Genomic DNA, 63,793 nt, shown 5'->3' on the forward strand with positions numbered 1-63,793 from the left:
ATTACTGGGTGAGGTTATTGACAAGTTTGAGGAACTTAATATTTGGAAGTGTAACATCACAGAAGTTGGTGGATTGGCCATTGCTAGAGGTTGTTCAAAACTAACACATCCTGTAAGTATATTACTTTATTGCTTGGTATTTAAAGATTAATTATTTAAACAAGCACTAGATTTAAATAAAATTTATTATTAAAATTACTTTATGTAATAACAAAACTTTTTTATTTAGTTTATAGAAATATAAACACAATTTTATTTTTAATTTTATAACAAGAAGTAAAAAAGGTCACAATGCCCATTAACTTTAACAATGGTCATTGTTAAGTTACAATTTATTGTATTATATTTAAATAAAATTATTTTTTGTGTTTTTTTGGGATCAAATTATTTAAAAATTAAAAGAAAAATAATTAAATTTAACAATTAATACATTTTTTTAGTGACATTAAACAAATTCAGTTTTAAACATTTAAATATTTTGGCTCATTTATTAAAAAACGATTTATAAATTAACAGTAAAATTTTATTAAAACAATAAGTGTGGAGTTATTAAAGTCGAGTTAACTTAATTCCCGATTAACTTTTTATTTTTTTTGTGTTATTGAAGTCGAGTTAAACTCGGATTAACTAATCCTAGTTTAACTTGTGATTTTTGTCAAAAAACTGGTTTAGACCGGTTTGAAATCGCTATAGCGAATCAAAACAGCGAACGACAATTTTTGTTGATTTTCGCTGTAACCAAGGACGGTTTGTTCACTTTTTTGCACGAGATTTAAGTTTTTGTAAATAATAAGGCTAAACGTGAATTTGAAAGGTTTTAGTAATAATTCAACATTTAACTTTCTTTATTAAGTTAGACTTAGTTAAGATTAGTTACTGTTAGTTAAGAAAAAACAGACCTTTAGCCTATTCAGGCTTAAGACTACTATTATAAAAAAATGTACGCTATAGAAACTTTTTTTACAATTTGTTCTCAAATATTGTCAATAGGAATAAACAATTTTTAAGTTATTTTTTATTAAAATGGATACTTTGGAAATCATTGAAATAACAAATACAAATTACGAAATTCCCCAAAAACGATTAAAAGATATCACAAATCCCCTGGAAAAATATACAGAAAGAGAAATAGTCCAGCGTTACAGATTTAATAAAAATAGCATTTGACAACTTTATAACATTATTAAAAAAGATTTAGGTTTAAAAATTAGAAGCCATGGTGTTCCAGCATTGTTGCAGCTTTTGGCAACTCTTAGGTTTTATGCAACAGGAAATTTGCAATGTAGTGATGGAGACTTAGTTGGGGTACATAGATGCACGGTGTGCCTTATCGTACATCGGATTTCTAAGTGTATAGCTTCGCGCAAACACTTATTTGTAACATCTTCTTATGGATTGGCTCTGCAAACATGCATGGAGGATTTCGGGCAAGTTTCAGGGTTTCCCAACGTAGTTGGAGCAATAAATGGCACACATATCCTTATTGTTTCACCTGGTGGTGATTCTCTTAAGGTGTTTAGAAACAGAAAAGGATTTTTTTTCGTTAATGTTCAGGCCATCTGTGATGCTCACCGAGTATTTACCAACATTGTTGTGCGTTGGCCAGGATCGACTTATGACTCCCGAATTTTTAAAAATTCAAGAATTCGAGACCATTCTGAAGATTGATTTGTGTCTGGTCTGTTGTTAGGTGACAATGGTTACCCCTGTAAAAAATATTTAATGACTCCTTTACTTCATTTCTTAACATTACCACAAAAAAGTACAATAAAGCTCACATAAAAACAAGATTAAAAATTGAACAGTCTTTTGGCATTTTAAAACAAATCTTTCGGACCCTTACAATTCCACTTCGGACACGTCTGGACAATTTAATAATTATAATAGTTGCAATTATGTGTCTTCATAATTTTGCACTAAAAACAAGGCAAGAGAAACTGGCACCTTACGATGCTGAAATTCCAGTAATTGAAACAAATGGAGAAGCTGGTCATTTATTGGCTGGTCAAGCTGTGCGAGACCAAATAATAAATAACTATTTTCAGTAATATTTAAATTTAAGAAGACATTTTTGTGTTAATATAGTTAGACTGCATAAAAATTTTTGTTGATGTGTTTTATGTAATCTTTTTGTAGCTAGGAATAAAATGGATAATAAAATTAGAACTCTTAACTCTGATCAAAGCGAAGAAGTACTGTTGGAATTGGTAAAATCTTATCCAGTTATAACTTCAAAATTAACAAATTCTTCTACCACAACTGCAAAAAAAGCTTGGGTTGATTTAACAAAAAATTTAATTTAATCAATATATGATGCAATAGAACACCAGAAAATTTACAAAATTTATACAAAAATATTAAAAAGAAAGCCAAATCAGCTAATACAGAATAAAAAAAAATTAGAAAAACAGGAGGTGGCCACCACCTAATCCCATTAGCTCTTTTACACAGAAAGTCATTTGTAAGTAACAATTATATTTTTATGATAAACCAAATTACACACAACGATAAATTTACTACAAACTTGCAAAACTTTGTTTTAAATAATAACTTTAATTCCCAATGAAATCAATTTACTGCATAACAGTTTTGATGATGATGCCTTGCCGATTCTTGATCTTACTGGTAGCACCACAGTCATGATCAAATTGTTACTGAATGTTCTTCAAATGGAGAAATTTTTATAGCATGTAAAAAATAACCAGGGGAAGTTTCATGTTGTAAATATTATTACCAATAAAGAGATCTAGTTTTGAAAAAGGAGTCTTTAAAAAGAAAAAGCTATTCTGGTGACGTAAGGGAGGCAAAAATGTTACTACTTAGGCAGGAAATAGAAAATAAAAAAGAAATTCATAAACTAACCAAAAAGTTACTAATAAATACGGTGGCCCACAAGGGCAAAACATTTAAAAGAGTAAAAACATTTTAAAAACTAAAAACATTTAAAAAATTGAAAACATTAGTTTAAAAAACATTTAAAAAATTGAAAACATTTAAAAAATTAAAAACATTTCAAAAATTGAAAACATTTTGAAAATTGAAAACATTTTAAAAATTGAAAACATTTTGAAAATTGAAAACATTTTAAAAATTAAAAACATTTTAAAAATTAAAAACATTTTAAAAATTGGTAACATTTTGAAAATTAAAAACATTTTAAAAATTGAAAACATTTCAAAAATTGAAAACATTTTGAAAATTGAAAACATTTAAATTTTTAAAAACATTTTAAAAATTGAAAACATTTTGAAAATTAAAAACATTTTCAAAATTAAAAACATTTCAAAAATTGAAAACATTTTGAAAATTGAAAACATTTTAAAAATTAAAAACATTTTAAAAATTGAAAACATTTTAAAAATTGAAAACATTTTGAAAATTGAAAACATTTTAAAAATTAAAAACATTTTAAAAATTGAAAACATTTCAAAAGTTAAAAACATTTAAAAAATTGAAAACATTTTTCGGGCGCCAACCAGACCTTACGCGGTCCCAAGACAGAGTACTGGAACTCTAAAGATATTTAAAGTCGACCACGAAGCGCTACCTGTGCCGCTGAATGCAAGTTACCAATAGTTTTGAACGGTTTTTCTATATTTATTTAGTGTTAAATAGGAATATGGGCATACATAATTAAATGAATTAGTCAGTGTCAGTTTGACATAGTGACAGCGGTAGCCTGTGGTAAAGTACATGGCGTACCGGTTTAGTGACCTCTTGGCTGGTGGCCTGCAGAACCAACTCTTTTCTAAATTTTAGCGAATTAATCCGCTTTATATTAACCTAAAAATACAATAACTTTAATATATAAATATTTAAATTGCAGTAGGGTATAACTGTATTCGTTGTGTCAATAGAATTCCGACTTCTGTACTGTGGGCTACTGCCTGACTGTTATTACATTTTTTTTTAAATTTTGGCATTATTTAGAATCTTGATGTTGTTTGATTTGGTATTAATAAAGTCAAGTAGCAGTCACAATAGTTGCTAGTAAAACAGGGCAACTTCAAACCAGATTGTAGAACTTGGTTTTGCAGTACACACATGGCATACATGTATACTTGTGACTAGACATTTTACCTATGTATATGGAGTGTTTTTTGTACAAGGTTAATAAGTTTAAAAAAATAAGAATTGTTATAAGAATGAATTGCCAACATTGTGGAGAATACATGCAAGAAAGTTTTAAATATTGTCCTAATTGCTCAAGGCTCTGAAGTGATCTTTATACCAGGAACAAGCATTCCATTTACCCTTAAGCAATACAAAGACGAGCTTGGAATAACCTATGGAAGAATTGTGTTGTATATTTGTTTTACCACAGAAGTTACTGATAATAGGATTCAAGAAACATTTGTTAATATGGAACCTCAATGTTCACACAAAACTGAAACCATTCCCAATCAACGTAAACTTTAGTTATTTGATTGGAAAAAAATTTTATGACAATGAGAGTAAGTCTTTCAAAAATGCAACCTTGTGTGTGAGTTAAGTAAAATTTGTGGTTTGATGAGGTTCACTTGTTTTTGAAACACTTAATATTTCATTTTTTTATAATGATATTATTTTTAACTTTAACTAAACAATGTTAAACATTATTTGTGTTAGTTTATTTATTATTTAAGTAAGTAATCTTTTGAAAAAATTGTACCATGTACCTACTGTATTTTATTAGAAGTTGTAAATAGCAGCCTATGGTATATGGATGGTATTTTATGTTAGTTTTACCCATTAAAGTTTTAAGGTTCTAAACTGTGTAATTTTTCCTCTTACTAATAAATCTTTGTTGTGTTACCATTTGTGATAAATCAAATTATTATATATATTAAAATAAAAAAAATTACAACACAGTCATAGATTTTTTATTGTACAATCAAAGTATATACATTTCAAAAAGTAATGAGAGGTTAAATTTTATCAACATGCAACCTTAAGCAAGTTTTTGTACAAATTTAAAGCACTGTCCCAATCCTTGGGTAAGGAAATCCCATTAGCCGATTCCAAAACATCAGCAAAGTATCTTTGATAAATTGAATTGTCATCACAACTTTCTGGTAAATTTTGGGTAACATGTTCGTATTGACTGTTTAACATCATTGCCAATTTATTTTCCCCATCATGCAAATGTGGCAAATAATATAACTCATCCGGACGTCCAGCTACAGTTCAGATTTTCGAATATAGTGTGAGTTCCACCTTTGAACAACATCATCAATTTCAGACTGTAGCAAGGTTGAAAAACAAAACCACAAACATTCCTCTTGCATTTTGTTTCCCGGTGTAAAGTCTTGTTGTGCAATTAAATCCTTAAAAAAATTCATCCACCAGGTGGTACTTGTTCTTCGCAGAATAGACCACCAGGCCTCAATTCTTTGGTTATGCGGAGATGTACCGTATATGTGCCCATTTTCATCATTACAAAAATAACATTGCATAGTTGCAACAAGGCCATTTTCTGTTCCACAATCAGACCTGACTTTATGTGGATAACCACCCAATTCAACTACCTTGTTGAAATAGAGATTGCCAATAATTACAGGATTATTATTGGATCTTAGTACCTTCAACCATAATATTTTACGACTCCAGCCATCAATGCATCCATGCAATGCAAAACCGTAAGGCTTAAGTTTGTCAATATGCCAGCAAAAGTTAGGACCAGGAGAACAATAATTTCTTTGTCTCAGGCGTCTTGCTTTTCTTAGTTCGCAACCCTCTGGATCTAACTGTTTCATTAATCTTGCAACAATACTTCTGGACACAGAATATCCATCAATTTTTAAAGCATGCCACATGCTGCGATATCCTAACATGCATGTTGATGAATTCATTTTTTTTAAAATGGCCTGTGTAACTGCATCTTCATCAATATCCACCATTTTTCTTTTTAAATTGTATAAATGTAATTTGCTTTTTAATGAACGTTAGGTTGTTTAACTAGTTAGTATACTAGGCCGACTAGCTGATTAGGGGTGGGGTTACGAATACAACGCCCGGCTATCTAATATTATATCACTGCTTTAAATTGTTTTCCGGCTATCTAATATTATATCACTGCTTTTGAATTGTTTTAAAACATTTATGAAAATTTTAAAGAAATGTTAAAACCTTTTTATAAGAAGGGTGAAAGTCTTAAATATTTTAAGGGGGTTATTTGCCGATAGATTTAATATTTTTTGCGTTAATATAAAGATTTTGTGTTGTGTAATTTTTAGATAACAAAGGCTCAAAATTAAGCCATTCTCTTAAAAAAATTTATGGTGTCATATGCAAGATGTTTTTAACAAAACTAATATGCTAGATTTATCCCAAAATACGATGTCAACTACAAATACGATTTTTAATTGTTACAGGCTAATGTATCCGAACTGCCAACCGTTTACTAAATAAGTTCAATGCCCCTACAAAGGTAAAAAATATCCATGGATACATTAGCCTGTTGTGCAATAAATTAAAATTATTTTTTTTGTTTAAATAAATATTAAAACCATATTATTTGTAGCCTACATAGAACGCAAATAATTTGTTAAATATTAAACAAATAATAACATAAAGATGCATGATATTCAAAGCTCAAACCTAACATAAGAAAGTTTTTTTCGATAAGATTTTTTTTTTGAGAAAAAAGTTTTAAAAAAAAATTACAGACTTAAAATATTGTTATCTTAACATGAATAAAGTCGTCTGAACCCCTTAATTATATTGTAATTCGATAAAGCCAAAAATCACTGCACGAATATTATCACTGAAGAATAACATAACTAATGTATTTATATCTTCAATTAATATTAACATAAATTTAATTTTATTCTTATCTTGCCGACTTTAATATTATTTTATTCAGATATGATGTTTAGTAACCCATGTATATTAGTCCAAAGATACCCTTATTCAGATAGTTCAATATTGTCTATTTAAAGCTGTATTACCGTGTTTTTTTACGCACCTCCATTTTAATGTAAAGCAGGACTTTACTACAAAATATAAAAAATTGTTGGTTTTGTTTTTCAACTTTGCTACAGTCTAAATTTTGAAAATGTTTTTGAACGCTGGAACTCACACTTTATTAAAAATCTGGCTAAGAAACTGTAGCTGGACGTCCGGATGAGTTATATTATTTGCTACATTTGCATGCTGGGGGAAATAAATTGGTAATAAGTTCAAAGGTGGGTACCAAAACCGTTAATGCGTTAATCGTTAAATAACGAAGTTAAATTTTTTGTTAAAATTCAACTTTTAAAAATCGTTATCAGACCCGTTAACTTTCGTTAAATTGTGCCTTCGTTAAGATAAGTCCAATGTTTTATTAGTAAACTCATGGTATCATAATATTGTTTTAAAAAAAAGGTTATTTCTTTGTTTGTTTTAATTATATTATAACGTTGATAGTTATCGATAACTTCCGTTTCATTTAACTAATCAATGTTAATGAATGAAGTTAATGCATTGTGTAATCAATTTCCATTTAACGAAGTTATTTTTTCGGTTAATTGTTCCCACCTATGGTAATAACATTATACAATTATTCAAACATGTAGCCCAAACATAACTATGCTTAAAAATAAGTTTTACATTGTGCAAAACGAATTTTATTAAAAAAATAAAAACTAGAGATTTACCATCAAAAAGGTAAAACAAACAAAGTTTTTTTTAAAAAAGGAACATCTACACGGTTTAAAAACCTTGAAACCTTTATAGGTCAAAATCATATCAAATACAACCCATTTACCATGGGAGGTGATTTACAAAAAAAATACTAAATTCTAGAAAAAATTAACATTGCCAGTAGAATAGTTTTTTAAAAACAACAAGATTTTTAAAATACCACATAATAAAATAGCCTAAAAGTACAAAAATAAACTTGACATATTTAGTGTTTTAAAAACAATCAAATCAAATCAAACCACAAACTTCTCTAAACCCTGCCAAAACCAATCCCACAAGAGATAGCAATTTTAAAAGACTTTTTCATTTTCTCAAAGGTGGTCTATGTGTACAGGTATTCTTAAAGTAAGCGAGCATGTACTTGCAGTTGGACAGCAATTGCAAGAAGTGCCTTGTTTAGACGCTGTACATCCATGAACAAATTCTATTTTGACTTTTGTGTGTAAACCGACAACTGGGATCACATCCGAACCCGTCACAAAGCGCATTATCTCCCCCAATGAAAGACAAGATCCTTCAAAAGTAAAAAAGGTGTTTAAAATGTCTCCAATTTTCTCTTTTTTATCATTTTAGCTTGTTTTTAAAATGAAAGTTGTTTTAGACATTACTTTTTCAAAATTAAAATATACTTAGTTGCTGCAAAAGACTTTTGATATTTGTGACAACTTACCATCAAAAGCACATTCTTCAACAAAATCACAAAAAAATTTGTAGGTTGTAATTTCTTTTGCTCTCATGTTACTTCCTTCTTCACTAAATGCTGGCTCAAGTTCGTCCATAAATGATGTATGATCCCAGGATAAGACCGTGGATGAACAAAACACAGGTTGAAATAAATCCACATTTGGTTTAATAACATTCTGTAACAAATTGTAGCAGTTCATTCCTTGGGATATTTCTTGCATTGCTGGTAAAATTCTTTCAACTTGATATTTAATAACAAGTGACCTAAAGGTTTTATAAACATTTCATTACCACCTTGAACAACTTAGACAAATCTAACCAAAACAAAACTTAAACACAACCAACCGTAGAACTGTAGGTCTTTGCACAAGCCCAGCTTTTTTAGGATTTCCCCTAAACCCAATTTCATCAAGCATTTGTTCTCCGATTTAGGAATTCAGTAAAGTATTTACTTCCTCATCAGTTGAAGCTGACCTCATCTAAAAAAAAACATTACTAACTTATATGTAAACTTTTTTTAATAAACCAAACATGGCAATTTATTGATTTTCAAGACAAAATGTTATATAAATACCTGTTTGTAAATATTAAAGAATTTGTTTTCATCTGGTAAATTGGAGGGCAAAACTTTTAACACTGATTGCAATCCATTAACTATGTAGTTATAGATCCATGGGGCAAGAAAACCAGGCCCCTTTCCACCATTAAATAAACTAGAAACAAATAAATGTCCAATGCTTTGTAGGGTTCCATCAGCAATTGATGCAAGGCCACATTCTGGTGCATATCCTGCTAAATCATCTCCTGAGAAATATTTCATTTTAACCTCTTCAATAGCCTCTGAAGTAAAATGATTTTTATTAAAAGCAAAATATTAAATTTGGATTAAAAAGAATTGACTAATAAAACTAATAACAACAACCTCCATCATCTATACCAGATTCACCAATAAACAAAATTTTGTAAATACATGACTTGCGTGACAGGTTCCATTTCTTTTTAAAAAACTGATGAAAATCATTAAAACAAAATCCCCTTCTTACACGAATATTTAACGTTTCACTGGAAAACGAAGCCAATAACAAAACTTCCTTAATTTTGGTTGTTAATTCTTTGGTTGTCATTTTTTTGTTGGAATTTATTTCTAAACAATCTTGTGGCAAGTCACAGTCGCCATCACTTTCCAAGTTTATATCTTCATCTGAATTAATGCCAAAAAAAGGTGTTTCATTGTTTCTATCACATAAATCAGCATAGATTTCTATTTCATCTAAGGAAAACTTAAGATTACATATTGGGCAATAAACTTTTTTATCATGATTGGGAATGGTTTCAGTTTTGTGTGAACATTGAGGTTCCATATTAACAACTGTTTCTTGAATCCTATTATCAGTAACTTCTGTGGTAAAACAAATATACAACACAATTCTTCCATAGGTTATTCCAAGCTCGTCTTTGTATTGCTTAAGGGTAAATGGAATGCTTGTTCCTGGTATGAAGATTACCTCAGAGCCATCCGGATAAGTAAGTGTGTATTTTATATTTTCCTCAAAATTACAGTCATAAGCTTTCCTTTTTTTAATTGCTGCATGAAATATTTCCTCAGCACTTGCACCTTTTTTAATAGACAGTGGTAGTCTTTTCCCCCGCACTGGGTATAGAGCTTCATTATGTTTACTTGATAAACCAATTACAATGGAAACTAAATCATCAGAATCATCACGTTTAATTTTTTTATTTGTCGGCCGAAATGAAAAAGATTTACGCTTTTCAGATTGTAACTTTTGATATCCCTTAAAGTCCAAGGTAGAAGATTGAAATAAAGCTGGAATTTGATTATGTTCCTCATTTGAATTTGTATCTTGAATTGGTCTTGAGCAATTAGGACAGTATTTAAAACTTTCTTGCAAGTATTCTCCACAATGTTGGCAATGCATTCCTATAACAATTTTTATTTTTTAAAACTTATTAACCTTTTACAAAAAATTCAGACATTATTATCATTTTTTGTAACAGCCCTTTAACTTTGTTTGTACTGTGTTTTTAAAGCAACAAAATGATTGCTTAGGCAAGATGCACATAATAAACAGTGGAAAATAAGAAAATGGAGGTCAGCTACAAACAGTACACATTATTGGGTACAATGCCTAGACTACATGTATGCCATGTGTGTACTGCAAAACCAAGTTCTGCAATCTGGTTTAAAGGTGCTCTGTTTTACAAGTAACTATCGTGACTGCTGCTTGACTTTATTAATAACAAATCAAACAACATCAAGATTCTAAATAATGCCAAAATTTAAATAAAAATGTAATAACAGTCAGGCAGTAGCCCACAGTACAGAAGTCAGAATTCTATTGACACAACGAATACAGTTATACCCTACTGCAATTTAAATATTTATATATTAAAGTTATTGTAATTTTAGGTTAATATAAAGCGGATTAATTCGCTAAAATTTAGCAAAGAGTTAGTTCTGCAGGCCACTAGCCAAAAGGTCACTAAACCGCTACGCCATGTACGTTACCACAGGCTACCGCTGCCACTATGTCAAACTGACACTGACTAATTCATTTAATTATGTATGCCCATATTCCTATTTAACACTAAATAAATATAGAAAAACCGTTCAAAACTATTGGTAACTTGCATTCAGCGGCACAGGTAGCGCCTCGTGGTCGACTTTTAATCTCTTTAGAGTTCCAGTACTCTGTCTTGGGACCGCGTAGGGTCTGGTTGGCGCCGGAAAAATGTTTTCAATTTTCAAAATGTTTTTAACTTTTGAAATGTTTTCAATTTTTGAAATGTTTTTAATTTTTAAAATGTTTTCAATTTTTGAAATGTTTTCAATTTTCGAAATGTTTTCAATTTTTGAAATGTTTTCAATTTTTAAAATGTTTTCAATTTTTAAAATGTTTTCAATTTTTGAAATGTTTTCAATTTCTAAAATGTTTTCAATTTTTAAAATGTTTTCAATTTTTAAAATGTTTTCAATTTTCAAAATGTTTTTAATTTTTAAAATGTTTTTAATTTTTAAAACGTTTTCAATTTTTGAAATGTTTTCAATTTTCAAAATGTTTTCAATTTTTGAAATGTTTTTAATTTTTTAAATGTTTTCAATTTTTTAAATGTTTTTTAAACTAATGTTTTCAATTTTTTAAATGTTTTTAGTTTTTAAAATGTTTTTACTTTTTTAAATGTTTTGCCCTTGTGGGCCACCGTAAATAAAGAACCAAGAAATGAAAATAAAAGAACATGATTTAAAAATGAAAGAACTTGAAATAAAAATAGAGCAAACAAAAAATTAAAAAAATTACCGAGCAGCATGTTTAAACAACTTTTAGTTATCAATAAAATTAAAATAAAAGGGTTTACTTTCCACTTCGCATGAATATAATACCAAAGCTTTTCTAGATTGAAAATATGATACCCTGTTCAAAATAGGTATTTACCGAGAGCAAAATGCTTAAAACCATCATCGCGCATTTCCTTGTTTAGCCAAGCCAGGGTGGACGGTTTTTAACTTCAACGGCATAAAAGTATTCTCTAAACTTTATGACTTGCCCATTGTTAGGGATTGACAGGATGTTTGTAATTTCTAATTTCAATAGCTACAATAAAGGTTAAATATATTGCCCCTGTGACTACTTATTAAAATACTGCTTAAATAGTTAATTATAAATCTTTTAACTAAATTTATTTGGCAGAGCCCATTTAAAACTTAGGTTGTAACTGGCTATACACATTTTATATGCATTTAATAGAAGACAAAAATAGGTAAAATACCTCACAATGATATGTCCAGTACATCACTGACGATTTACGGACTGACTAAAGCCATTACAACCAGTACTAACTTACTGATTATACAACTTTGCTTTGCTGTTGTATTGTTTTCCATAGGCTACCTATGAATTACTATTGACTCTGTCCAAACGATCACAACAACTTTTAGGCCAATCTAGTTTTACTATTAGACTATTGCCGTAATTTTCTAAACTACAAACTCAAAATGAAACGTTGCTGTTCCAGCAAAGAATGCACCGCACGTGTTAACAAGTTACTAAACCAATTAGCCTAAAAACTAATGAACCATAAAACAACTAAAAATTTTTTTTTGATAAAGTAGCTAATTAATTTTAAGTTAATCTGAGTTTAAACTACCTCAATTCGCCGGTTAACTTTTTAGCGATTTAACTCGAGTTTAATTCGCAATTACCGTTAACTCGACTTTAATTACTCCACCCTAAGTGTGATAATAAGTAAATTTTAATTAAAGTTTAAATATTTCAGATAAATAACATGTTATTAAATTAAATATTGTTCATTTTTGTGTTACTTCAAAATTTTAGTTATTATTATTTTTATAAAGTGTTTTGTTAAACTATTCTCCATTCTAGTTATTTTAATTCAAGTAACCTTTAATTAAAGTAAAATATAAATTTTGTTTTAGATAAAGTTGGACTTAACACATAACGAAATTGGGGATGAAACTGTAACATTACTGGGTGAGGTTATTGACAAGTTTGAGGAACTTAATATTAGTGAGTGTACCATCACAGAAGTTGGTGTATTGGCCATTGCTAGAGGTTGTTCAAAACTAACGAATACTGTAAGTATATTACTTTATTGCTTGGTATTTAAAGATTTTATTATTTAAACAAGCACTAGATTTAAATATCATTTAATATTAAAATTACTTTATGTAACAACAAAACTTTTTTATTTAGTTTATAAAAATATAAACACAAATTTATTTTCAATTTTATAACAAGAAGTAAAAAAGATCTGAATGCCCATTAACTTTAACAATGGGTCCATTGTTAAGTTACAATTTGTTGTATTATATTTAAATAAAATTATTTTTTGTATTTTCTAAGAATCAAATTATTTCGTAATTAAAAGTTTTAAAGAAATATCTAAAACAAAATTTTACAAAAATAATTAAATTTAACAATCAATACATTTTTTTTAGTGACATTAAACAAATTCAGTTTTAAACATTTAAATATTTTGGCTGATTTATTAAAAAACTATTTATAAATTAACAGTAAAATTTTATTAAAACAATAAGTGTGGAGTTATTAAAGTCGAGTTAACTTAATCCCCGGTTAACTTTTTATTTTTTTTGTGTTATTAAAGTTGAGTTAAACTTGGATTAACTAATCCTAGTTTAACTTGTGATATTTGTCGAAAAACTGATTTAAACCGGTTTGAAATCGCTATAGCGAATCAAAACAGCGAACAACAATTTTTGTTGATTTTCGCTGTAACCAAGGACGGTTTGTTCACTTTTTTGCACGAGATTTAAGTTTTTGTAAATAACAAGGATAAACGTGATTTTGAAGGGTTTTAGTAATAATTTAACATTTTATTTTCTTTATTAAGTTAGACTTAGTTAAGATTAGTTACTGTTAGTAAACCAAAAACAGACCCTTAGCCTATTCAGGCTTAAGACTACTATTATAAAAAATATACGCTATACAAACTTTTTTTACAAATTGTTCTCAAATATTGTCAATAGGAATAAACGATTGTTAAGTAATTTTTTATTAAAATGGATACTTTGGAAATCGTTGAAATAACAAATACAAATTACGAAATTCCCCAAAAACAATTAAAAGATATCACAAATTTCCTGGAAAAATATACAGAAAGAGAAATAGTCCAGCGTTACAGATTTAATAAAAATTGCATTTTACTACTTTATAACATTCCTGAAAAAGATTTAAGTTTAAAAATTAGAAGCCATGGTGTTTCAGCATTGTTGCAGCTTTTGGTAACCCTTAGGTATTATGCAACAGGAAATTTGCAACGCAGTGATGGAGACTTAGTTGGGGTACATAGATGCACGGTGTGCCTTATCGTACATTGGATTTCTAAGTGTATAGCTTCGCGCAAACACTTATTTGTAACATTTCCTTATGGATTGGCTCTGCAAACATGCATGGAGGATTTTGGGCAAGTTTCAGGGTTTCCCAACGTAGTTGGAGCAATAGATGGCACACATATCCTTATTGTTTCACCTGGTGGTAATTCTCCTAAGGTGTTCAGAAACAGAAAAGGATTTTTCAGTTAATGTTTAGGCCATCTGTGATGCTCACCGAGTATTTACCAACATTGTTGTGCGTTAGCCAGGATCGACTCATGACTCCCAAATTTTTAAAAATTCAAGAATTCGGGATCATTTTGAAGATTGATTTGTGTCTGGTCTGTTGTTAGGTGACAATGGTTACTCCTGTAAAAATATTTAATGACTTTACATTACCACAAAAAAATACAATAAAGCTCACATAAAAACAAGATCAAGAATTGAACAGTCTTTTGGCATTTTCAAACAAAGGTTTCAGGCCCTTACAATTTCACTTCGGACACGTCTGGACAATTTAATAATTAAAATAGTTGCAATTATGTGTCTTTATAATTTTGCACTAAAAACAAGGCAAGAGAAACTGGCACCTTACGATGCTGAAATCCCACTAATTAAAACAAATGGAGAAGCTGGTCATTTATTGGCTGGGTGAGCTGTGCGAGACCAAATAATAAATTACTATTTTCAGTAATATTTAAATTTAAGAAGACATTTTTGTGTTAATATAGTTATACTGCATAAAAATGTTTGTTTATGTGTTTTATGTAATCTTTTTGTAGCTAGGAATATAATGCATAAAAAAAATAGAACTCTTAACTACGATCAAAGTGAAGGAGAACTGTTGGAATTGGTAAAATCTTATCCAGTTATAACTTCAAAATTAACAAATTTTTCTACCACAACTGCAAAAAAAGCTTGGGTTGATTTAACAAAAAAATTTAATTTAATCAATATATGATGCAATAGAACACCAGAAAATTTACAAAATTCATACAAAAATGTTAAAAAGAGGCCAAATCAGCTAATACAGAACAAAAAAGAAAAATTAGAAAAACAGGAGGTGGCCACCACCTAATCCCATTAGCCCTTTTACACAGAAAGTCATTTGTGAGTAACAATTATATTTTTATGATAAACCAAATAACACACAACGATAAATTTACTACAAACCTGCAAAACTTTGTTTTAAATAATAGCTCTTATTCCCAATGAAATCAATTCACTGCATAACAGTTTAGATGATGATGCCTTGCTGATTCTTGATCTTACTGGTAGCACCCCAGTCATGATCAAATTGTTACTGAATGTTTTTCAAATGGAGAAATTTTTATAGTCTGTAAAGAATAACCAGGTTAAATTTCATGTTGTGAATATTATAACAAATTATAAGTTCTAGTTTTGAAAAAGGAGTCTTTAAAAAGAAAAAGCGATTCTGGTGAGGTAAGGGAGGCAAAAATGTTACTACTTAGGCAGGAAATAGAAAATAAAAAAAAAATTTATATACTAACCAAAAAGTTACTAATAAAGAACCAAGAAATAAATATAAAAGAACATGATTTAAAAATGAAAGAACTTGAAATAAAAATAAAGCAAACCAAAAATTTTAAAAATTACAGAGGAATTTAAAAAAAAAATTTTAAGTTAATCTGAGTTTAAACTACCTTAATTCGCAAGTTAACTTTTAGCGATTTAACTCGAGTTTAATTCGCGATTACCGTTAACTCGACTTTAATTACTCCACCCTAAGTGTGATAATAAGTAAATTTTAATTAAAGTTTAAATATTTAAGATAAATAACAAGTTAGTAAAAATTAAATAATGGTCATTTTTGTGTTACTTCAAAATTTTAGTTATTATTATTATTTTTATAAAGTATTTTGTTAAACAGTTTTTATCTCAGTTATTTTAATTAAAGTAACCTTTAATTAGGTAAAATATAAATTTTGTTTAAGATAAAGTTAAACATTTGATATTAAAATTGATTTGTTTAAAGCGCCTGGGACATCATAAAGTAACTTGACTTAGATAAAGTCGTTGGGTTTTTGTTATGACGTGTTTTTATAAAGTTAGGGACGGTTGAAATCGTACTACACCAAAATCCTAACAAATTCATTGTGACGTCAGAGGTGGCCCTTAGGCCCCAAAATATCAAATATTTTGCTGTTTGCACTGTGTTTATTTTTACTTTAAACGTATTTTTAATCAAATTTTTTATGTGTTTTTCAACAAAATGTTTAATTTGTAACTCGGGTAGCCTTGCCTACAAAAATAATATCGTATATGGTATAAAAAACATTACAAAGCTTATTAGTAGTGCGTGCGCACATTTTTATTCAAAACGGAGCGTAATTGTACAATTGCGCAGTTTACAAATAACAAAAGTTGGCAAATGATTGATTTTAAAGTTTGTTATCTTGTATTTATTACATTTATGCAAAATTGTAAGTTTTAGTTTCGTATAGAAATAGTTTGGTCAACGTGAGGTAAAAAACAAAAAAATATAAGCTACTCGAAAATATTAAAATTGTTACAACAAATCCTTTGTGACGTTAACAATAATTACAAAGAAATACGCAGAGGACAAAATATTAAGAGTCATGGCAAAAAAAAGTACCTTATTTAGTCTAAATTTAAAAAGTTTTGTTTAAATATTTTGTATTTAATAAAAACTAAAAAAATACAGTGAAAACATATCTGGTCGGGGGCCGTAAGAATGCTGATGCATTAGGCAAAATGTTTAGTTTCCACGAATTCCCGGGAATCAAAAATTGTGCGTCACATGATTCAGTTTGTGCAAACGATACGATTTTAAAAGAGTGGCAAACATCATCACGTTGTAAAATTCCCCTGTTTCTAAATATTTATGTTAATATTTCAAACATCCTCATGTTTTATTATTTTTTTTAATAACTCTAAGATTTTTTTTAAATAGTCCTAACCCCATCGCATAAGTTGTCAGTAGACCACATGCCTTTACTTCTAATAATTAGTAAAAAAAGGATAAAGCATTCTTTTAAATAAATCTAAATGAAAAACTAACTTGTCATAAGATTCCTTAATTGCATGACACCATAATTTTTTGTTCTAAACGAAATAGGCTGTTTCTAAAACCCATGGATTAAGGAAAACACCTTTCAAGCCTAGGTGTGAGCAGTTTTGCAAGCAAGCACTTTTGTTTTACTGTTCAGTTTTCTAATTTTTCTACAGCATACTGATTGGAAAACTGAACTTATACAAAAACACAGTTGTCACATGGCACTTTATTTACATAAAAACTTATCGTTAAATAAATAAAAAAACAAAAAAGACGACTTAGCTTTGCTGTTTAGCAGTAAGGCTAAGTGATACTAAATATTTTTTAAATTGTTTCTTAAAAAGCAGGAGCTACTTATAATATGTATTTATTTTAACTGATTTAAGTATTTTAAATAAGTTCACAGATATTATAAACATCTTACTACTTTATATTTTACAGCCTGCCTTCACGCAAACTTGATTTAAAATCCTCAAACACGTGTGTGCTAACAATTTCAGATTTGTTTACCCTTTCCAACTTGGCCTCAAAATACTTGGAATATAACATATATTCGAAAAAAGTTCCATTTCCCAAAAGAGATTCATTAAAAGAAACTGAATCATATTTGCTTTCTTCTTGGCAAAACATATTAACGCCGATAAAATAAAAATATTTCTGTACACGCGCTTAAATCAAAAATTTATTTTCTTCCCAAAATGGCCACGTTAGGCCACTTCTGACGTCACAAGTAAATTCACAACGGTTCGTGGGATTTTAACAGTATTTATTTTTAAATTACTGTAACTTTCCAAAACTGAAATAAAATTAAGATATTTTTTGTAAATAAATTACAAAAAAATATTAACTTTTGTCGTAAATGAAAAAATATACTTTTACTAACGTTTGCAAAATGCATGTCCCAGGGGCTTTAAACAAAACTTTAATTTTTATTAAATTTATAATTTTGTAAATAAAGTTAAACAGTCACAATGCCCATTAACTTTAACAATGCTCCATTGTTAAGTTACAATCCATTGTATTAATATTTACTAAAATAAGTTTTAGTGTTTTTCCAGAATCAAATTATTTGAAAATTAAAAGTTTCAAAAATTAATAAATGCAACATGTAACCTAGCCACAAGAACAATTTAAATCTTTAGAAAATGTTTAAATTTAAAAATAATTATTTTTTAAGATATATCAAACAAATTTGATTTTAAACATTTAAAATATTTCGTTAAAGTTATCAAAAAGCAAATTATAATTTAACAATAAAACTTTATTTAAACTATTGGTGTGCGAATGATAATTTTAATTAAAGTTTAAATGTTTCAGATGCAAAGGTTAGATATTAGCTGCAACAATCTTGGAGATGAGTGTGCTGTTGCTTTCTCATCATGCCTCCACAACATTCAATGCTTAGATGTACAGAGTTGTGATTTTACTGGGGATGGGAAACAACTATTGAGGGAAGCAAGCGAAGAAGTTCCAAATATGAAACTGTAAGTTTTGTTTACTATACAACATTATTTAAACATATTTACCATAGGACAAACATATTTACTATATTTAAATCCCTTTACAAGAATAAACTAAAACTAACTTTTTATAAAAGAGGTTTTTAACACTTTTAAGACTACCTTTATTTTTGTAGATTAGTTATTAAATTTTTTGTTTTGTAACATTCTATTTTTCAAATTTTATTTTTTTAGATTGTTAATAATTTTTAAGACGTACATTTACATTTTACTAGGCAAGAAGAATAACTTTGAAATTTAAACACAAATACAAACCCCTAAAGAACGTTATTTTAACCCCCTAAAACACAATATTTTAAACCCCCAAAATACAATATTTTAAACCCTTAAAACAAACATGTTATTTCAATCTGTCGATTTGTTTTATTTAGTTGGGTTAACGACTTACCAGTTATAAAAAACTGAAGCAACAAATTATGTAAGTTTTTAGTTTACATAAATATTAGTGATTTTATAAGGTTTATAAGTATTTGTTAAAATTATTTTTAAAAATGTTGATAATTTTACTCAATAATTAAATTATATCTTATCAAAGTTACACTCACTTATATTTAACTAGGTTGTGGCTCTGAAATCACAAACTTTCTTCATTTTGTTTGAAAAAAAAACTATTATGTGCAAAATAGTAAATTGTAAGAAATTGGAAAAGTTATTTTTAAAGTTATTTTCATTCATTATTTGGTTCTTTAGTATTTCTGTGTTGTAAACAACATGCTCTTTATCGTATAAGCGCTAATTTTAGTTTTTATTAATTCATTTTACAGTTTTATTTTCAATTATTAATTTTCATTTATTATTTGGTCTTTAGTATTTTCATGTTGTAAACAATGTGCTTAGATAAGTGCTAATTTTTACTATATTTGGTTTTGTAGATGTATTGGGAATAATTTACTTCTAATGAACTGTTTGTTTATTCAAGTTTAAGATTAATTCCATTGCTAAAAAATGCATTTTAATGAGGAAGTGTGCATGTGCTTTACTAATATGTAGTTTTATGTAGTTTTTGGTAGGGAGCTTTAGGTTTTAATGTTGTTATTTTCTATATATATTAAATGTTGGCAGGGAACCTCTCCTAATATAAAACTTTTACATAAATGACAATATTAAACATTATTTTACTTGTATCTTATTAACCTATAAAAACATTCAACTTCTTTATTGCTTTATATATGTTACAATAGAGGCATAAAAGGCATGGCTTTAAACTTTTTTTAGTCATGTATTCAACCAGTTAAAATAAATTTTAAAGATGTATGTCAATTAGTACAAATAATATTTTAATGAATTTTGAATCTTTTCTATTATTTGAAACCAGGACATTATTTGACTTGCAACCACTGTTGTATGTTAACCTGAGTCTTATGTAGTTATTGTAGATGTGCTTTTAAGTGCTTGTATGTTATGCAAATATTAATTCTTCACCGCTTGCCAAACACTTTGTAGAAGCGATTAAAATTCCTAGTTATTCAGCAATATTGTGTTTTATTTGTAACTGTTAAATGCCCTCTCTTCTAGTGCTAAGTGGCCATGCACTGAGGGTATTTAGCATAAGACTATTTGTACTGATTGAACTATTCTTGCTTTATTAAAGTTGACCCCGCTTTTAGTCGCACACATGAATGAACAATTTTATTTCGTTCACACACAAACACATTCGTTCATTGACAGTTTCTACAAAAAAATAAATCAGCTATAGTCAATAATGCTATAGAAAAATAAGCGATCACAATATAACTAATTGTTACCACATAATAAAAACATAATACAGAGAATATCGAAGTCAAAACACATCTTACCGACACGTTTAGCAAGCCACTTATACAATGGATACAAAGGTCAACTTGTGTAATCGTGGTTAATTCAAGCAATCTGTAATTAGCAATTGAAAAGGTAAGGTAAAGAAAAAGGCTGTAATAGCAAAGCCCTATTAGGCACATTAACAATAAAAGGCATAAATACCTAAGAAATGGCAGATATTGGCTCATGAAAATATACGGCACAGATGATAAAACTACCCAATAAGTTCCTGATAAAGGTAAAAGAGACATTTAGTACAAAACATAAACACAAAATAACTTAATAATAATGCAAAATGTAATTACCCGAAAATTCACAAGCCCGAATTATGGATCAAAAAACGTACGTATCAGTTCACTACTCCAAATAGTTTCACAGTAGGAAAGGTAGTAATTACATATAACACTTTAAATCACTTTTAAATAGCCTATCAGTCTAGATTCATAACGATAAAAATAATAGCCATGAAATTACGGTAAGTATTAAAAAACCTTTCAATCAAGTGAAACGCACGGCTGATTATAAAACCTCAGGGTTGCCAAATGTAACAAATATAAAACGCATATTTAACAGTAACGATGCTTAAAAGATCATGTTTAAATATCCAGCAATGTTAAATATTATTTAAAGTACTTTACTGGAACAAGTACAATCTTAACAATTCTTTCTTTACCTCAAAAAGACTTAAGCCCATACTTGGACAAATAACTTTTCAGTAAATTTAAGAAAAGTTGCCCATAAACAACTTGTCTCCTAGTAAGTGTATAGAGCAACCTTTAAAACAAAAAATTTACTGTTTTCTTGACAATCCTATAAATTACATTTACAAGCTTACACCTACACACTTATTTTTTATTAATATTTATCTCTTAAAGTGTTTTGAGGATAAACGTTTACGCAACAACAGATGTTTTAACAAATTGGATAAACACAAAACAGCGTAAACTTTTGCTCGTACAAATTTTTGGATTTTTAGTTTTGCGAAAATTTTCACGAAATTGCACGAAATAATAAAAACAGTTTAAAAAGTTGTGTTTAAATGATATATTTAGTAGTAGTTGGAGTAGTTAAAAGGTAACCATGTCGTACATGCTTCCCCATCTTACAAACGGCTGGCAAGTCGATCAATCGATCTTAAACGAGCAAGAAAAAGTTGTCGTGATTCGGTTCGGTCACGATTGGGACCCGGCCTGCATGAAAATGGACGAGGTATTTAATGATTTTAAATACAAATAAGTTCAATAATGTTTAAGTTTTGTTACGGCGTCGAATTTTAATATTTTCATGTATAAAGAAACGATATTTTAAACAAAATTTCAGGTAAACTAGGCATAAGTTTAATATTTTTTTCTGAAAAAGTGGATTTGTGTTATTTTCTTAAACTTTTTAAAAATATATTTTTTACGTTTAAAGAAAGTTTAATTAAAATTAAAATATTAAAGAAAATTAAGTTTCTATAGAATAATATGCTGTGTAGTGTTAAGGTGCCATAATTTTAAAACAAAACTAAAAAAGAATATGTTTTATTGATAAAATTAAGTTTTTTTGATCATTCTACAAAATATTTAATTTGGACGTTTATACAACAAATATTTTGCTTTAGAATTCTGTATGTGACATTTTAATAAATCAACAATTTTTAATGTTTAGACCTTGTATAGCATAGCTGACAAAGTAAAGAACTTTGCTGTTGTTTACTTGGTTGACATTACTGAGGTGCCAGACTTCAACAAAATGTACGAATTTCGTGACCCCTGCACATCTATGTTCTTCTACAGGTTGTTATTTACAGAATTTAATTTTGATGGTTTTGTTTTAGTATTGGGTATATTGTTAAGCATTGGGTATATTGTTAAGTATTAGGATGACAAACTTCTGGTTTGGGGTTCAATTCCCATTGGTTCTGTGAAACGACAACATGAGTAGTGGTCAAAACACTTGGCTACACTACATAAGGTCCTAGGTTCAATTCATACTGCTCTCACGCTGTAGTGCTCTTGAGTAAGGAGCTATAAATGATATAAACTTCTGCTGAACCAATAAAATTCAATCAAAGCACTTAAACTTTAATAATTTAACTTTATGCAAAGTATTTATATTCGGCATTTTCTATTTTCTATCTTTTTTTTGTATAAATATTAGAAAATTTTTTTTAATTTTTTTTAAATCTTATTTTGTTTATTTTTTTAGATGCCAACATTAAAGTTTAATGGATTGAGTGTGACGTCACAGATTAAAGTAGTCTCATGTCAGTCGTACAAGGATGTCATGTGGTCTTACATATGGCTAATGTCAAAAATATGGAGAATAAATGTTGGAAGTAGGTATTGTGAGATTGTGATGTCATAAGACCGGCAACGTGGTGTAGAGGTAAGAATCCTGCTACACCACACATAAGGTTGTGGGTTTAATCTCCATTGATCTTCATTGATGAGTTTAATCTTGATGAGTTTAATCTCCATTGATTTTTGAGTAAGGCGATATAAACGGTATAACCTTCTGCTGAGCCAGCACTTAATCAGCAGCTTAATTATCGGGCAATTATAATCTATAATATCCCAAACTGCCACAGGCAACTCGTGACTGGGTCGGAGTAACTGATGTTACTCTATGTTCAAGTTGCGCATTCGACTTTCCCACATCGAGGATAAAGACATATACAAAAAAAAGTGACGTCATTGTTATATTAGAATTAGACAACATAGTTTATTTATTCTAGAACTTTAATGGTGCAGATTACTACAGCCTATTCTTTAATATATTATGACATCATATAGGAACAATGAATGTGCTGGAGGCTTGTTGTGCAAACAATGTCGGTTATTGTCTCTACACGATCTCAATCGAGGCTTTCGGACCAAACCGAACCATGGAACCACTAGTGGGTGCTAGTGAAGACACTATTTACTGTTACTCTTCTGTGACGTCATACAGAAGTACAAAGAAACCGCGAAGGAGCTTGTTCTGGAGTGGAACGAAAAAAAAGATGAAAAATGAAAACATTTTAGGTAAAGTCACGTTATTTTCATTTATTTTTTTTCATGTCTTTATCCTCGATGCGGGAAAGTCAAACAAGTGTCCCAAACATAGAGTAACAATAGTTACTACGACCCAATCTCAAGTTGCCTATGGTAGTTTGAGATATTATAAATAATAATTGTCTGGTTATTATGCTGCCGATTAAGTGCTAGCTTGGCAGAAATTTATATCGTTTATAACACCTTACTCAAGGGCGCTACAGCAAGAGAGTAGTGGGGATTGAACCCACGACTTTATGGTGGTGTACCAAGTGTTCTTACTACTACACCACGCTGTCGGTCTACTCGGCATATATTGTCTGCTTTTGTTCTTTTTTATTATTGACGTCATTATATTTTGTAGAAACTGGTCACTTGTGCACTCACAGGTTCTGGTATTTATGGCTAAGATAACAACGTCACCAAATCGATTCTTTTGCACCACCTTGCGACTAAAGTAATCAATTCTCCTATTCCACCAGAGGCGCTACAAACTCGAATGTACGTTGAAAAATGGCTTGGTGTCACATGATCGTAGCCACAAAAATGCAGGTAAACAAAACTTAGTTGTTTACTGCTTTAATATTGGGTTGGTGTGCAAAAGGTCTCTGGTCCGAGCACCACCACAGCCATATATAGCTCCGGTTGTAACTAATATGTCTCAGCATGATCTTACTGAAGGATTAGCTTTAAAGTTTAGTGAAAAATATTGGTTTATATTTTGGTTATGTTTAAAAATTCTAAGAAATTAACTTGTACTCTGACTATAACTTATATTGTACAGGAGTTCCCTTCTTTGGTTGGGGGAAACACCTACTTTCTCTGTGACGAAACCCCAGAATTATGTTACCTGAGATTGAACTTGAAATTTTACGAGCATTTGGGTTTCACCATCCACAAGAGGGAGCCAGTGTTGCCGTTTTGGTTGTTTATCCTCATTTCAACGTTGGTTGTTTGGTGTTGTCAGGTGCTGGGTTGATTTGGGGTCAAAAAAGAGGTAAATATTTAAGTTTATTGAGTAGTTTTTAGCTGGGTTACTGTCATAAAGGAAAAACGCCATTTTACCATAAACATCGACCTTATCTCTTTGAAATAAACCTCATACCCTTTTTGAATAATACTTTGGTAACGAGAATTAGAATGTTATGTTATTGCAATTGTTAAACATTTGTTTCATGTATAATACTTTTAATGACAACTACTTTGTAATTTTCAGCCCAATATTACACCAAACATGGCCAAGTTGTCCTGCACAAGATTCACCGTCTCCAATCAAAAGTTTGTGGAACATTTTGGCTACAAACCAAAGTATAGTTGGCCTGAATCGTTGAATATAATGAAGGAATATGTGAACAAGATTGTAAATGAAGTAGAAAATAATAACTTGAAAAAAATAGATTAAAAAAAAACAAAATGTTTTCTTGATAAAATTAAGTTTTTTTTGATCATTCTGAGAAATATTTAATTTGGACGTTTATACAACACAAATATTTTGCTTTAGAATTCTGTATGTGACATTTTAATAAATCAACAATTTTTAATGTTTAGACCTTGTATAGTATAGCTGACAAAGTGAAGAACTTTGCTGTTGTTTACTTGGTTGACATTACTGAGGTGCCAGACTTCAACAAAATGTACGAATTATACGACCCCTGCACAACTATGTTTTTCTACAGGTTGTTGTTCACATTAAGAATGTAATTTTGTCGGCACAATAATTAAGCATTAGAAAGACTAACCCGCAGTTTGCGGTTTGATTCTTATTGGTTCAGTGAGCTAGCAATAAGGTATAGTGGTCAGAACACTTGGCTACACTACATAAGGTTCTGGGTTCAATCCCCCTTACTCTCATGCTGTAGCGCCCTTGAGTAAGGCGCTATAAACTCCTGCTGAGCCAGCACTTAATTAGCAGCATAATTATCAGGCAATTATAATCTATAATATCTCAAACTGCCACAGGAAACTCGAGACTAGGTCGAAGTAACTGATGTTGCTCATAGTTTAAGTCATGAAGTCAATCTTCCCATATCAAGAACGAATAAATACATAAAAGTTTAACAAATCAAATATTAAAATTAGATTTAAAATATTTACAAATTATTAACTGAATAAAATTGTTTTTAGGAACAAGCACATAATGATCGATCTTGGGACGGGAAACAACAACAAGATTAACTGGCCGATGGAGGATAAACAAGAGATGATCGACATTCTAGAGACAATATTTAGGGGGGGCAAGAAAGGGGATGGGGTTGGTGGTTTCCCCAAAGGATTACTAAACAAAATATCATTATTAACGAGTAGGAATATTCTAAAATTTATTGGTTTGTTGTCAGTTTAAAAAAATGAAGTTTATTTAAAACACAAAATTTTAATATCTTAATTTTATGCGTGGTATTAAGTATTTATATTCGATATTTTTTATAAAATTTTAATTTTTTTTTTCAATTTCTATTTGATTTATTTTTTTAGATGCCAACATGAAAGTTTAATGGATTAAATGTGACGTCATAGATTGTAGTAGTCTCATGTCAGACGTACAAGGATGTCATGTGGTTTTGCATAAGGCCAGTGTCATCGATTACAAGGAATTAGTTCCTTGCCAAAAATTATGGAAAATAAATGTTGGAGGTAGGCATTCTGATGTCATAAGTGACGTCGTTGTTATAGTAGAATTCGACAACATAGTTGATTTATTCTAGAACTTAAATGGTGCAGATTACTACAGCCTATTCTTTAATATATTATGACATCATATAGGAACAATGAACGTGCTGGAGGCTTGTTGTGCAAACAATGGTTATTGTCTCTACATGAGCTCGATCGAGGCTTTCGGACCAAATTGAACCATGGAACCACTAGTGGGTGCTAGTGAAGACACTATTTACTGTTACCTTTCTGTGACGTCATACAGAAGTACAAAGAAACCGCGAAGGAGCTTGTGCTGGAGTGGAACGAGAAAAAAGATGAAAAATGAAAATATTTTAGGTAAAGTCACATTATTTTTATTTTTTTTTTTATGTTTTTATCCTCGATGCGGGAAAGTCGAACAAGTGTCCCAAACATAGAGTAACAATAGTTAGTTCAACCCAGTCTCAAGTTGCCTGTGGTAGTTTGAGATATTATAAATAATAATTGTCCGATAATTATGCTGCTGATTAAGTGCTGGCTCAACAGAAATTTATATTGTTTATAACACCTTACTCAAGGGCGCTACAGCATGAGAGTAAGGGGGATTGAATCCACGACCTTATGGTGGTGTACCAAGTGTTCTTACTACTACACCACGCTGTCGGTCTACTCGGCATATAATTGTCTACTTTTGTTCTTTTTATTATTGACAGCATAATATTTTGTAGAAACTGGTCACATGTGCACTTAGAGGTTCTCGTATTTATGGCGAAGATGACAACTTTTCCAAATCGATTCTTTTGCGCCATCTTGCGACTAAAGTAATCAAGTCTCTTAATCCACCAGAGGCGCTACAAACTCGAATGTACGTTGAAAACGTGCCTTGGTGTCACGTGATCGCGGCCACGTAAATGCAGGTAAACAAAACTTAGTTGTTCACTGCTTTAATATTGGGTTAGTGTGCAAAAGGTTTCTGGTTCGAGCACCACCACAGCCGTATATAGCTCCGGTTGTAACTAATATGTCTTTGCATGTTCTTACTGAAAGATTAGGTTTTAAGTTTAGTGAAAAATATTGGTTTATATTTTGGTTATATTAAAAAATTCTAAGAAATTAACTTGTACTCTGACTATAACTTATATTGTACAGGAGTCCCCTTCTTTGGTTGGGGGAAACACCTACTTTCTGTGTGACGAAACCCCAGAATTATCTTACCTGAGATTAAACTTGAAATTCTACGAGCATTTGGGTTTCACCATCAACAAGAGGGAGCCAGTGTTACCGTTTTGGTTGTTTATCCTCATTTTTTTGTTGTTTGGTGTTGTCAGGTGCTGGGTTGGTTTGGGATCAAAAAAGAGGTAAATATTTAGTTTATTGAGTAATTTTTAGCTGGGTTACTGTCATAAAGGTTTTACTGAAAAACATATTCGCAAAAACACCATTTTACCAAAAACATCGACCTAAATTTTGGTTAAATGTCGTGGTGTAAAACTTATCGCTTTGAAATAAACCCCATACCTATTTGAATAATACTTTGGTGACGAGGGTCAGTATGTTAAGTTATTGCAAGTGTTAAACATTTATTTTATGTATAATACTTTTAATGACAACTATTTTGTGATTTTTAGCCCAATATTACACCAAACATGGCCAAGTTGTCCTGCACAAGATTCACCGTCTCCAATCAAAAGTTTGTGGAACATTTTGGCTACAAACCAAAGTATAGTTGGCCTGAATCGTTGAATATAATGAAGAAATATGTGAACAAGATTGTAAATGAAATAGAAAATAATAATTTGAAAAAAATAGATTAAAAAAAACAAAATGTTTTATTGATAAAATTAAGTTTTTTTTGATCATTCTGAGAAATATTTAATTTGGACGTTTATACAACACAAATATTTTGCTTTAGAATTCTGTATGTGACATTTTAATAAATTAACAATTTTTAATGTTTAGACCTTGTATAGTATAGCTGACAAAGTGAAGAACTTTGCTGTTGTTTACTTGGTTGACATTACTGTGGTGCCAGACTTCAACAAAATGTACGAATTATACGACCCCTGCACAACTATGTTCTTCTACAGGTTGTTGTTCACATTAAGAATGTAATTTTGTCGGCACAATAATTAAGCATTAGAAAGACTAACTCGCAGTTTGCGGTTTGATTCTTATTGGTTCAGTGAGCTAGCAATAAGGTGTAGTGGTCAGAACACTTGGCTACACTACATAAGGTTCTGAGTTCAATCCCAACTGCTCGTATGTTGTTGCGCCCTTGAGTAAGGCGCTATAAACGGTATAAACTCCTGCTGAGCCAGCACTTAATTAGCAGCATAATTATCGGGCAATTATAATTTATAATATCCCAAACTGCCACAGGCAACTCGAGACTAGGTCGGTTTAACTGATGTTGCTCACAGTTTAGGTCATGAAATCAATCTTCCCATATCAAGAACAAATAAATACATGAAAGTTTAACAAATCGAATATTAAAATTAGGTTTAAAATATTTACAAATTATTAACTGAATAAAATTGTTTTCAGGAACAAGCACATAGTGATCGATCTTGGGACGGGAAACAACAACAAGATTAACTGGCCGATGGAGGATAAACAAGAAATGATTGACATTCTAGAGACAATATTTAGGGGGGTAAGAAAGGGGACGGGGTTGGTGGTTTCCCCAAAGGATTACTAAACAAAATATCAATATTAACGAGTAGGAATATTCTAAAATTAATTGGTTTGTTGTCAGTTTAAAAAATTAAGTTTATTTAAAACACAAAATTTTAATAATTTAATTTTATGCGTGGTATTAAGTATTTATATTCGATATTTTTTATAAAATTTTAATTTTTTTTTTCAATTTCTATTTGATTTATTTTTTTAGATGCCAACATGAAAGTTCAATGGATTAAGTGTGATGTCATAGATCATAGTAGTCTCATCTCTGCCGTACAAGGTTGTCATGTGGTTTTGCATATGGCCAGTGTTGTCACTTACAAGGAATTAGTTCCTTGCCAAAAATTATGGAAAATAAATGTTGGAGGTAGGCATTGTGATGTCATAAATTACGTCGTTGTTATATTAGAATTCGACAACATAGTTTATTTATTCTAGAACTTAAATGGTGCAGATTACTACAGCCTATTCTTTAATATATTATGACGTCATATAGGAACAATGAACGTGCTGGAGGCTTGTGCAAACAATGTCGGTTTTTGTCTCTATACGAGCTCAATCGGGGCTTTCGAACCAAATTGAACCATGGAACCACTAGTGGGTGTATGTGAAGACACTATTTACTGTTACTCTGCTGTGACGTCATACAGAAGTACAAAGAAACCGCGAAGGAGCTTGTGCTGGAGTGAAACGAAAAAAAAGATGAAAAATGGAAACATTTTAGGTAAAGTCTATTTTTATTTTTTTATGTCTTTATCCTCGATGCGGGAAAGTCGAACAAGTGTCCCAAACATAGAGTAACAATAGTTAGTTCAACCCAGTCTCAAGTTGCCTGTGGTAGTTTGAGATATTATAAATAATAATTGTTCGATAATTATGCTGCTGATTAAGTGCTGGCTCAACAGAAATTGATATTGTTTATAACACCTTACTCAAGGGCGCTACAGCATGAGAGTAAGGGGGATTGAATCCACAACCTTATGGTGGTGTACCAAGTGTTCTTACTACTACTACACCACGCTGTAGGTCTACTCGGCAATCGGCATATAATTGTCTGCTTTTGTTCTTTTTATTATTGACAGCATAATATTTTGTAGAAACTGGTCACATGTGCACTTAGAGGTTCTGGTATTTATGGCGAAAATGACAACGTCACCAAATCGATTCTTTTGTGCCATCTTGCGACTAAAGTAATCAAGTCTCTTAATCCACCAGAGGCGCTACAAACTCGAATGTACGTTGAAAACGTGACTTGGTGTCACATGATCGCGGCTACAAAAATGCTGGTAAACAAAATTTAATTGTTCACTGCTTTAATATTGGGTTAGTGTGCAAAAGGTTTCTGGTTTAAGCACCACCACAGTCGTATATAGCTCCGGTTGTAACTAATATGTCTCAGCATGATCTTACTGAAAGATTAGGTTTTAAGTTTAGTGAAAAAAATTGGTTTATATTTTGGTTATATTAAAAAATTCTAAGAAATTAACTTGTACTCTGACTATAACTTATATTGTACAGGAGTCCCCTTCTTTGGTTGGGGGAAACACCTACTTTCTGTGTGACGAAACCCCAGAATTATCTTACCTGAGATTGAACTTGAAATTCTACGAGCATTTGGGTTTCACCATCCACAAGAGGAAGCCGGTGTTACCGTTTTGGTTGTTTATCCTCATTTCAACGTTTGTTATTTGGTGTTGTCAGGTGCTGGGTTGGTTTGGGATCAAAAAAGAGGTAAATATTTAGTTTATTGAGTAGATTTTAGCTGGGTTACTGTCATAAAGGTTTTACTTAAAACATATTTGCAAAAACACCATTTTATCATTAACATCGACCTAAATTTTGGTTAAATGTCGTGGTGTAAAACTTATCCCTTTGAAATAAACCTCATACCTATTTGGATAATACTTTGGTTACGAGGGTCAGAATATTAAGTTATTGCAAGGGTTAAACAGTTATTTCATGTATAATACTTTTAATGACAACTATTTCGTGATTTTTAGCCCAATATTACACCAAACATGCCCAAGTTGTCCTGCACAAGATTCACCGTCTCCAATCAAAAGTTTGTGGAACATTTTGGCTACAAACCAAAGTATAGTTGGCCTGAATCGTTGAATATAATGAAGGAATATGTGAACAAGATTGTACATGAAGTAGAAAATAATAACTTGAAAAAAATAGATTAATTTATATATATGTGATTCAATTTTGTTGTTATGTTTGTATTAGAATTTTTGTTGTGAATTAAAATAAAGACAACGTGCAATAAACTTGAAGTTTTTAGTCGAGGATAAATTATAAAATATGTTTTGCCTGTTATGACGTCGGTCGTAAATACGTCATCCACTCTGTATATAAACAACTGACACGTGCCGCGTTATTTAAAGTTGGAGGTTTTGTATGGAAGCTTGTTATTGCGTGAGTTCGTGGCTAGTGGCTTTAAATTGGTAAATTGAAAATCAATCTCTGTTTAAGAAGCAGTTATCCTAAATAGCAGATTGAAAACTGCAGGTTTGTTATTTTTAGGCTGATTTTGCTGAAGATTTACCAAATTAAAATATTTTGGGACGTTTAACATGCTTTTTAACATAATTGTTTTTCCAATAAATAATTGAATTTGTGATATTTAAATAAATTTTTATATCTAACATAAAGTTTAGTGTGTAAAACTATTTTATTATATGTTAATCTCGTGTAAATAATTTCTGAATTTGGTTTCAAAAATCTTAGTTTGCTGTGGGTTGGGAGAAAAGAAGTTTTGGACTGGAAGAAAATTATTTTCATAAAGTTTCTAGAGAGACATATGCTGTATAGTTGTCCAAACTGAATACTTTCATAGTGGTGGGGAGAATTTTCTTTGCTAAAATTTCAAGTATAACTTAAATTAATTTTTTTTAACATGTTGTAAATATTTCCTGTTTAAATTATAAATTTATATTTTCTAAAATTTGTAAACCACCAGGTTTAAAGTTGTTTTATTATAAAGAAGTTTTCAATATGTTTCATTTATTTTCTTATTTTTGGAAAATTTAGTTTTAACGTTGAATTAATTTTTTTTCAGGTTTTAAAGTAAAATCAAAAACTTCAACTTTCGAAAACAATAACAATATATTTTCAGGTTTTTACTTTATGTTTAGGTTTTTACTTTTCTATTTTTTCTGACACTTTCTTAGGCAGCTTTTCTATGTATTTATTTACCAAAAATTTATTAAAACTATTAGAAAAAGTCAATTTAACATTTGTAAACTTAAACCATTAGTCATTTCTTCTAATTAAAACTATTAAAATTCTGTTGCTTATTATTTAAAAATAAAATTTTGATTTTTTTTAAATTGGTCCTAAAATATGGTTTAAATATGACCCCTTATTTAGGAACAAAAGTTAACTTTTATTTTGATTAAACATTTTATTATTATTTAGGTTTCGGCACCAATCATTTTTCTGGGTAAATAACCACTTCCTGTGACTACGTGACTTTGGAAAACAGCCACATCATCTAAAAGCAGCCAAGAACCACAAGGTTAATGTTTTTTTATTAATAATTTGTGTGCCACGTTGTTTGGAGCAGTGGCTTTGGTGCAAAGATTATTCTACCATAAGGTAGTTAAAAATGGGTTATATAACTTCAAACATACATGATTTATGGCATTATCAACAAACCAGGCATTCGTTAAAGTTAGGGCGCCATTTCTTTGGTAAACAATAAACTTTTCTGTGCCATGTTGTACAAGGGCGGTAGCTTTATTCCAGAGGTTATTCTAGCACGAGTTAAATACTTTGTTTTAGTAAAACTTACTTATTTAAGATATTTTTCTGTTTTAAATAAAACAATTGTTTGTGTTTGGAGCTAAACTCTTTACATAAAAACCATCTTAACCCTTTCATCTAAACCCCAATATTTAAACCTCTTTATTTAAACCCTTTACATTTAAACTTTTTTTATCTAAACTCTTCTGTTATTTTAAAAATTGTAAATTTAAACCATTATTCATTTTTTTAATTAAAACTATCAAAACTATGCTGCTAATTATTTTCAAAAAATTATTTTGGATGTTTTATAAATTGGTTCTGAAAATATGGTTTGATATGATTTTCTATCTAAGGACAAAAGTAAACTTTATACATAACTGCCTAATGCAGTTGTGATAAAATTGCAGTCATTTACTTATTACATCAGATATATTTACTTGCGTAGTTAACACTTGTTTGTAGTATTTTGTAATTATATGTAATTATTTGACATTGGTGAGTTCTATTTTAAGTTAACATTTTATTATAACTCAGGTTTCGGCACCAATCATTTTCTTGGGTAAACAACCACTTTCTGTGACTCTGTGACTTTGGAAAACAACCACATCATCTAATTGCAGAATAGAAAACACAAGGTTATTATTTTTTTTATTTTTTTTGTAAGTCGTGTTGTGTAAGATGGTTTTGGTTCAAAGTTTATTCTAGCATGAGGTAATGACTTTGTTATAGTAAAACTTGGCCTTATTTTAAGGATACTATTAATGGTATTTTATTGTTAAGGGTTTTTGTTTTTGGTAAAAAATTTTTATTTTTTGTCATTGTAGCACAAGAATGTTTAAGATTTTTGTATAGTATTCTTTACATTTGAAACTCCTACATTTTAAGTCTTACATTTGAATCATTTTATGTAAACCCTCACACATTTTAATCCCTGACAATTTAAAATTTGTAAAAATAAACTATTAGTCATTTTTTAGTTAAATCTTTTAAAATTCAGTTGCTAATTATTTAAAAAAAATTATTGAAAAGTTTCTTAAATTGGTTCTAGTTAATAATTTGTGTGCCACGTTGTTTGGAGCAGTAAATTTGGTGTAAAAGTTATTCTATTATGAGTTAGTTAAAAATGGATTATATTACTTTAAACATACATGATTTATGGCATTATCAACAAACCAGGCATATTCGTTAAAGTTATGGCGCCATTTCATTGGTAAACAATAAACTTTTCTGTGCTACATTGTACAAGCAGTGGCTTTATTCCAGAGGTTATTCTAGCATAATTTAGCTAAAAATGGGTTATATTATTTATACATGGTTTATGGCAGTGTTACCTCTAAGGAAAACCATACCGCACAGGTGCCCAAAAAAGCGCACAATCTCAAAATTGGGTGCACAGGTACCCTATTTTTTAACCCACAAGTGTCCCTAAAATCTATTACGTACTCTTTTCAAGCTTTATAAAAATAATCATTTAATATCATTTTGTGTGTTTTATTAAAACATAATTAGACTACTTTTTTGGTATTCCACCCTTTTGTATTTGAACTGTACGTGCCATTTTCTTTTATTCAGTATTAAGTATTGAACCTTAATTGATAGTTTGTCATGTTTTAATGGGAATGCCTGCAGTGTGTGGAAATGCCAAAGTCACCGAATCTCACAAATTAATAAATAAGCATAAGGTTTTAGTTGTAGTATCGAATATGTTATTTTAATGTAGGCATGATGTCAAATAATCATAAAAGCGCTTAATATTAATAATCTACATTAAAACGTGGGTATTTGTAGATACGTAACTTAGCGAATAAAACTGCTATTATTTCTTTTTTAGGCTTACTTAATTGTCTTTATTAATACGATAACAATTTTCTTTTAAGTATAATTTTTTTGTGGAGAACTTTTTACTCAAATCGCGCATCTCTTGTTTTTAAAATATTTCACTACATTTTCGTAAATATTTATTACACTGAATCCTTAAAATAGCGTCCTTTTTTTGTGCAGTCCTAAAATTTCACTGCGCAGATGCCTTGCAAAGTTGCGGGTTGTGGGCACTATTTTGTGCTTATAAGTAACACTGGTGTATGGCATTATCTTCAAAGCTTTAAAGTTATGGCGCTATTTCTTTTGTAAATAATAAACTTTTTGTGCCACTTTGCCCAAGAGCCGTGGTTTTATTCCAGAGGTTATTTTAGCATGAGTTAATTGCTTTGTTTTGGTAAAACTTACTTATTTAAGATATTTTTTCTGTTTTGAATAAAATCATTTTTTTGTGTTTGTTGCTGAACCCTTTACATTTAAACTCCTCCATTAAACTTTTTACATTTAAATCTCTTACATTTGTAGGACTTGTTGTCAGTTATTCAATTATAGTAGTTTATTACTAACAAACTTATGTCTATCATTATTATAAACTGGTTATTAATTGGTTTGGTAATGTCTAAGACTCCTGATCGGAAGGTTAATTTATGTATTACCGCTAAACTAAATTGTTTATCTGTTGTCAGATCACTAATAACTCTTGTGGTGACGGATTATATTAAAACAACAAACAAACGTGAAAAACGCAGAATATAAAACTACATAATACATCTAACTTTATACATTTACAATAAAAGTTACATTACTCTATAAAAGGGCGTTACATTATACGATAACTGTGCCATATAATGTCTGGCTGCGGGTCTACGTCCGGGTAGAGACCGGTATACTAAGTAACCTAGATCAGTAATTATTCTACTGCATCTCAATTGATTTCTTGACGTCTGCCATTTGACTCACCCATTCTGTAGGTTGTTCCACTGGTTCCAAAATTCCCCTGGCAACCATTGAATCGATTTTTTGTTTTACATTATCCTGTAAAGCAAAAGGAATTCTTCGGCACGGAAGTGCTCTCGGAGAAACATCACGATCTACAGTTAAACTAGTCATTCCTAAATCACCAAGTGTTGTATCTTTAGTTATATTTGCAATAAAGTTTTCGTCATTTACCGGTATGAGATTCATTTTTGTGATAGATTCTAGTCCCATTAGACAATTAAAATCATTTTCCACTACCCAAAATTTAATCTTGTAGATTTTCTTATTTTTAATGTTTGTGACATCTAGTACAGCTTCACCAATAGGATGAAATGCCGATTTATTCCACATCACTAATTTCTTAGCATTAAAATCTAATTGATTTTCTTTCACATACCTCTGACAAATCGTATTCAGGTCAGATACGCTATCGAGTTGAAATTTCACTGCACAATCATTTACTTTAAACTTTGCCATAAGCCTTTTTTCTTGGTCTACATGTACTTGTTGCAACCACTGTTTTTTGGTTTTCATTGGTTGTTCAGGTTTAGCTGCGGGTACGTTTTTCGCTGCTTCAAGAGAATGTATCTTTCTTTTACACTTTTTTCTAAAGTGATTTCTTTCCAGACACCTTGAACAAGTTTTGCCCCAAGCAGGACAAAAAAGTTTACCCCACTTGTGTGACGTTCCACAAAAATTGCAGTTTTTTATTATTTTTTGTGTTCATTTCTTCCAGGGTCTTTTTCCGATAGTTTCTACTAGATTTTGCTTCAATTCTATTTACAAGCTGAGACTGAGATTGCATGCTACTAGACGACAATTCGTTTGCTTGTTTTACAGACATTTTATCTGCACGACATATCTGTACGGTTTTCGTTAAATTTAAGTCCACTTTGCGAAGTAATAATTCTTGCAGTTTTCCAGTGACTGTAAATACAATTATATCTCTTATCATTCTGTCTTTATCTTGAAAATTGCATGCTTCTGCTTTTGTACGCAATTCATTTAGAAAGGTATCAAAAGGTTCTTGGTAAGCCACATTTCAAAAGCGATATGTTTGAACCACCACAATCTGTCTAGGTGTACAATAGTTTTCTATGGCCTTTAACATTTTATTAGGATCATCTCGATTTTCAGGATCGTCAAATTTAAAATGTTTAGCAATGTCAATAACTTGAGGTGCCGCACAATGTAAAATTATAGCTGCACGTATCTTTTTGTCTTTTGTTGAAGCTCCACTTGCCAGCATGTAAACATCTAACTGCTGTCGCCAATTTCTAAAAGCTTCCGACAAATTACTATCATTGACATTTAATATAGGCGGTAATCGAAAATTAGCTTCTGCCATCTTCTTAAATTCGAATTCGTTTAGCTGCTACCATGTTAATAATCATAATATCTTGATTATTCTTGTAAGTTAATTTGTAGTAGCCACGAGGTTTTTAGAACCACAACTAATAAAGTATAACGTTAGGAAAAATGCATTATGGGGACAAAGACAATGCATGTGTTACGGCGTTAATATAAACACTTTAATCAACAGAACCTCTAAATCTAAATCTTTTACATTTGAACCCTTTTTCTTTAACCTTTTACAATTTAACCCTTTTTATCTAACATACAATTAAAGCCCTTTACATTGACATCTTTACACCTAAACCTTTTTTTTAAACCTACATTTAAACTCCTTTTATTTAACTTTTTACATTTAAAAAAATATTTTTAAAGTGAAGTAAATCTGTTAGATGTGTTAAATTGTATTAAAACAAGTGCAGATGTCTAGTTTAAGTTTAACCTCTGATCTGGGGACAAAAATAAACTAAAATAAGGGATTCTGATAGCGTATATAATAAATAAATAATTCTTTCATAAGTTAGTAAAAAATAGAGTGTTACTTTGGTATGTTGATTAATTTGTTGACAACATTTAAGTATAAGTTTTGTTAAAAAATTGTTCATTTTTCTCTAGTGCAGTAACTTGTTAGATTTGTTTATTTTGAATTGATCTTTTAATCTTTATTGTCTTTATCGGTTTTGTCTTAGTTTTAGTTAGGCAGAAACATTTGTTTTATTAAATTAAATGATGCTTTTAAGTAATAAAAAATGTTTTTTTAAACTAAACTAGAAAATTTAAGAGATAGAAAACACCTCAGCTTAACTTTAACTTTTTTGATCCAAAGTTATATGGACCTGCCATGAGTTTTGGATAACAGTAAGAAGTTTATATCACTTTTAATCATACATACATAATTTAAGCCATTCTAGTTATATATTAACATGTGAACATTTAATCAACAAGCCGGCCAAATTGTTAAGATTATCTCGACATTTATTTAGTTAGATAAACAACAAACATCGATGCCACGTTGTACTTAGGTGGTGGATTTAGTCCAAAATCTGTTCCAGCATGAGTTATTGGCTTTATTTTAGTTAAACTTAAGCTTTTATTTCTTGATTTCATGTGCTAAAAATGTTATTAAATGTTTTTCTTTTTTGTACTGTGCTAAAAATGTTATTAAATGTTTTTCTTTTTTTTGATATCATATTCACTAAAAGAATTTAAATACATGACACAATATCACAACATTTGTATACAAATACTAAAAATATTATTAGTTTATTTGCAACACTAAACAGATTACAGTTCTTTTAATAACTAAAAATAAAATACAAAAAACATTTTATTAATCCCATATTTTCTTTATTCTTCTTATTTTAGTGATCTACCTGTTTTTAATAATTATAAAGTTATTTTAAAAGTCTAAATTTAAATTTGTTACACTATAAAGGTTTAAGAATAATTTTAAAACTAGTGTAATTAGAATACAACTTATGTGTATATTTTTAGGGCATCTGCTTCAAATAAACTTTCAAACATCATCTTGTTATTTATTGAATTAATTTTCTGTGTTTTCAATATTTTAAAATTTGTAGGAAGTTTTTAACATGGAGGAAACTGAATCAAATGATCCAAAGTTGCCAAACAATAATAACCCAGAGTTGCCAGACAATAATGATCCAGAGTTTGCACACAATAATGATCCAGAGTTTCCAAACAATAATGACCCAGAGTTGCCAGACAATAATGATCCAGAGTTGCCAAACAATAATGATCTAGGGTTGCCAAACAATAATGATCCAGAGTTGCCAAACAATAATAACCCAGAGTTACCAGCCAATAATGATCCAGAGTTGCTAGACAATAATGATCTAGAATCGAATTTAAATACTCAGGTATTTTATTTAGTTAAACCTAGATAAAGGTTTATAATTAAAATTTCCCAAAACTATCTAATAGTACCATGTTGCTAAATATATTTTAAAAAGGGTTAAAGGGGAACAAAATTAAAACTGTTTTGGCGGTTATAATAACATTAATATTTAAATTTTATTATTTTAAGTGTTTGGATGAGGTTGTGTTACTATAGTGATGTTACATTTATTAAAATTTAAATAAATTTTGCAGAACTTGCAAGCAGGACCAGTTAGTTTAAATATTTCTGGCGGCGATTTTGCTGAAATTTCAAGGAATTTGCCTCCAAGTGAGTTGTTTGTTATTTTTATATGATTGGGTTTGCCTGACAATAGAAACCAGGGCCGACATTACGAAACTTGTTAAGTTAACGATCTTGTTATTATTGGCAAGTGAGAAAATGGGTATTACGAAACAAAAAATATTAAATTTAACAAATGAGATCGGGCAAAATTTAGCGAGTAGAATTTACTATTCATTAACTTAGCAAGAAGTATTTTGTCTTGGTTATCACTTTACATCTAAGATATATTTTTAAGTTTATAAATATACTGTCACTTATTAATATAAATTGTTACATATACAATTGGTGTAATAAATGCCAAACATATCATGCCTTGAAACTCTATTAAACTAACATCAGTTACTCCGACCCAGTCTCGAGTTGCTTTTAGCAGTTTGGAACATTATAGATTATAATTGCCTGATAATTATGCTGCTGATTAAGTGCTAGCTCAGCAGGAGTTCATACCGTTTATAGCGCCTTACTCAAGACCACACATGAGGTTGTAGGTTCAATCCCTACTGATCTCATGCTGTAGTGCCCTTAAGTAAGGCGCTATAAATGGTATGAACTCCTGCTGAGCCAGCACTTACCCACATCGAGGATAAATATATACAAATAAAAACTAACAATCCGCCATACTCAATTTAATTTAGCATTTAAACATTAAGGATTCGAAGGAAAACATTATTTTGAAATAGATGATATAACCAAACTGTTTAATTTTTAGTCATGGTTTTCTTGTGTGGGTTTCAGTTTTTTTTATAAAACAAGTATATATAAAATAACTATATTTTGTTTTGTAAATGAATGTGTTTTTTAAACATTTATCGTAGAATTGAATTACCATACAATTTATGGACTATTGCTGGGCTATCCACTATAGCTTTAACTTTTCATTATAATATGATAATATAAAAGCACCCCTGTGGATAAAATGTAACATCACCGCTTTGATGTAGCCCCGAGATATCCAGTAAAAATGTAAGAATTGCCCTTTTGCGTAGCACGAAATCCTTTTTTTTGTACTCTTTTTTTAATGAACTAGGTGGTTTCGTAATACCGATTCAGTTAACGAGCAAGATAGCTCGTTAAATTTTGACACATTTGCAAGATCGTTAAATTTAACCGAGTTTCATAATGCCGACCTAGGCCAAGTCTTAGTTTATTTATAGACTTAACAAAACATTATTCTATGCAACATATAAGCAATGCAAATTTTATTAATAATATTAAATTAATTTTGTTATAGATGCTGTGATAAACTTTTATAACCCACAAGTCACTGTATTTCGTGATTTTCATCAAAACGAGATCACTCAAAACATCACTCACCTTAAGCAATATGGTGGAGCATTCATGCCTGGGGCTTCAATATACGATTCTACATTTCCTCAAACAGGTATTTTCAAGTTATTTTTACAATACAAAATTATATTCCGAAAATTGCATTTTTGATCTGATAGAAGAGTTCAAAACCTTATTCGTGCTAGTAAATTATTAAACTTATATTAAGGGGCTATAAACGATATGAACTTCTGCTAAGGGACTGTAAACAGTATGAACTTCTGCTGAGCCAGCACTTAATCAGCAGCTTAATTATTGGGCAAATATAATCTATAATATTCCAATCTCGCGCATTCGACATTCCCACATTAAGAATAAATATATTTACAAAAAAAAAAATTTGTAATTTTTACTTTCAACACAACATTAGGGGTTTCCCAACTTATTTTTATATTATAAAGTTTTTTTAGTATGAATCATAGTCTAAAAATTAACTCTATATTAACTCAATTTTATTTACATTAAAGGTTCCACTTCAAATGAAAATAAACAGCAAAGATCCTCCGCTTTAAATCAGGTTTGAATTTTAAAGTTATTAATAAAATGTTGGGGTCACGTATGTTGTCCGGTTCTAGACAAAACACAATTACACTACGACTCTCTTAAATTCCCTCATCTGATTTACAATGCTGGAGAATTCTTACGTATGGAGAATGTTCGTCAGAATTCTTTGCTATGGTTAACGGAATGTTGTTTTCTCTTAGTTGGCTACTAATTAGCAACAAGCGCACTGCCTAATTTGAGACTTAATCGAACTTACAACTGTTTAATTAAACTATATTACACTAGAATGTAGTAATTTATATTATTTATAGCATTTTATGTTGAATAGTTACACTTTTACAAGTAGAAAAAACATATGAAAATTCAACACAAAACATAATTACACTACGGCCCTCCTAAATTCTTTCCTACAGATTACGGTTTGAGAGAATTCTCTCCTATGGTAAACGGCACATTATTTTGTTTAGAGCTGGACAAAATATGTGATCCAAATGTTGTTATATTTATACTAAAGGACCCAGTTTAAAAACTGATATTGATTGGGTCATAAGACCTTGTTTAACAATTAATATGACTGTTAATCATTAGAAATGCTTGTAGTTTTTCAAACCAAGTTCTTATTCTTTTTTAGGAACAACCTGAAGAATCACAAACTCCAGATCCACATGAGGTTGATCCAGAATCAAGAAGAAGACAAAATGAAGGTAAGTTTTATTCTTGTTTATTTTATGAAAGTGTTTCTAATATTTTTTTAAGATCCTTGCTTGTCTATGGTCTGTCTATGATAATATAAATATATCATCTGGACAATAACATTATATAATTCTAAACACTGATTTAGTTTGGGTAAAGTTACTGTAGAATTAGGCTGTAAAGTCAACTTTTAATAATGATTATAATGTTTAATTGTCACTAATCTTATTATTAACATAAACAAATGTTGGTTGTTGTAAAATATTTATTATCATTTGAAACTAACTTCTCAGGTTTTAATGTAATTATAGGTGGGCACAGCTAACCTAAAAAGTAACTTTGTTGAATGGTTATTTGTTACACAACATACTAACTTGTTATCACTGCTTAGTTATTGATAACCATTAACTTAAAATTTAATTAAAACAAACAAAAAACAATCCTATTTTTAAAAATACAATAATTTAGCCCTTAGTTTATGTAAGTTTAAAAATATTTAAAGCTGGCATGGAGGTCAGATAACAGCAACCAGTTGGCAGTTACATACACCGTTACATTGTTTAAAAAATGGCACTGTTTAAACCCGATAAACGACAATATTTTGCATATATTCCTCCCCTATCTTAGCATGGTTTACTAGTAAAAAAATTAGATTAATGAACTTATATTAAAAAAAGCGTAATGCAATGGAGATTAATAAGTTTAATATCAATTTTCAAAGTTAACTTTGTTAATTAACGATTAACAGATTATTGGGATCTTTATGTATATTAAACTAGTGGACCCGCCACACTTCGTGTGGCACTTATGTTGTACAGTTATCTACTAGGACCAGTCCAATTTTACCTTGGCCTATATAAAATATTTTTTTTGGAAAATTGCTCTTATCAGTCCTCCTTATATACTAATAATATTTTTTTTATAAAATTTGATTAAAAATAAATTTGCCCTTGCGAGTTGGTGGATAGTATATATTCTGCCTATGGTTGAAGAACGATTTTTTTTTTTGTCCAAACATTTTTGGTATAAGTAAAGTATTCTGGGAAATTGCAGTATGTAATAGAAGTATTAGAATTTATTTTATTTTATTCAAAAAACATGACTAATTCTGTAGCTTTTGGCCCTTTTTCTACAGTTTCCTTCTCATTGCCCTCTTTAAAATATATTAGTTCCTGATTTGGTAAATGAATGATTTGCCTTTTGTATTCAACCTGTTGTCCAAATTCTTGGTTCTAATAGAGCCACATGGGCCATGAATCATATTTTGCAAAACTATATTTTGCAAACGTTCAGTTTGTTTTTGCTCACAAGATTCATTAGAAAAAGAATTGGGATCTGGAGGAAGTTCTGCAGAAATCACATTATTGACATCGTCACATGTTCTTGATCTATCTTGTTCATCGAGTATAAGCAAAATGTGACTATGTGGAAGACCTCGTTTTTGAAATTCGATGGTAACATATATCCCAGCTATAGGCAAAAACTCGAGCCCCAATTAATTGTAGTTATTCCGTAATGGAATGCACAAAATTTAGAAATCCATATATATATATAGATGTATTATATTATTGCAAAAAAATACCACCTGTAAAAAACACTTTTTTAATCCAATATTATTTACTTTAAAAGGTTTTACTTCTAATGAAAATGTACAACCAAGATCCTCTGCTTCAAATCATGAGGTTGTTCCAGAACCAAGAAGAAGACAAAATGAAGGTAAGTTTAAATCTTGTTTATAATATGGAAGTGTTTTGGTATATGTTTATCTTTGATATAAGTAGACTGACTTCACAGTCTAATCTTGCATCGAATGTAAATGTCTTTATTAGGTTTGGTAATTTTAATCTGCTTATGTATTAAGTAATAGCAAAAGTGACTCATTTTTGCACCAACAAAATAACACTTTAAGATAGATGCAGTTGATATTAAACCTGAGACCTTAGGCAACAACACCTAATAATATAACCACTGGTATGACATCATAGAGTCCTGTGTTTAATTCCTGCTGTTTCCATGTCAAAAAGTTTTTAAATAAGATGCTCCAAGCAATACTGTAACATATCAATTCAATGCATATATTTTACAATAACAATTTTTCTTTTGTATATATCTTTATTGTTGATGTGGGAAGGTTGACTTCACAACCGAAACAGAGAGTAGCATCAGTTACTCCAACCTAGTCACGAGTTAATAGAGAAATAATATTGGTTATAATTGCCTAATAATTTACCTGCTGATTGCTTTTTTGGGGCTTAGTAGAAGTTTGTATTGTTTATAGCGGCTTACTTAAGGGCGCCACAGCATGAAAGCATTAGGGATTGAACCCAGAACCTCATGTAGTGTAGGAAATGTTCTGACCACTACACCACGCTGCCAATCTTTTTTAAATAGAATAAAAATCACAAAATATAAAATATAACACAGTTGTCACCAACAAAATTGCACTTTAAGATGGATTAAATTAAATTTTTATCTTTTATGATTTTATAATAAATTTAAACAGCACCTTGTTAAAATAACATTAAATTAAACACATATATATCATTCTGAACAATTATTATTTAAAGTTTAAACTGATTTTTCTTTAAGCCACTTTTACGTAAAATTTATAAAATAATAAAATAATGTTCAAACGCTTTTATTAATATACAGTAAAGCAGTTGATTAATGGAAAATATTGAAATGACCAAAATATTGAAAGAGGCATTAGCATTTAGTTCTTTATTTTATCAATGTATTTTTAAATATTTATTTTAAGTTTTGTTTTTATCATTTTGCAAAAAGTTTTAAAATTATCGCTATATCAATTTTATTATTTTCTATAAAAGGTTCAACTTCTTATGAAAATGTACATCCGAGATCCTCCGCTTCAAATCAGGTTTTGACTTTAAGTTGTTTTTATATTTTGTTTTATTCACGTTAATGAATAATGTTTAAATATTTTTTATAGTATTAACGTCACTCAAAAACTTAATTACTTATAATTTTAAAATAATTAGTTTTAAGTGAATGACAAGTTTTGTTTTAAAGGAACAACCTGAAGAATCACCAACTCCAGCAAAAAAATGTAAAAAAGATATTTCAAAACCAAGAAAAAGACAAAATGAGGGTAAATTTACGAAAAAAAGTTGTTGTTTAGCTTTTTTAAATAGAATTTTTTATGCTAATGTTTTTATATTAAAACACGCTGAAAGTAACTTAGCGCAATTCTTTACTCAAAAATCATATGTTTTTACTCAACTCAAAATTTATATAAAATATCACAAAGAACCAACCAATTAACACTCATTTAAAATTTATATTATGACATGGTCACTAAATCTTTTATAGTCCAACTAACAGAACAATACCCCCTTCTAGATTAAAAATTTTCACTACTTTACTAACATAATCTTTTAATAAACAAAAAGCAATATGACACAAATCCCACATATAATTTCTTCATAAAACTTTTTTTTATTTAAAGTATGAATTTATGGAAAAACAACATTAAAGTTCATCACCTTAAAAATACATGCATGCTATGTTAAATATATTGTTAAACATATTTCAAGCAATTAACACTTTGGTCTTTAAAGCGCAAGCAATCAAGGCATTTGCATTTAGTTTGTTTAATTTCTTTTGTTGTACTTAGAGCTTGATTTTAAAAATTAACATCATATTAATTTAAGCATTTAAATTATAGGTTCCACTTTTAGTGAAAATGTACAGCTGAGATCCTCTGCTTCAAATCAGGTTTTAACTTTAAAGTTATTAATAAAATGTTGTTATATTTATGTTAAAGGATGGAGTTTAAAGATTGTTTAAATATTTACTTTTAAAGATTGTTTAAATATTTAAACTTTGAATTTATAAAGTTAAATATTTTTAAATAATTAATTTTGATAATAAATTTAATTAACTTTTAAATCATTTTTGTTTTAAAGAAACATTTTGGAAAGTCACAAACCCCGGGGAAAACTTACAAAAAAGAGTTTCCAGTACCAAGAAGAAGGCAGAATGAGCGTAAGTTTAAGCAATTATCCAAACAAATTTATTTTTATTGTATGAGCTTATACTTTGGCATCTTTAATATAACATAGCACTGTATTTTAACTTAATTTTATTTACATTAAAGGTTCTACTTCAAATGAAAATGAACAACCAAGATCTCCTGCTCCAAATCAGGTTTTAACTTTAAAGTTGTCAATAAAATGTTATTCTATTAACCTTGAAGGACCAAGATTAATATTGTTTATGGTATTTATTAAATTATATTTTTTAGTTAAAGGGAAAATCTATAGAAATACAAACTTCAGTTTCACGTGAGGTTAATCCAGAACCAAGAAGAAGACAAAATGAAGGTAAATTTACAAAATAATCGTAACTCTTATTTAACATTATCGCACATCTGTCATGTTTAAAAATAAATATTTGGGACCGTAAGTTAGTTTAATATTTTAAGATTTTGAGCAACAACACAAATTGATATTTACACGAAAATATAATTAATAAAAAAAGTTTCATGTAGTCTGTTTCAACATTAACAGAACCCTTTATATACTTGTACTTAATATGTTTACTCTGTAAAAATTTTTCCCATCTGATAACATGGTTGTTAATTAATTTAGCATGCTTAATAAAAACCAAGGGCTAGTTGTCCAACGCCAGTGTAAATTCTACCCCAGACAGTTATCTTTTTATTTTTTAATGTACAAAATCACGTCTAAACAATCCCATTAAATCATCGAATATTTAGTCTCAGCGATTGCAAGTTTTTGCTCGCAAAACTGACATAAAAATGCTGCTCTTTATAAAGTAACATTGCACCTAGACGCATTCGTTTGTAGCACAAACGGTCAGGAGATTTTAGTATTAGTTTGCACATAATTTCCTTGTTCTAGAAAGTTGACGATGGCTTGGCTTAAACACTAAAACAGTTTCTTTAGCACTCCTGCATGATTTTTACTTAATTTGTTTTGAACAAAGGTTGCATCTAAAATTAGCTTCCCAAATGGTGTCTTCAGGCATCACAAAGGGCTGGTTGTCTTGTAAATATATTTTATTTGCAATGGTACTTGCCAGTAACCATTTGTTATATCCAATTTCATTAAATATTTATCTTCCGATAATTCTTGAAATATTTTCTCCGCTGTCACCATAGGTTCAGGATCAAACATTGTCACTTTATTTAATTTTTTTAAGTTTATACAAGTTGGAATCATTTCTTTTTTTTTTTATGATCACTACTAGCATCTCAAATGGCAATTTAGATCTTTAAATTAAACTCAAATCAGCTTTAATTTAAATCAAAACCCATTTAGTATTGAACAAGGTTTAGACTGGATCCGAAATCAAATTTATTTTGTGCTTCACACAGTTCTCTGTACCCCGTTATCACACTTTGTTGCTTTTAACTCTGGTAACTGTTCCTCAACAACAGGCTATTATAGTTCATTTTGTTTCTATATTGTCCTATGGCAGTGAAATTAGCCAAGACACTTTGCCAATCTTCTACTTTAAAAGCATCTTTTTTGTTTAGATATTTTAAGGCAAATTTACCTAAAATAATTTTGTTTTATTCATTGATGTCCAGTTTATAATCACTACTACCAACTTTCCTAACTACCTAAAAACTTTGATTCAATAATTTATTAATGTAGGTAACAACACCAGAACCAATTCACAAATCGTTGTTTTGTTTTGCAATCAAAGTATTTTTGTAGCGCAATCTTTATGGCCTTTCTTGTTCCTAACTTCCAGCTCTAAAACAGTGTGGGTCCACAACTTTTTTTAAGATGTGCATTGGCCCCCGCACCTTTCTTTCATACAGCTGCTCAAACGATAAAACCCAGTAAACTCTTGCAGCACCTCCTGAAATGCGAAAGGTAATGTGTAAAATTTAACGATGCCATTTGTTTGACTTCTACAACAAAGTCGCTTTAGCATGGACTTTACCAAACCATTAAATCTCTCCACAAGGTTATGGCTCATGGAATGATAAGGATTCTGTTTTTTCATGCATTTCGAAAAAACTTTGGTTTCCATGTCACTTAATAACTCTTTAGGTATGTCAAGTCTACACTACGTATTTACTAAAGCTTCAGCAACTCTTTCAGTGGATTTTAATCAACAACTCTCCTGAGTACCATGTTGCGTAATCTTTAGGTGTCAAGATGTACTTGTGTTCCTTGTAACTAGACGGGTGTATCAGCCCTATTAAGTCTATTGTTGCAAGTTTAAACAGAATTTCAAATAAAGAAACACTTGCTGCCACAAATTGTTTTTTACTTTAAGGTTTAAAACCCCTTTTCAAGTTTTTGGTTTAAACTGCTCCGAACTCTTATTGGTTTTGGGTTTTGCTTGTCGCACTTTTTTCTGATCTCTATCTTCAGTTAAGTTGTTTTGCTTTAGGAGCACACTCTTCAAATGCTTATAATTTACAGCGCCTTGGGCCATAAAGAATAACAATGAAAAAACAAGAATAATACTGGTTATTATATATGGTTGCTAGTCAAACGATACTCCGGTTTATGCGACCTAGCAATTCATACTTGAAACAACAAGAATTTAAAATTTTTTTTTTGCGGAAGTTTTTCACCTTGCAAACTGTCTCGCAGGCTGCTGTATCAACGAGCGATTCTACTCAAGTTATTTGTGAATATCTTGTGTCACTAAATATTATCTATGCCTATTTTTCAACAAATAAATATTGGATATATGCATTATTAAATGTGTTATATAGAGTGATAAATTATTGTGTTGTTGACATCTTTTTTTATCAGTTGACTTATTTTTTAAAGTTATTGTTACACAGCAATTAACTTTTATGGTTGCCAGCTTACGTTATTTGTTACATAGTAATAGTGACTTAATTACCTCCCTGCTATGCTGACAAAAAAATCAGCACTACTAAAATAAGAGTGACGCATTTAGGAAAAAATCGGCTTCGAGTATTTATCATCGGTTTGTTTGTGTATGGTAGTGGTCCAAACACTTTCTTACCATACACCAGCTCCTGGGTTCGATTCCCAGTGATCTTATGCTGTAGCGCTCTTAATCAAAAAAAAGTAAATGTAAATATTTATGATTGCCTTTATGACATTTATTACCTGTTATATAATTCCATTATAGCATTATTAGTTAGGTTTTACAATTTATTATTTAAAAAAATATATTTTTGCATTAATATATGTACTGTTGACAATAAATATTTTATCAAATATAAAAAACAAATAATAATTTGAGACTTTATTATTTTAGATAATTCTTTATGTGAACAACTTTCCACAAAGTGTTTTGAGCAAGCTAGAAGTTTTGCCAATGAATTTTGCTCTCCTGTCCAGTTAGACAAACAATTAGAATTTGTTGAGTTAGAACTTGCTGAATATTCTTCAACTGATGTTAAAGATTTAGATTCAGTTGATCACTTTCATACCAGAAAAGAACAATTTGAAAGAATGTCCAAGTTAACTCAACCTGGCTATCACTCTGGTACAAAGATTAAGGTGAATGGGGTATTTGAATTAGCAAAAAGAAATGCTAAAGCAGCAGCTGAACAAAAATTCAATAAAACGACAAAAAATGAAGCTAAACAACTTGAATTAGACAAGAAAAAAAGCGACTTTATTAAAATACATTCTAAAGTCGTGGCACTTGTTGGGCACGCAGGGACTGGTAAATCAACTTTTATTAAAATTCTGATTCAGGAAATTTTTTCTGAAAATAGCGACTTTCTTCAGAATATAAAATTTATATTCAGCATTATTTTGCGATCAGTTGATTTTCGTAGGGAAATGTCAATTTTTAGGTTTCTTGTTGCAAATTCATCTATAGATTGGAATCAACCAGCGTCTACTGATGTAGAATCATTTAATTGCATTAAAAACAGTTCTGACACTATCCTCATCTTTGATGGACTCGATGAAGCTGATAGTACTACCTTAGGGAAAGCACCCAAAAACTTGGTTTCTACAAATGGCTATGCTGAAGATTTTCTAAAAAACATTTTTACTGGAAAGTTATTTCCCAATGCTTATAAGTTTATTACTTCTCGACCAAGACAAATGTATGAGTGGCATCCTTCTTGCAGACCTATCTTAGTGTTAAAACTACTTGGTTTCAATAAGCAAGCACAAGAAAACATTTGCGTGCAAATATGTGGGGAAAATTCACCTAAAGTCTTAACCTTCTTACAAGATCATCCAGATATTGATGCTTACAATTATGTTCCTGTCAACTGTATCCTATCCATGCACTGCATCAATCAAGCAATTTTGTCTGGTTCAGAGGTTAATCTAAAAACTATGACAAATGTTATGCTTGCTTCTTTATTGCATTATATGAGGTCAGATCATTTTCCTGACAACACAAAAGTTTCTGAGAACGAATTTAAATGTCTAGCTTATCTTGCCTGGAATGGGTTTGAGAAGAAAAAAATTATTTTTGATCAAAAAGACATTAAAAAAGCTGGAATTACCGAAAAAATGCTTAAAACATTTCTTGACACTTTTGTTTATGATTCTTCAAACATGAAAGTCAAGATATTAGAAGGAGACAAACGAAGCAACTTTAGTCATCTCACCTGGCAAGAACTGTTTGCTGCCATGTATTTATTCTTATGGGCAGGTCTGGATAAATTTCAAAAATGTGTTCCTAAGTTTTCCACTAGTCGATGGGAAGTAGTCACAAAATTTCTGTTTGGGTTTTACAGTTCCAAGGATTTGTCTGAATTTCAATCTGGTTCTTCAACAGCTTATGATAAGAAACGAGCTGTTCTAGGAACATATGCTAAAGATTTGTGTAAAAATGTTAATTCTTCATCAACTATTATTGAACTCAGCAGTTATTTGTATGAATCCAACGATGATGACCTCAACCAGTCTGTTCTAAGTCTTCTACCTGATCATTTGAAACTTAAGTTTAAGGAAATGTTGTTGCCGAGTGACTACATCCATCTTGGCTACTTGTTTGAACAATTGACCAAACCCCTTTCTTTAAGGATGAAGTTTGGTAGAAATGACATATCTCAACTGCCTAGTATCTTCAAAGGTTTAAAAGTGAAGGTAAGCAAAAACATTATCGTTATTTTGAATATGATGCCCAGGTTAAATTTACACAGGAAATTTATTCACTAAAGTAGATAAAATCACCAAAATTTATAGATTAGTATTCAATATTATTTTAATAATTCTGTAGTTATAATAAAACTTTTTGTTTGAATTAGTAATTTGCAATTTTGTAAAAAGTAAAATTATAACAATGCTCATATTGTTTAACAATGGTCCATTGTTGAGATACAATTCCCCATTTTGTACTTTCTCCAAATTACATTATTCAATAAATAAAAGTTTTAATTAATTTTTGAAAGCAAAACTTAACATTCTTTACCTGAATACAAAATAAATTTAGAATAATAAATAAAAAATAATGTAAAAACTCAAACTTTTAGTATTTAGTATGCCTACATAAAGCGGGCAGCTTTATATTACTATAAAGGTAGGTTACAAAATTACTGGGGTTAAATTAACAAGAGGGGGTAAATGTATAAAATTACATCCTTAATTTTTTTTTTTGTATTGATTAACACAGTTGATAGCAACAAACATTTTAAGTTTACGTAACAAGTCTTATTATTTACAATTATAACAAAGAAAACAGAAATCGATGTTAACTTTAAATTTGTTTCACATATAAAAACTCTCATAAAATATTGATCCAAACAAAGCTTAAAATAATTTGTTTCATAAACTAAAAAATTGGGTTAAAATACTATTTACCCCCATATTATTGCTGGGGATTTTTATTATTACCCCTAAATTTTTTGTACTCCCTGGGTTAATTGCAAAGTATTATTATATAAATATCTGGACTTAAATTATTTAAAGTTATCAAAACTAAATTTTAAATTTATTTAAACTGGCTTTAAATAAGAATTAAAATGTTGGTAATTATTATTTTAATTCAAAATGCTCATAATTACTATTTTATAAAAAATACATTTTTTAAAACTTTTTCTTAGGTAATTAAATTAAAGTAATCTTTAAATTAAGTAAAATATAAATTTTGTTTTAGATAAAGTTGGACTTATCAGGGAACAAAATCGGTGATGAAACTGTAACATTACTGGGTGAGGTTATTGACAAGTTTGAGGAACTTGATATTAGTTATTGTCGCATCACAGAAGTTGGTGGATTGGCCATTGCTAGAGCTTGTTCAAAACTAACGAATACTGTGAGTATATTACTTTATTGCTTGGTATTTAAAGATTAATTATTTAAACAAGCACTAGATTTAAATAACATTTATTATTAAAATTACTTTATGTAATAACAAAACTTTTTTATTTAGTTTATAAAAATATAAACACAAATTTATTTTCAATTTTATAACAAGAAGTAGAAACGGTCACAATGCCCATTAACTTTAACAATGGTCATTGTTAAGTTACAACTTATTGTATTATATTTAAATAAAATTATTTTTTGTATTTCCTCAGGATCAAATTATTTAAAAATTAAAAGTTTTAAAGAAATTAAAAAAATTACTTCATTAACTTTATAAGCAATTTAGATTTAAAATAATCAAAAATAATTAAATTTAACAATTATTACATTTTTTTAGTGACATTCAACAAATTCAGTTTTAAACATTTAAATATTTTGGCTTATTTATTAAAAAATGATTTATAAATTAACAGTAAAATTTTATTAAAACAATAAGGGTGGAGTTATTAAAGTCGAGTTAACTTAATCCTCAGTTAACTTTTTATTTTTTTGTATTATTAAAGTCGAGTTAAACTCGGATTAACTAATCCTAGTTTAACTTGCGATTTTTGTTTAAAAACTGGTCTAAACCGGTTTGAAATCGCTATAGCAAATCAAAACAGCGAACAACAATTTTTTGTTGATTTTCGCTGTAACCAAGGATGTTTTGTTCACTTTTTTGCACGAGATTTAAGTTTTTGTAAATAATAAGGCTAAACGTGATTTTGAAGGGTTTTAGTAATAATTTAACATTTAACTTTCTTTATTAAGTTAGACTTAGTTAAGATTAGTAACTGTTAGTTAAGAAAAAACAGACCTTTAGCCTATTCAGGGTTAAGATTACTATTATAAAAAAATGTCTGCTATAGAAACTTCTTTTACAAATTGTTCTTAAATATTGTCAATAGGAATAAACGATTGTTAAGTAATTTTTTATTAAAATGGATACTTTGGAAATCGTTGAAATAACAAATACAAATTACGAAATTCCCAAAAATGATTAAAAAATATCACAAATCCCCTGAAAAATATATAGAAAGAGAAATAGTCCAGCGTTACAGATTTAATAAAAATAGCATTTTACAACTTTATAACATAACTAAAAAAGATTTAGGTTTAAAAATTAGAAGCCATGGCGTTCCAGCATTGTTGCAGCTTTTGGTAACCCTAAGGTTTTATGCAACAGGAAATTTGCAACACAGTGATGGAGACTTAGTTGGGGTACATAGATGCACGGTGTGCCTTATCGTACATCGGATTTCTAAGTGTATAGCTTCGCGCAAACACTTATTTGTAACTTTTCCTAGTGGATTGGCTCTGCAAACATGCATGGATGATTTCGGGCAAGTTTCAGGGTTTCCCAACATAGTTGGAGCAATAGATGGCACACATATCCTTATTGTTTCACCTGGTGGTGATTCTTCTGAGGTGTTCAGAAACAGAAAAGGATTTTTTTTTGTTAATGTTTAGGCTATCTGTGATGCTCACCGAGTAATAACCAACATTGTTGTGCGTTGGCCAGGATCGACTCATGACTCCCGATTTTTTGAAAATTCCAGAATTTGTGATCATTTTAAAGATTGATTTGTGTTTGGTCTGTTGTTAGGTGACAATGGTTACCCCTGTAAAAAATATTTAATGACTCCTTTACTTTATCCCTTCACATTACTATAAAAAAGTACAATAAAGCTCACATAAAAACAAGATCAAGAATTGAACAGTCTTTTGGCATTTTAAAACAAAGGTTTCAGGCCCTTACAATTCCACTTCGGACACGTCTGAACAATTTAATAATTATAATAGTTGCAATTTTCTGTCTTCATAATTTTGCACTAAAAACAAGGCAAGAGAAACTGGCACCTTACGATGCTGAAATCTCAGTAATTGAAACAAATAAAGGAGCTGGTCATTTATTCGCTGGTTGAGCTGTGCGAGACCAAATAATAAATAACTATTTTCAGTAATATTTAAATTTAAGAAGAAATTTTTACGTTAATATAGTTAGACTGCATTACAATGTTTGTTTACGTGTTTTATGTAATCTTTTTGTAGCTAGGAATAAAATAGATAATAAAATTAGAACTCTTAACTACGATCAAAGCGAAGGAGAACTGTTGGAATTGGTAAAATCTTATCCAGTTATAACTTCAAAATTAACAAATTCTTCTACCACAACTGCAAAAAAAAGCTTGGGTTGATTTAACAAAAAAAATTAATTTAATCAATATACGATGCAATAGAACACCAGAAAATTTACAAAATTTATACGAAAATATTAAAAAGAAGCCAAATCAGCTAATACAGAAAAAAAAAATTTGAAAAACAGGAGGTGGCCACCACCTAATTCCATTAGCTCTTTTACACAGAAAGTCATTTGTGAGTAACAATTATATTTTTATGATAAACCAAATTACACACAACGATAAATTTACTACAAACCTGCAAAACTTTGTTTTAAATAATAACTTTAATTCCCAATGAAATCAATTCTCTGCATAACAGTTTTGATGATGATGCCTTGCCGATTCTTGATCTTACTGGTAGCACCCCAGTCATGATCAAATTGTTACTAAATGTTCTTCAAATGGAGAAATTTTTATAGCATGTAAAGAATAACCAGGTTAAGTTTCATATTGTGAATATTATTACCAATAAAGAGTTCTAGTTTAAAAAAGGAGTCTTTAAAAAGAAAAAGCTATTCTGGTGACGTAAGGGAGGCAAAAATGTTATTACTTAGGCAGGAAATAGAAAATAAAAAAGAAATTCATAAACTAACCAAAAAGTTACTAATAAAGAACCAAGAAATGAAAATAAAAGAACATGATTTAAAAATGAAAGAACTTGAAATAAAAATATAGCAAACAAAAAATTTAAAAAATTACGGAGCAGCATGTTTAAACAACTTTTATGAAATTTAATAGTTTGCATATTTATTTATTGTATTATTTATGTTTTTGAATTTTGTTACTCAAAAAAATAGTTATCAATAAAATTAAAATAAAAGGTTTACTTTCCACTTCGCATGAATATAATACCAAAGCTTTTCTAGATTGAAAATATGATACCCTGTTCAAAATAGGTATTTACCGAGAGCAAAATGCTTAAAACCATCATCGCGCATTTCCTTGTTTAGCCAAGCCAGGGTGGACGGTTTCAACTTTAACGACATAAAAGTATTCTCTAAACTTTGTGACCTGCCCATTGTTAGGGATTGACAGGATGTTTGTAATTTCTAATTTCAATAGCTACAATAAAGGTTAAATATATTGCCCCTGTGACAACTTATTAAAATACTACTTAAATAGTTAATTATAAATCTTTTAACTAAATTTATTTGGCAGAGCCCATTTAAACTTAGGTTGTAACTGACTATACACATTATATATGCATTTAACAGGAAACAAAAATATGTAAAATACCTTACAATGATATGTCCGGTACATCACTGACGATTTACGGACTGACTAAAGCCATTACAACCAGTACTAACTTACTAATTTTACAACTTTGCTTTGCTGTTGTATTGTTTTCCATAGGCTACCTATGAATTAACTTTTAGGCCAATCTAGTTTTACTATTAGACTATTGCCGTAATTTTTTTTTTTGATAAAGTAGCTAATTAATTTTAAGTTAATCTGAGTTTAAACCACCCCAATTGGCGGGTTAACTTTTTAGCGATTTAACTCGAGTTTAATCACTCCACCCTAAGTGTGATAATAAGTAAATTTTAATTGAAGTTTAAATATTTCAGATAAATAACAAGTTATTAAAAATTAAAATTGTTCATTTCTGTGTTACTTCAAAATTTTAGTTATTATTATTATTTTTATAAAGTGTTTTGTTAAACTGTTTTTTATCCTAGTTATTTTAATTAAAGTAACTTTTAATTAAGTAAAATATAAATTTTGTTTTAGATAAAGTTGAACTTATCATGGAACAAAATTGGGGATGAAGCTGCAACATTACTGGGTGAGGTTATTGACAAGTTTGAGGAACTTAATATTAGTTATTGTCGCATCACAGAAGTTGGTGGATTGGCCATTGCTAGAGGTTGTTCAAAACTAACGAATACTGTAAGTATATTACTTTATTGCTTGGTATTTAAAGATTAATTATTTAAACAAGCACTAGATTTAAATAACTTTTAATATTAAAATTACTTTATGTAACAACAAAACTTTTTTATTTAGTTTATAGAAATATAAACACAAACTTATTTTCAATTTTATTACAAGAAGTAAAAACGGTCACAATGCCCATTAACTTTAACAATGGATCATTGTTGAGTTACAACTTATTGTATTATATTTAAATAAAATTATTTTTTGTATTTCCTCAGGATCAAATTATTTAAAAATTAAAAGTTTTAAAGAAATATTTAAAACAAAATTACTTTATAAACTTTTGGAGAATTTTAAACTTAAAATAAACGAAAATAATTAAATTTAACAATTAATACATTATTTTTAGTGACATTAAACAAATTTAGTTTTAAACATTTAAATATTTTGGCTCATTTATTAAAAAAAATTTATTAATTAACAATAAAATTTTATTAAAACAATAAGTGTGATAATAAGTAAATTTTAATTAAAGTTTAAATATTCTAAATATATAACAAGTTGGTAAAAATTAAATATTGGTCATTTTTGTGTTACTTCAAAATTTTATTTATTATTATTTTTATAAAGTGTTTTGTTTAACTGTTTTTTATCCTAGTTATTTTAATTAAAGTAATCTTTAAATTAAGTAAAATATAAATTTTGTTTTAGATAAAGTTGGACTTAGGAGGGAACAAAATCGGTGATGAAGCTGCAACATTACTGGGTGAGGTTATTGACAAGTTTGAGGAACTTGGTATTAGGTGGTGTAACATCACAGAAGTTGGTGGATTGGCCATTGCTAGAGGTTGTTCAAAACTAACACATCCTGTAAGTATATTACTTTATTGCTTCGTATTTTTCAATTTTTTTATTTAAACAAGCACTAGATTTAAATAACATTTATTATTAAAATTGCTTTATGTAACAACAAAACTTTTTTATTTAGTTTATAAAAATATAAACACAAACTTATTTTCAATTTTATAACAAGAAGTGAAAAGGTCGCAATGCCCATTAACTTTAACAATGGGTCATTGTTAAGTTACAACTTATTGTATTATATTTAAATAAAATTATTTTTTGTATTTCCTCAGGATCAAATTATTTAAAAATTAAAAGTTTTAAAGAAATATTTAAAACAAAATTACTTTATAAACTTTTGGAGAATTTTAAACTTAAAATAAACAAAAATAATTAAATTTAACAATTAATACATTATTTTAGTGACATTAAACAAATTCAGTTTTAAACATTTAAATATTTTGGCTTATTTATTAAAAAAAATTTATTAATTAACAATAAAATTTTATTAAAACAATAAGTGTGATAATAAGTAAATTTTAATTAACGTTTAAATATTCTAAATATATAACAAGTTGGTAAAAATTAAATATTGGTCATTTTTGTGTTACTTCAAAATTTTATTTATTATTATTTTTATAAAGTGTTTTGTTTAACTGTTTTTTATTCTAGTTATTTTAATTAAGTTAAATATAAATTTTGTTTTAGATAAAGTTGGACTTATCAGGGAACTATGTTGGTGATGAAACTGCAACATTACTGGGTGAGGTTATTGACAAGTTTGAGGAACTTGGTATTAGAGGTTGTAACATCACAGAAGTTGGTGGATTGGCCATTGCTAGAGGTTGTTCAAAACTAACAAATACTGTGAGTATATTACTTTATTGCTTGGTATATAAAGATTAATTATTTAAACAAGCACTAGATTTAAATAACATTTATATTAAAATTACTTTATGTAACAACAAAACTTTTTTAATTAGTTTATAGAAATATAAACACAATTTTATTTTCAATTTTATAACAAGAAGTAAAAACGGTCACAATGCCCATTAACTTTAACAATGGGTCATTATTAAGTTACAGCTTATTGTATTATATTTAAATAAAATTATTTTTTGTATTTCCTCAGGATCAAATTATTTAAAAATTAAAAGTTTTAAAGAAATATTTAAAACAAAATTACTTTATAAACTTTTGGAGAATTTTAAACTTAAAATAAACAAAAATAATTAAATTTAACAATTAATACATTATTTTTAGTGACATTAAACAAATTCAATTTTAAACATTTAAATATTTTGGCTCATTTATTAAAAAAAATTTATTAATTAACAATAAAATTTTATTAAAACAATAAGTGTGATAATAAGTAAATTTTAATTAAAGTTTAAATATTCTAAATATATAACAAGTTGGTAAAAATTAAATATTGGTCATTTTTGTGTTACTTCAAAATTTTATTTATTATTATTTTTATAAAGTGTTTTGTTAAACTGTTTTTTATCCTAGTTATTTTAATTAAAGTAATCTTTAAATTAAAGTAAAATATAAATTTTGTTTTAGATAAAGTTGAACTTATCAGGGACTGAAATTGGGGATGAAACTGCAACATTACTGGGTGAGGTTATTGACAAGTTTGAGGAACTTGGTATTAGGTGGTGTAACATCACAGAAGTTGGTGGATTGGCCATTGCTAGAGGTTGTTCAAAACTAACACATCCTGTAAGTATATTACTTTATTGCTTCGTATTTTTCAATTTTTTTATTTAAACAAGCACTAGATTTAAATAACATTTATTATTAAAATTGCTTTATGTAACAACAAAACTTTTTTATTTAGTTTATAAAAATATAAACACAAACTTATTTTCAATTTTATAACAAGAAGTGAAAAGGTCGCAATGCCCATTAACTTTAACAATGGGTCATTGTTAAGTTACAACTTATTGTATTATATTTAAATAAAATTATTTTTTGTATTTCCTCAGGATCAAATTATTTAAAAATTAAAAGTTTTAAAGAAATATTTAAAACAAAATTACTTTATAAACTTTTGGAGAATTTTAAACTTAAAATAAACAAAAATAATTAAATTTAACAATTAATACATTATTTTAGTGACATTAAACAAATTCAGTTTTAAACATTTAAATATTTTGGCTTATTTATTAAAAAAAATTTATTAATTAACAATAAAATTTTATTAAAACAATAAGTGTGATAATAAGTAAATTTTAATTAACGTTTAAATATTCTAAATATATAACAAGTTGGTAAAAATTAAATATTGGTCATTTTTGTGTTACTTCAAAATTTTATTTATTATTATTTTTATAAAGTGTTTTGTTTAACTGTTTTTTATTCTAGTTATTTTAATTAAGTTAAATATAAATTTTGTTTTAGATAAAGTTGGACTTATCAGGGAACTATGTTGGTGATGAAACTGCAACATTACTGGGTGAGGTTATTGACAAGTTTGAGGAACTTGGTATTAGAGGTTGTAACATCACAGAAGTTGGTGGATTGGCCATTGCTAGAGGTTGTTCAAAACTAACAAATACTGTGAGTATATTACTTTATTGCTTGGTATTTAAAGATTAATTATTTAAACAAGCACTAGATTTAAATAACATTTATATTAAAATTACTTTATGTAACAACAAAACTTTTTTAATTAGTTTATAGAAATATAAACACAATTTTATTTTCAATTTTATAACAAGAAGTAAAAACGGTCACAATGCCCATTAACTTTAACAATGGGTCATTATTAAGTTACAGCTTATTGTATTATATTTAAATAAAATTATTTTTTGTATTTCCTCAGGATCAAATTATTTAAAAATTAAAAGTTTTAAAGAAATATTTAAAACAAAATTACTTTATAAATTTTTGGAGAATTTTAAACTTAAAATAAACAAAAATAATTAAATTTAACAATTAATACATTATTTTTAGTGACATTAAACAAATTCAATTTTAAACATTTAAATATTTTGGCTCATTTATTAAAAAAAATTTATTAATTAACAATAAAATTTTATTAAAACAATAAGTGTGATAATAAGTAAATTTTAATTAAAGTTTAAATATTCTAAATATATAACAAGTTGGTAAAAATTAAATATTGGTCATTTTTGTGTTACTTCAAAATTTTATTTATTATTATTTTTATAAAGTGTTTTGTTAAACTGTTTTTTATCCTAGTTATTTTAATTAAAGTAATCTTTAAATTAAAGTAAAATATAAATTTTGTTTTAGATAAAGTTGAACTTATCAGGGACTGAAATTGGGGATGAAACTGCAACATTACTGGGTGAGGTTATTGACAAGTTTGAGGAACTTTATATTTGGGGTTGTTACATCACAGAAGTTGGTGGATTGGCCATTGCTAGAGGTTGTTCAAAACTAACAAATACTGTGAGTATATTACTTTATTGCTTCGTATTTTTCAATTTTTTTCTTTAAACAAGCACTAGATTTAAATAACATTTATTATTAAAATTACTTTATGTAACAACAAAACTTTTTTATTTAGTTTATAGAAATATAAACACAAATTTATTTTCAATTTTATAACAAGAAGTAGAAAAGTCACAATGCCCATTAATTTTAACAATGGGTCATTATTAAGTTACAACTTATTGTATTATATTTAAATAAAATTATTTATTGTATTTTCTCAGGATCAAATTATTTAAAAATTAAAAGTTTTAAAGAAATATTTAAAACAAAATTTTACTTTATAAACTTTTGGAGAATTTTAAACTTAAAATAAACAAAAATAATTAAATTTAACAATTAATACATTATTTTTAGTGACATTAAACAAATTCAATTTTAAACATTTAAATATTTGGCTTATTTATTAAAAAAAATTTATTAATTAACAATAAAATTTTATAAAAACAATAAGTGTGATAATAAGTAAATTTTAATTAAAGTTTAAATATTTTAGATATATAACAAGTTGGTAAAAATTAAATATTGTTCATTTTTGTGTTACTTAAAAATTTTAGTTATTATTATTTTTATAAAGTGTTTTGTTAAACTGTTTTTTATCCTAGTTATTTTAATTCAAGTAATCTTTAAATTAAGTAAAATATAAATTTTGTTTTAGATAAAGTTGAACTTAGGAGGGAACAAAATCGGTGATGGAACTGTAACATTACTGGGTGAGGTTATTGACAAGTTTGAGGAACTTGATATTAGTGGTTGTAACATCACAGAAGTTGGTGGATTGGCCATTGCTAGAGGTTGTTCAAAACTAACAAATACTGTAAGTATATTACTTTATTGCTTAGTATTTAAAGATTTATTATTTAAACAAGCACTAGATTTAAATAACATTTAATATTAAAACTACTTTATGTAATAACAAACTTTTTAATCGACAAAAATATAAACACAAATTAATTTTTCAATTTTATTAACAAAAAGTAAAAATCGTCACAATGCCCATAAATTTTAACAATGGTTCATTGTTAAGTCACAATCTATTAATATTTTTTTTAAATTAAGTTTTGTATTTTTCCTATTTTGAAATAATTAAAAATTAATGAAATGTTTTTTATCAAATTTCCGGTATAACTTAAGAGTATCGATGAATTTATTTTATTTATATTATTTTTAATTTATGTTAATTAGTAGTTTAATTTATTTTATTTAAACTTAAAGTTTAACTTTACTTACTAAAATTAACTACAACAATTAAATTTATTGATTCAATAATTATCGGATTAATAGTTGTTTTAAATTAATTATTTGAATTAGAGTAATTTTTGAATTAAGTAAAATATAAATTTTGTTTTAGATAAAGTTAAACATTTAATATTAAAATTGATTTGTTTAAACAAAACTTTAATTTTTATTAAATTTATAATTTTGTAAAAAAAATTAAACAGTCACAATGCCCATTAACTTTAACAATGGTCCATTGTTAAGTTACAATCCATTGTATTAATATTTACTAAAATAAGTTTTAGTATTTTTCCAGAATCAAATTATTTGAAAATTAAAAGTTTTAAAAATTAATAAATGCAACATGTAACCTAACCACAAGAACAATTTAAATCTTTAGAAAATGTTTAAATTTAGCAATTATTATTTTTTGAAATTATTTTAAACAATTTCAATTTTCCAATAAAAAAACTTTAAACATTTAAAATATCTTTTTTTTAGTTATTAAAAAGCAAATTATAATTTAACAATAAAACTTTATTTAAACTATTGGTGTGCGAATGATAAATTTTAATTAAAGTTTAAATGTTTTAGATGCTAAGGTTGATTATTATCTGCAACAAGCTTGGAGATGAGTGTGCTGTTGCTTTCTCATCATGCCTCCACAACATTCAATGCTTGAATGCATGGGATTGTGGTTTTACTGAGGATGGGGAACAACTATTGTGGGAAGCAAGCAAAAGAGTTCCAAATATGGAACTGTAAGTTTTGTTTACTATACAACATTATTTAAACATATTTACTATAGGACAAAACATATTTACTATATTTAAATCCCTTTACAAGAATAAACTAAAACTAACTTTTAATAAAAAAGGTTTTTGACACTTTTAAGACTACCTTTTATTTTTGTAGATTAGTTATTAAATATTTTGTTTCGTAACATTCTATTTTTCAAATTTTATTTTTTTAGATTGTTGATATTTTTTTAAGACGTACATTTACATTTTACTAGGCAAGAAGATAAACTTTAAAATTTAAACACAAATACAAACCCCCGAAGAACGTTAGTTTAAACCCTCTAAAACATGTTATTTCAACTGTCAATTTGTTTTATTTAGGATTGTATAATCGACCACTTTCCCGTTATAAAGTAACTGAAGCATCAAATAATGTGAGTTTTCACCTTACCATAAATATTAGTGATTTTATATGGTTTATAAGTATTTGTTAAAATTATTTTTAAAAATGTTGATAATTTTACTCAATAATTAAATTAGATTTTATCAAAATTACACCCACTTATATTTAACTAGGTTGTGATCCTGAAATCATGGAAACTTTGTTCATTTTGTTTGATAAAAAAGCTATTCTGTGCAAAAAAGTAAATTGTAAGAAAATGGAAAAGTTAGAAAAGTTATTTTTAAAGTTATTTTCATTCATTATTTGGTTCTTTAGTATGTCTGTATTGTATACAACGTGCTCTTTATCGTATAAGTGCTAATTTTAGTTTTTATTAATTCATTTTACAGTTTTATTTTAAATATTAATTTTCATTCATTATTTGGTCTTTAGTATTTTTATGTTGTAAACAATGTGCTCAGATAAGTGCTAAATTTTACTATATTTGATTTTGTGGAAATATTGGGAATAATTTACTTCTATTGAACTGTTTGTTAATTAAAGATTAAGATTAATTCCATTGCTAAAAAATGCATTTTAATTAAGGAAGTAAGTGTGCATGTGCTTTACTAATATGTAGTTTTTAGTAGGGATCTTTAGGTTTTAATGTTGTTATTTTCTATATATATTGAATGTTGGCAGGAAACCTCTCCTAATATAAAACTTTTGCATAAATGACAATATTAAACATTATTTTACTTGTATCTTATTAACCTATAAAAACATTTTAACTTCTTTATTGCTTTATATGTGCTACAATAAAGGCATAAAGGGCATGGCTTTAAACTTTTTCTTGTATTCAACCAGTTAAAATAAATTTTAAAAATGTATGTCAATTAGTACAAATAATATTTTAATGAAATTTTGAATCTTTTCTATTACTTGGACCCAGGACATTATTTGACTTGCAGCCACTCTTGTATGTTAACCTTAGTCTTATGTAGTTATTGTAGATGTGCTTTTAAGTGCTTGTATGTTATGCAAATATTAATTCTTCACCGCTTGCCAAATAATTTGTAGAAGCGATTAAAATTCCTAGTTATTCGGCAATATTGTGTTTTATTTGTAACGATGCTTATAAGATCATGTTTAAATATCCAGCAATGTTAAATATTATTTTAAGTACTTTACTGGAACAAGTACAATCTTAACAATTCTTCCTTTCCCACAAAAATACTTAATAAGCCCATACTTGGACAAATAACTTTTCAGTAAATTCAAGCCTACACCTACACTGTTAAATACTCTTTAGC

At 28.6% G+C, this 63,793-nt stretch overlaps 5 protein-coding genes, 2 long non-coding RNA genes and 1 pseudogene across 8 annotated transcripts; 6 read left to right on the forward strand and 2 right to left on the reverse strand.

The window, feature by feature from the left end:
• Positions 1 to 4,917: 4,917 nt before the first annotated feature.
• Positions 4,918 to 5,918, reverse strand: LOC145755900 (uncharacterized; annotated as a pseudogene).
• Positions 5,919 to 20,013: 14,095 nt separating this feature from the next.
• LOC145755490 (uncharacterized) lies at positions 20,014 to 21,009 on the reverse strand. Of its 2 annotated transcripts, none has more exons than XR_014284209.1 (3): positions 20,735 to 20,962; positions 20,572 to 20,644; positions 20,014 to 20,446 (listed from the first exon to the last, which is right to left on the reverse strand). It is a non-coding gene; the product is annotated as an uncharacterized LOC145755490 (long non-coding RNA). The 2 variants fall into 2 exon arrangements; XR_014284210.1 differs by lacking the exon at positions 20,014 to 20,446 and having other exon boundaries at positions 20,551 to 20,644; positions 20,735 to 20,801; positions 20,878 to 21,009.
• A 643-nt stretch (positions 21,010 to 21,652) lies between these two features.
• LOC145754638 (thioredoxin-like protein 4A) lies at positions 21,653 to 26,162 on the forward strand. The gene is made up of 4 exons (XM_082570726.1): positions 21,653 to 21,781; positions 25,138 to 25,265; positions 25,714 to 25,889; positions 26,062 to 26,162. Exons 1-4 carry the CDS (start codon positions 21,653 to 21,655, stop codon positions 26,079 to 26,081), a joined length of 453 nt encoding a protein of 150 aa, XP_082426852.1. The 3' UTR covers positions 26,082 to 26,162.
• LOC145754639 (uncharacterized) lies at positions 22,221 to 24,842 on the forward strand. Its single transcript, XM_082570727.1, has 6 exons — positions 22,221 to 22,350; positions 22,763 to 22,892; positions 23,350 to 23,580; positions 23,954 to 24,141; positions 24,374 to 24,586; positions 24,806 to 24,842. The coding sequence occupies exons 2-4, from the start codon at positions 22,763 to 22,765 to the stop codon at positions 24,001 to 24,003; spliced, it is 411 nt and encodes a 136-aa protein (XP_082426853.1). The 5' UTR covers positions 22,221 to 22,350; the 3' UTR covers positions 24,004 to 24,141; positions 24,374 to 24,586; positions 24,806 to 24,842.
• Positions 26,163 to 27,131: 969 nt separating the features above from the next.
• On the forward strand, positions 27,132 to 28,162 carry LOC145755901 (3 beta-hydroxysteroid dehydrogenase type 7-like). The gene is made up of 4 exons (XM_082572134.1): positions 27,132 to 27,137; positions 27,370 to 27,495; positions 27,849 to 27,992; positions 28,133 to 28,162. Exons 1-4 carry the CDS (start codon positions 27,132 to 27,134, stop codon positions 28,160 to 28,162), a joined length of 306 nt encoding a protein of 101 aa, XP_082428260.1.
• Positions 28,163 to 28,263: 101 nt separating this feature from the next.
• LOC145755286 (thioredoxin-like protein 4A) lies at positions 28,264 to 29,221 on the forward strand. The gene is made up of 2 exons (XM_082571511.1): positions 28,264 to 28,307; positions 28,765 to 29,221. Exons 1-2 carry the CDS (start codon positions 28,264 to 28,266, stop codon positions 28,916 to 28,918), a joined length of 198 nt encoding a protein of 65 aa, XP_082427637.1. The 3' UTR covers positions 28,919 to 29,221.
• LOC145755902 (3 beta-hydroxysteroid dehydrogenase type 7-like) lies at positions 29,119 to 31,458 on the forward strand. The gene is made up of 5 exons (XM_082572135.1): positions 29,119 to 29,262; positions 30,000 to 30,188; positions 30,421 to 30,546; positions 30,903 to 31,055; positions 31,429 to 31,458. The coding sequence occupies exons 1-5, from the start codon at positions 29,119 to 29,121 to the stop codon at positions 31,456 to 31,458; spliced, it is 642 nt and encodes a 213-aa protein (XP_082428261.1).
• A 14,029-nt stretch (positions 31,459 to 45,487) lies between these two features.
• Positions 45,488 to 45,874, forward strand: LOC145755642 (uncharacterized). The gene is made up of 3 exons (XR_014284226.1): positions 45,488 to 45,532; positions 45,645 to 45,694; positions 45,792 to 45,874. It is a non-coding gene; the product is annotated as an uncharacterized LOC145755642 (long non-coding RNA).
• Positions 45,875 to 63,793: the final 17,919 nt, after the last annotated feature.

The sequence above is a fragment of the Corella eumyota genome, chromosome 6 (genome assembly GCF_963082875.1).
Source record: "Corella eumyota chromosome 6, kaCorEumy4.1, whole genome shotgun sequence".
Lineage (NCBI taxonomy): Eukaryota > Metazoa > Chordata > Ascidiacea > Phlebobranchia > Corellidae > Corella > Corella eumyota.

Excerpts from the sequence above, each read along its gene's own strand:
- LOC145754638 (XM_082570726.1), top strand. The coding sequence starts at position 21,653 with ATGTCGTACATGCTTCCCCATCTTACAAACGGCTGGCAAGTCGATCAA. Across the intron at positions 21,782-25,137 it reads CCTGCATGAAAATGGACGAG|ACCTTGTATAGTATAGCTGA; the intron begins GTATTTAATGAT and ends TTTAATGTTTAG. Across the intron at positions 25,266-25,713 it reads ACAACTATGTTTTTCTACAG|GAACAAGCACATAATGATCG; the intron begins GTTGTTGTTCAC and ends AATTGTTTTTAG.
- LOC145755901 (XM_082572134.1), top strand. Across the intron at positions 27,496-27,848 it reads CCATCAACAAGAGGGAGCCA|CCCAATATTACACCAAACAT; the intron begins GTGTTACCGTTT and ends TGTGATTTTTAG. Across the intron at positions 27,993-28,132 it reads AGAAATATGTGAACAAGATT|AATTCTGTATGTGACATTTT; the intron begins GTAAATGAAATA and ends ATTTTGCTTTAG.
- LOC145755286 (XM_082571511.1), top strand. The coding sequence starts at position 28,264 with ATGTACGAATTATACGACCCCTGCACAACTATGTTCTTCTACAG. Across the intron at positions 28,308-28,764 it reads ACAACTATGTTCTTCTACAG|GAACAAGCACATAGTGATCG; the intron begins GTTGTTGTTCAC and ends AATTGTTTTCAG.
- LOC145755902 (XM_082572135.1), top strand. The coding sequence starts at position 29,119 with ATGAAAGTTCAATGGATTAAGTGTGATGTCATAGATCATAGTAGTCTC. Across the intron at positions 30,547-30,902 it reads CCATCCACAAGAGGAAGCCG|CCCAATATTACACCAAACAT; the intron begins GTGTTACCGTTT and ends CGTGATTTTTAG. Across the intron at positions 31,056-31,428 it reads TGAACAAGATTGTACATGAA|GCTGATTTTGCTGAAGATTT; the intron begins GTAGAAAATAAT and ends TGTTATTTTTAG.
- LOC145754639 (XM_082570727.1), top strand. The coding sequence starts at position 22,763 with ATGCCAACATTAAAGTTTAATGGATTGAGTGTGACGTCACAGATTAAA. Across the intron at positions 22,893-23,349 it reads ATGGAGAATAAATGTTGGAA|GAACAATGAATGTGCTGGAG; the intron begins GTAGGTATTGTG and ends GACATCATATAG. Across the intron at positions 23,581-23,953 it reads GAAAAATGAAAACATTTTAG|AAACTGGTCACTTGTGCACT; the intron begins GTAAAGTCACGT and ends TATATTTTGTAG.